Source organism: Rhipicephalus sanguineus, chromosome 10 (assembly GCF_013339695.2).
Source record: "Rhipicephalus sanguineus isolate Rsan-2018 chromosome 10, BIME_Rsan_1.4, whole genome shotgun sequence".
Classification (NCBI taxonomy): Eukaryota; Metazoa; Arthropoda; class Arachnida; order Ixodida; family Ixodidae; genus Rhipicephalus; species Rhipicephalus sanguineus.
The window spans coordinates 40,240,867-40,312,955 of record NC_051185.1 but is presented as its reverse complement, the minus strand read 5'-3'; the positions used below and the strand labels follow the sequence as shown (position 1 = coordinate 40,312,955).

The 72,089-nt window shown below is 48.6% G+C and overlaps 2 protein-coding genes across 2 annotated transcripts in view; one reads left to right on the top strand and one right to left on the bottom strand.

Annotated features, from left to right (window-relative positions):
* The window catches only part of LOC119406347 (uncharacterized), a gene marked incomplete in the record, with an annotated part of 12,730 nt that extends 6,820 nt beyond the window's left edge, over positions 1–5,910 (top strand). The window contains 5 exon segments of the mRNA XM_037673088.2: positions 1,101–1,173; positions 1,265–1,365; positions 3,321–3,363; positions 4,618–4,656; positions 5,704–5,910. Coding sequence (XP_037529016.2) covers positions 1,101–1,173; positions 1,265–1,365; positions 3,321–3,363; positions 4,618–4,656; positions 5,704–5,846 — 399 coding nt within the window.
* An 8,677-nt stretch (positions 5,911–14,587) lies between these two features.
* LOC119371728 (sodium-dependent proline transporter-like) lies at positions 14,588–67,359 on the bottom strand. The gene is given in 16 exon segments (XM_037642181.2): positions 14,588–16,759; positions 17,637–17,795; positions 19,317–19,417; positions 20,271–20,292; positions 20,294–20,371; positions 21,521–21,649; positions 22,100–22,212; positions 23,072–23,196; positions 26,217–26,320; positions 27,629–27,763; positions 28,622–28,754; positions 29,286–29,509; positions 31,628–31,803; positions 33,849–33,980; positions 36,431–36,592; positions 67,191–67,359. Coding segments are annotated over 16 exon segments (2,019 nt in total). The 5' UTR covers positions 67,267–67,359; the 3' UTR covers positions 14,588–16,609.
* Positions 67,360–72,089: the final 4,730 nt, after the last annotated feature.

Sequence of the window (72,089 nt, the reverse complement as noted above, 5' to 3'; positions counted from 1 at the left end):
GGATAGCGTGCCCGGCATCTGTTGTTGCGGACCGAGCGGTCGTGTTCGATGCCCGTTGACGGTACCTTTTTTTCTTTGTCTTCTGAATGTGTATATTTTTTCGACGTCATTTCCGTGACGGAAATACGTCACTGAAGTCTTGGTGGACCCCGGCATAAAACACTTTCGTGTTAAAAAAAAGAAAAAAAAAACAGACAATGGAATGACACGGCAGTGTTAAACGGAGTTGCCACGCCCAAATTTAACTTGGGGCGAAATTTATGCAGAACCACCCGTGTGCTTAGATTTAGGTACGTTTTGAGACCCAGATGTTCAAAATTAATCCCGACGGCGTGCTTTACATTTATGTCGCATAATTTCGCGCAAAACTCATCCTTTCTTTTTACATTATCTTGAGCGTTTGTGTGGAGTTGTTATAAATTGACGGAAGGCAGCGGACATTATTGCTTTGAGAAAAAAAAAAGACACTTGTTCCATAAAATAACCGGACCTTTGTTGCATCATTATCGTGCACGTAATCCATCGATGAAAGCTCTGTGCTAAACTATTACCTGCGTATATATGCGTATTCGCGTGAACAGTGCTATTGAACTCATTGCGCAGGAATATTGGTTGGTATACAAATGAACAAGAAGTAAACACTTAAGTAGTTCAGTCGTGCTAATGCAGTGCGTAATACACAAAACACAAGCTAAACACGTACAGAGAAAACAACAAAAAAACGTCATCTAGTGCGTAAGCGCAGACTGTCATCCAGGGCAAGCATCCCTTTCATCGGCAGATTGCGCTTCTCTCACTAGTTATAGTAACGTTGGGTGATATTCGTGCGTCGATCCAACAATGAAGAGCGTATATATTGCCAGTAAGCTGCGATCAACGCATTTTATTCGCCCACAATCGGCTCACCACTCACAAAGAAGCGCCGCTGAGTGCATTTGTATACACGTCTCCCACCGCCTCTCCACACTAACGCGGCGACGGTGCTGCCACCTATAGGTCGATCTCGCGGCCAATAGGATAGATACTATACAGATAGATGTGTGGATAGATATACTGACAGATAAAGCCACACTCTATAGGCTGTTGTTCTTCATACGCAGATATTTCCAAGAGCCAATAACCTCCTGCTTGTCCTCGCGCGTCTGCTGCCCGCGGCCAACACAGACCACATTAGTAAGCCATGACTCGCTCCTTTGATGTAATCCAAAGAATGAATCGAACGATCGGGAAAAGAGTACAAGAGAGGACGTGTGCCCGTTTTCAGCGGTGCCGGATCCCACAGTTGACGAGGCCACCAAGAAGCTGAACGAGACGATCAACGCTGGAAGCTTCAAGGTGTACCTCGACATCCCTGGCTCGGACCAGGTTCGTGAGTTTGGAACTTTTTTTTTCTCGCTGTTGGCGTACAATTACTAGCCGTCGTCTCATTAGGGCCGATGTGTGTACATGCGTAATGTGGGTCATTTATTTGATAGATTCGAGACTACCATTGAGGAACACTGCGCGGCGTCCGGAATAAGTCCATCGCGGACAATATACTGCCGTCGTAATTGTACAAGATTCATGCAACGTCATGACGTACATTTTGTGTAGTTCGTGTGACGCGTAGTCATGTATTTCATCATCATACGTAAGTCATTCACGCATGGGCGTCCGCAGAACATTTTTGCAGGAGGGTGCATCCGTAGGGGCGGGGGGTCATCCAGCATAGGCAGCCTTTCTTTCCACTGCCGGGACATGACCGGCACGATTCGTCATAGTGTGTAACGTGCAAAGTTGGCTGGCAATCCTGAAGGCTGTTTCACACGGATATGCAGGACCGAAGTAGCATATGGCTACTGCATAGAAAAATATTATCCGAACATCCAGAGCCGCGTGGGGGCGGGGGGGGGGGGGGGGGTAGGGGATCAGCCGCGCCCCTGCCTCCCCCTCCCCATTTCACCCCTTCGGGCCTCCATGCATTCACGTGGTGACGTACCACTATTTCTGGCATGTGTAGTCCTCGGCTGCGAGCGAGAGGTGGCTTTCCTACGTACGTTCCTACGTAACATTCCTACGTAACGTGTTAGGGTGAGCAAAATGGCGGACCAGTGCATAACCACGTGCAATAACTCTACGGAATGTTATGCAGTTCGAGCGTGGCCTTTGAATCGCTGGGAACTGTACAATTCTTCCGAGAAACCGCCTTTTTCATTTTCCTGCGCTGCCCTCTGTCATTTCGGTAGGGTTGTGTTGTGGAAGGGGGTTGGGACAACCGCGTATTGCCAGAACGAAATCCTCCGAGATAAAGAAGTGTTTCGCGACCTTTAAGCTAGGGGAAGGGCGCATGCGCAGTGTCACCGTGAAAGAGGCGGATTACAGATCCAATGACCAACGAACGTTCATGTCACTATAGGCATGGCTGTGGTAGGAGGGTGTCTTTTTTTTTTTTTCTGGGCACAAGTTCACCCAGTAAAGGGTCAATCAGATTCTCCGTTCGATGAACGCGCAGTTTCATAGAGACAGAAGAACGAAGAGACACGTGTAATAGTTGAGGCCTGGTGTAGTTATCTCTCGAGTAGAACCGCGCATGTGCCTGATTGACGGGTGGCGCTGCCATTCCTGCGCATGCGCAGAGAATTTTTGTGTCTACCCTCTTCTCCTCCTGTGACCCTTCAGCTGATCAATCGGCGTTTTTTGTTGCCTGGTTCTTATCTCTCCTTTGTCACTATCTGCATGATATTACCTTATTTAATCCTGAATCACTACCAGCTGTCCTAGTTTTCTGACGTTCTAAGACTACATTCTTAATTGGCACAATTGAAACTATTCTTTGTCGTCTTTTGCCCTTTCCACTACACACCGATGTTGCACACAATTCTGCAATGTAAAAAAAAAACGCAGCCGCATAAGTGTCGTAAAAAGTGTGCTTCCGTTGCTTAATATATACATTATTAACTTTACATATGCATATACATATAATACCTGCTATAACTATGCATATAATAACTTTGGGCTGATCGTTCTACTTCAACATGCCCATGATATTCCTTTGTTTCTCGTTGATTTCGTTACTGTTCCATAACGTGCTAATTAGATTTCGGAGGCACTTGCTCAGGCTAACGACAATCTAACGTATGCCTTAGAAAAACTAACCACTCTCCATTTTTATCTATCTATCTATCTATCTATCTATCTATCTATCTATCTATCTATCTATCTATCTATCTATCTATCTATCTATCTATCTATCTATCTATCTATCTATCTATCTATCTATCTATCTATCTATCTATCTATCTATCTATCTATCTATCTATCCTATACCGCTGCTTGAACAGAAACCAGAGTACGTCGCCACGCAGCTGATGACTCGATACATGGGTGAGTGACCTTTTTTCTTCTCTTGACAATCTTTGTCCAAGGATGTATGTCAAACCAAACGTGTAGCAGTTATACTAAACTTTTCCGCATGGTCACGTGTTCGGAACTCGAATGAACGCTTGTCCATAGTTTTGCGTAGGCTTGTTGTCAATGTGAGCGCGGACCAGGACAGACTACATGGAAGAGATAAGACAAGCCAGTCCAGTACTTGTCTCGTCTCACCCACTGCTTGTCCCATTTATTTCGGTTCAACTATTGTTATTGTACAGCTTAATAGAGAAAATGAAATCAACCAGCATTACCAGATCGCTAGAAACAGTATTCGCTGAGTCATCGCACAGGCAGTGGTCGAGCTGTCCGTACTTCGTGCTTGTCTACGTCCATTTTGCGCTGCAGATAATGAATGTATCCATAAGTAGTCCAGTTTTTCATTCTTACCCAGCACTGAACTGCACGAATCTGTATATATTCATAGTGGCTCATTCAATAGATGTTGACGCAGCCGTGGTTGCTATTGTGGACACTGTAGAATTCCACCATGTTGTCAAATTCCGCCATGTTGTCGCTGTGATTGGCCCGCAGGGCCGCTACGACCTTCCTGATTGGCCGAAAGTTCCGCCATTAGAGAATTTGATAAAATGGCGAAATTTGGCAGTGTCCAGAATAGCAGCCCGGGTAAGCGGTCTCGAGGCTAGTAAACGCGCTTCTTGCGAGAATGCAAACAATATAAACGAAAGCCTTCAAGGAGCACGGGCATGTTCTTTCGGCTCTTCATTTCCAGCGTTAAATGATAGTCAGGAACCTCAAAGCCATAGAAGTAATACTGTCGAGCCTCTGATCTCCCCGGATAATCGATTAAAGGAACTGACTGCACGTATTGAGATATCCCGTCAGTTTGACAACTTCACTATAGAGACGGGGCAAAAGTTTTCATGCACGTACTGCGGGCAAACCGTACGGCAAACCTCTCTAGCTCTGACGCTTAAAAATACTGTCACAATGGCTCGGCATATCCTCTGCACAACATCTCCCGTCATAATAGTGGTTCCGGTAAAGTGGCGGTCCCCCTCACTAAGGGTGCCTTATTTGATGACTTTTCTACAGCCAGTTACGGTTTCGTTTCGGGAGTCTAGTTTATACTGTATCGTGGCATGATAAGCCAGGAGGTGGTCACGTGGGAGCGGCACATTACCGCGTTTTGTGATGGCGCTCACTTCGGCTTTTCATAAAGCGTTCACGCTTCCTGTGTTTCAGCTGCGGCGCCCGACGCTTCGTCTCAAGGATATTCCAGCGGTGAGTGACTTGTTCCTCGTATATAACTGGCACTCGTTCACAGCGTGCTACCAAACGCTGTTGCTTCTATTTGCAGCGTTTACCTCGCTGTCTGCTTTGCTTTGTTGAATATCAAACCCGTTTCGTGTTCGCCTGCTTGGCTATGAGGTAACCCCTAGGGTTTTGTTTACGAAGAACTTGAAGCGAAATTGGCAGGAGCGCTACTTTTGGCAGAAAAATGTTAAAACAGTACGAACCTCAGTGCTATTCCCATTCACTTTTTCTAGCTGCAATTTTCAGCATTTGGCAAAATATTCGCTTCTTCCTAGCTGTCTTGCAGTGTCACTCGGCCGTGCATATTGCACTGCATTCCAATGCTCCACTTATTGTCACGTAAATCTCTGCACCCTGCATATCTGCCGCAGACATCACTGCTTTGTTTTCGCGCAAACGGACCAATTTGTCTACATTAAACGGAGGAGCCTGGGACACAGTGATGTTACCACACCAGCTTGCCCAGTTTTTCCTACTTCTGCAATGAAATGAAAGGACACACCGCACGTGGGATAACCTTTCATTGACCTATTTCATTAGATTTACTTCTGGTTCCATTATTACCGAACGAGATGTCAGAATGTCAATAAACGAAATCTGAAAGAAAATGTGGTCTGGACACAGTCTGCGCATAAGTTGTTTAATTCGATTTTTGTAAGGCAGGTACCTCTACACCCAGACATCGCGTTTGCTCTTTACTGCTGAAGAGCAGAATATGCCGTGTCGTGTTTGTCACTCCTTTTTCGCATATCGACATACGCCGAGTAGAACAGATTAATTCGGGCTGACCGCCTAGCAGTTAGCTCATTATTTCCCATCTGTGGTCCTGCTTTGAATCCTTCTCTGTGTTTGCCGTGTTCGCTGCCTCTCTTTCACTCTCTTTAGTTCCTGTTATCTTACCTTCAGCTTTTTGCTTTTCCTCTCTCTCTTTCTCTATTATGAGGAATAGAACATTTTCTATTGACACTAGACGATGGTGCATCTCCCGTGATTCCTCGCTGCGCATGCGTGCAGGGAGCATGGCGGCGCTGGGCATCATGATGATTCTTCTGGGCGCTGCCATCGCGGTGGGAGCCGTCTATCTGGCAGCGCGGAGGTATCCGCGGAGCACCATGACTACCATCCTTCTTCAGCCCAAGAGCAGCGGCGACAACTAGAGCCCCAGTCGCTTCTTACTCGTGCATCTTAACGCCATTCAGACTAGAGGACCGTGAGCCTGGAGGAAGAAATATATTAGGAGAGAGTATTACGTCACGCAATCAGCTTTGCCTCCGCCTTTTCCACTCGCAGTATAGGACAGGCATGTGGCCTCCGAGAGACGAGGTGTCGGCCGAGAACTGTTAGGTTGAGCTGCCGTAGCCTGCAGGGGCGTAGCCAGAAATTTTTTTCGGGGGGGGAGGGGGGTGTTCAACCATACTTCATGTATGTTCGTGCGTGTGCTTGTATATGTGTGTATATATACGCAAGCAAAACTGAAAAATTTCGGGAGGGTTTGAACCCCCAGGCAGCTCTTGCATACAGGCTTGCAGATCTAGCATCTGGGAACTCTTGCAGCGCTTGCTACGCCCCTGGTAGCCGTATACAAGAGCTGCCTGCATTGCATGCAGGCAGCTCTTCATCGTTCTGACATCGCGACGCTATGCACTGTGCCTATACTTTATTGATTTGCTTCGCTCGTGTTGCGGTATGCTCTCTCCTAATCATTACTTCCTCCATGACCGCAAATCAGACCGTTTCGCCGCCATATTTGACAGTGCATGTGGCGCTACATATCATGGAAAGCTGTAAGACAGCATATTGCTCCGGGCCATTCCACAGCACGCTGGAGCCTGAAAGCGGTTTAACTTGGGTAACATGTATGGGATGGACTGCCGTGCCCACGTGACATATCATGAACCTTCATCATCGACATCATCTGGCCTGCTCAACCTCACCGAATGTGCGCAGTGCAGAGGAGGTCACGTAAGCATAGGAGTGAGACCGTGTATACAGGTGAAATGTGGCAGAAGACGTGGATACACGCGTGTTATGTGCAGTTTTTCGACGCCATAGCCTCCATCATAAGGCGACTATACTCATTTATGTCTCATTGATATTATCCTCACTACTGGATCATTCATTGATGCATTAGTGACTACGCATAGTGCGTCGCGTGCTTGGAGAGTCATTCACATGTGCTGTGATATGTTCTCGGCATAATGCTTTGAACACGTTCTGTTCACCACTGCTCTGTTGAGAATGTTGATAAAGATTGATCTGTTTCTACGGAGTTGTACCGAGTACTTGACGGCAGCGAATGTTTTCAGTGTACGGTATTCACTTACTAAGTCATAAAATGCTTCTTAACGACGTGGATGATGGAGACGTTGTGGTTTTACTCATAGCAGCGACCGATGTTTACGATGCTGCTGGACGCTCTACCTTCCAAGTCACGTTAAGAATGCGGAAAAAAAACGTAACATTTTCATCTTCCTACTAGATAACATTGTTTCTCAGTGGCACACCTATGAGGTCTCCCCTCCTCTACTGTACAACATTAAAATCGATAATCTCCTGATCTGCACGTCTCTTGTTCACAGGCAGCCCCTCCCCCGAAATAAATCGTACGTGCAAGCAAAAGAAATGCCAGAAGTTTGAACTATGACTCTCCTGACACACTTATTGTGCCTCCCACTTAAACAAGTACCGTTGACGACATCATGTATGAAAACCACAGGGCACTCGAGATCCTTTTGAGATATGTATATAGAGTTGCAATTTTATCCAGCATCTGGATAGCTGTCGTATGAACAGTGAACGATGCCTTCGCACAGCATGGTTCCAATTTCACCAAAGGGAAACCACAGGGGACCCCCTGTGGTTTCCCTTTGGTGAAACAATCCTACAGTATTTTTTTTTTTTGCGATTGCCACATACCTTAAGAAACGTGAGTCAGAAATAACAAAGGTATCTTTCTTTTAATTGTGGAGCGTTCACAATGTTCTGTCAACAAAAGACTTCGCCAGCCAAGTTGACCGCTCGCTGGTCACAACTGGGTACGTGTGCGTGACGTGGCCCAGTTAACAATGACTTCATGATCTTATAACGATGGCTCAAGAACAATACCATGTTTCCAACATGCAGAATGCATGCTCGGCAGTTCCGTCTTGCGTATCAGTTCTTCGATTATCTCTCATACGTAGACCCTTCGTATAGACGGACTGCAAGTGACGTCACTGTGGAAAATTCTCCCCACGCCTTACCCAAATATGGCGTCTACGGTGACGTCAATGTGCAGTATTATCGTGCGTACATCGATCGCCTAACGGTGGCAGTTTGTCAGCGGATGATCACCGTTTGCTGTTTTGTCTTTCGACCCAAGACGTACCAACGGTCGTGCTGTCGCATTTCGGTGGCGGCCACAATGACGTCAGTGCAACCCATTCATACGAACACAGGACACATCACGACTCAGATAACACAGTGTAAAAAAGTGTTCCCAGGCTTACCGCTTTCTCCACACAACTATCGCCAGCTACCTTCCGGGCAGCTGTAACATTATGCAACATTCGTTTTTGTGCAGAAGTTAAGGAGAAGATCTGGCTCGAAGAAATGAATATTCTCGAACACGGGGGTTCGCTAAAAGTAACGTTTAGACAAGACTTAAGAATAAGTTGCTGACTTTAAGAAGACAATACCACTTGTCGAAGCGTTGGCCGCAGCGGCACCCCATGTTCAAGAACGTTCATCGATTCGTTTCCGTGACATTACGTGCTGGCTGCATTCCCGTCAATGACGCTACGTCACGCCTACACGGACATGGCCCTCCTGACCTGAAGTTATGCCTTGAGCGTAGCGTTAGTGAAAGACAACCAACGCAAGTATACAAGGGCTGAACATTGCTGATGAACAAAAGTCCCATAGGGCGTTGGTTTTCCGCATAAGCTGGCAGTCTGCGTTTCGCAAGTTCCTTGACCATATACAGAGTCATAAACTTGCCACACGTACTCTGCAGGAATCGCGGAATATTTTTTTTCTCTCATCAGTCGCATTACAGCATATAGATGCAGTAGTGGCGTACGCTGGGAGGAACGTCCTAGTGTCATTCGTCATACAAGGAACACCAATGACATCATGAGCAACGTATTGGGGGGGGGGGGGGTAGCGCCAAGAATATTCCGGTATGTACAAGTGATGGATGGATGAATAAACTTTATTTCGGTCCCTCGGAACGCGCCCTAGCACGTTGCGGGCCGCTCCCACGTCGGAACAGAAAGACCAAGTCTCTCTGCTGCGTCGCGGGCCCGTTGGACTGCCCATAGTTGTGCTTCGAGTCCGGAGCTTGTAATAGCTTCTTCCCATTTTGACGGCGTGATGACTTCGCCGCCGTGTAACGCGGGGCACCGCCAGAGCATATGTTCGAGATTAGCGATATCTGCGCATAATGAACATGCATTAGTTGGCTGTATTTCAGGATAGATCTTGTGCAATAGCGCGGGGTTAGGGTACGCCCCGACTTGAAGTAGTCTGAGTGTCAGAGCCTGTGGTCTGCTTAATTTTCTGTGTGGTGGAGGGTACTGTCTCCGCCCCAGGTAAAAATGTTTGGTAATTTCGTTATACGAGGTGGGCGGGTCCCGATTCTCCAAAACCTCAGCGCGCCCTCCGGTAGCTACGCGGTCTACTAGTCCTCGCGCAGCTATGTGGGCCGACTCATTGAGATTGGGCGGGGCTCCCTTGATCTGTCCCATGTGAGCTGGGAACCAGACGAGTGTGTGTGGCTCGATGTTCTTGTCCCGGAGGATCCGCAAGGCCGGTTCCGAGATGGTGCCCTTGGCAAATGCTCTAATCGCTGATCTCGAGTCGCTGTAAATCGTGGACCTCTTGTTGTCCAGCAAGGCTAACGCAATCGCAGCTTGCTCCGCTATTTCGGCTGCTGTCGTCCGGACCGTTGTCGAGTTCGTGATTATCCCCTCGTGGTTGATGCTCACTGCCACATACGCCTTCCCCTCGGGATACCGGGCCGCGTCGACGAAGCAACAGTCCCCGGCCTGATCGTGAGCCCTTTCTAAAAGAGCCTTTGCCCTGGCCCGTCTCCTACCATCGTTATGCTCGGGGTGGACGTTTCGCGGGATGGGGACAACGGTGATTCGTCCTCGCTGTTCACGAGGAATGCTGCAGAAGCGAGACTCAATTTCCGTCGCTGGAGTCCCCAACTCTCGCAGAATGTCCCTACCGGAACGCGTGGTGGACAGCCTGGCGAATTGCGCCCTCTCCTGAGCCTCCGCAATTTCTTCCAGCGTGTTGTGCATTCCGAGACGAAACAGTCTCTCCGAGCTTGTGTACATAGGGAGCCCGAGAGCTCTCTTGATGGCCTTCCTGATTAACGTGTTGAGCTTGTCACGCTCCGCTCTCTGCCAGTTGTGCATGGCTGCAACGTAGGTAAAGTGGCACATCACAAAGGCGTGCACCAGCCTTACGAGATTATCTTCAACAAGTCCCTGTTGCCGGTTGGCAACCCTCCTTATAAGTCTGATGGCATTGTCCGTTTTCCTGGCGAGTCTTGTTACCGTCAGGTTATTGGAGCCGTTCGATTCTATAGTCATACCCAGAACCCGGAGGGAGTCCACCCTGGGAATGATGCAGCCTTCACCTGTTCTAAGAGTTATGCTGACGTCCTCTACTGGCTTCCAACCTTTCGGTTTGGGGCCCCTGCGCTTAGGCCTGTACAGCAGGAGTTCCGATTTCCGCGACGAGCACCGAAGACCAGTCGGTTTTAGGTAGTCTTCCGTGACTTCAATAGCTTCCTGTAGCACCGCCTCTATTCGTCCATCGCTGCCTCCAGTACACCATATGGTAATGTCGTCGGCATAGATCGTGTGGTTAATTCCGTCGACTTCGGACAGTCTTTTAGACAGACCGATCATGGCGAGATTAAAGAGGGTCGGGGATAAGACTGACCCTTGTGGCGTCCCTCTGAAGCCAAGCCGGACCGGGTCAGAAACTAGGTCGCCCATTTTGAGAATAGCCTCTCTGTCTGTCAGGAATGATTTCGTGTAGTCGTGGAAGCACTTGCCAAGCCCGATACACGAGATCTGACTCAGCACGAAATGGTGGAGAACGTTGTCAAATGCCCTCTCCAAGTCCAGTCCCAGTATTGCTCTTACGTCCCTTGTGTTGCGATCGATGACTTGGTCTTTGATGAGCTTCATGGCGTCTTGCGTCGAGAGGCCCGGCCTGAAGCCGATCATATTGTGGGGGTAAATGTCGCGGTCCTCCAGGTATCGGGAAACCCTGTTCAGGATGGCATGTTCAGCCACCTTACCCACGCACGACGTGAGCGAGATGGGCCGGAGGTTGTCGAGGCTGGGAGGTTTGCCCGGTTTCGGGATGAGGATAGTGGTGGCCGTCTTCCACATCTCCGGGACTCTACCACTCCTCCACGCCTGGTTGATGGCATCCGTTAGGTACTCCACCGACCTGTCATCCAAGTTTCTCAAGGCCTTGTTCGTGATCTTATCTGGACCCGGGGCCGACCTGCCGTTTAGGTCGTGCATGGCCTGTCGGATCTCCTCGATTCCAAATTCCGCGTCCAGTTCCGGGTTAGCGCCCCCCGCATAGTCAGGGGCGGGAGGTGGCGGGCCGGAGGCGATTGGTAGGTACTTCCCAACCAGTTCTGCCAGTACCTGATTGTCCGAGGATCCTTGCCTAGCTGCATGAAGTATGCGAGTCAGTGTACATCTCTGGTTCGATTTGGTGTTGTTCTCGTTCAGCAGGTGCTTTAGGAGGTTCCAAGGGCCTCCCCTCCGCATCTGTCCGTCTACCGAATTGCAGACCTCGTCCCATTGCTGCTTAGAAAGGACCTTACAGTGTTCCTCAATGCTTCTGTTGACCTCGGCTATCTTCTTGCGAAGCCTGCGATTGAGGCGCTGCCCCTTCCACCGGGTCAGGAGGGACTGTTTGGCCTCGAGAAGATGAGCTAATCTGCTGTCCATCTTTTCTACGGGGAGGTCAGTGGTGATTTCCTTAGTGGTAGCCTGGATGTCCTCACCGATCTGCGCCGTCCATCGTTCAAGGTCGAGCTTCTCCTCGCCCTCAGACCTCTCCTCTCTTAGCTTGCGGAACTTGTCCCAATCGGTCACTCGGAACTTGTGTTGTCTTGTCCGTCCAACCCGCAGGACAGTGGCCAAGAGGTAGTGGTCGCTACCAAAGTCGACGTTGAGGTTGGTCCAATTGACTTCCGCCACGTTCCGGACAAAGGTGAGGTCCGGTGTTGTGTCCCTGCTGGACGAAGTACCACATCTGGTGGGAAACGCAGGGTCCGTTACGAGCATCAGATCTTGGTTCATCGTTTCCCTCCAGAGGTCCTCCCCTTTGCGAGTGTCGTACGAGTAACCCCAAGTGTGGTGAGGAGCATTAAAGTCACCCGCTATAATAAGGGGGGCTCCTCTGGAGAGTTGTACGGCCTTGGATAGGAGAGTCTTGAAGCGCTGTCTCAAGTCCTTAGGACTGCTGTATACGTTCAGAAGAAATATGCTCTCTCTGTTTGCGGGTCCTGGGATGATTTCTATCATGACATGCTCGATTTTGCTCGAAGCCATGTTAAGGTCGTGGACGACGTGGGTCAGCTTGTTGCTTATTAGCGCGCCAACACCTCTTCCTTCTTTGTTCTTCACGACAGAGCGGTAACAGGGTAGCGTGACGTTATCGGTTAGTGTTTCTTGTAAGATTATGACGTGCGGTTTCTCCGAATGTGAACGAATAAATTGCTGCAGAGGGGCCCTCTTGTGAAGGAACCCCCTGCAGTTCCATTGCCACATTGTGAATGCACTAGTTTGTGCGGCCATCGTGTTGCTGTTGCGATTGCGTCGTTGAATTATCCGTCGCCGGAAGTGGCAGCGCTCTCGGACCCATGACGGGTGCAACGACGTTTTCCAAAAACGACTCTATCTTGCAAAACCTCTGATTGTATCCTTCCTCCGTGGCAAGCATGCTAACCTGGATGCGCGAGACCGTCTCGCTTAGCTGTTTTATGCTCTCGCTGAGTGAAGACAGCATTTCGCGAATCTCCGACCTAGCTCTACCCGAGGCCTTATCCTGCTCGCTAACTATGGCCCTCTTTTTGGCAGGCCTCTCGCATTCTTCGACTACGGGCACCTCCGTTGACTGAATCGATTCCCTGACGACCTCGACCGGCTGTTGGCCTCCTCCACTCCTAATCTCAGATATCTCAGCCATAAGTCTAGCTATCGTGTCTCTCATCTCCTTATTTTCGCGTTCGAGTTGCGCTAGCCTCTCATTATCCCTGTCACACTCTGGCGGTGAACCCCGCGTTACCTTTTCCGCTGCACCTTGACGGACTCGGTCGGCCCATGATGGCTGGCCCCCGTGTTGGCGATCCCTGGAGCGCGACCTCCTCGTCTCGAACCGCACCTCTCCTTCTCGGCGCCGGGAACCGGAGCGCCCCCTAGACCGGGATCTGGACCTGGCTGTGTTGCGGGAGATCCCTCTGGAACGAGAGCGTCCCCTGGACCAGGATCTGTATCCGGCTTTGGTGCGGGAACGTCCCCTAGAGTGGGAGCGCCCTTTAGAGCTAGAGCGTCCCTTGCATTCTTGTGTGAGTGGGCTCCAGGCCATGTCATCACCGTCCTTGCTTCCAGAAGCTTCTGCCGCCTTCTCCCATCTCCTTCTTCTCACAACGTAGGGAATCTGGTACCGTTGCCTGCAGATCTTGTCTGCCGTTATGTGCGGACCTCCGCACAACTTGCATTTTGGCGTGCATTGATGGTGATCGTCCGTGTTAGAAGATCCACAACCCCTGCACACCACGTCGTTGGGGCTCGGGCAAACGTCGGCTCGGTGACCAAGCTTGCCACACGCATAGCAATTGTCCACCTGCTTGCGATACAGAAAGCACCGCACTAACACTGGGCCGTAACGCACAAAGTTTGGCACTTTGAAACCGTCGAAAAGCACAATGACCGTCCCTGTATTCTTGATTCTCTTCGCCCCTAACGCCAAGGGGTTCCTTGCGTTGACGATGTTTCTTTCCAGGTCCAGCGGGCCGTCGCTCAGCGTAATGCCTCTGATTACCCCTTTGCACGTAGAATGCGGGGCAGCCTCATAGGCGCTGACTTCGTGGATTTTACTCGCCACCTCGATCGTCTTGATCCTAGTATACCTCGACGCGTTCTCCCTGTCTGGTGTGCTAACCACCACAATATTCTGCTGCAAATTTGGACAGATGACGTCGCTGTTAGCCTTGGCTTCGTCGATCCCCGACGCCTTCATTATTGCTCTACCCACGGCCGTCACACCGACCCTGGAAACATCGAGCCCACCCCTGGGACGAAGTATGATCTTCGCATCTTCCTTAGGAAGCGGGGGCATCCGAGCTGCCTTGATCACTTTCCTCTTAACTCTGTCTCCATTCTGCCGCTCTCCAGCAGACCCTCCGGCCTTAGGCGCAAAACCTTCCATCTTGGTCTCAAAACTCCTGGCGACGGTAGCCTTGTTGGACGAGCGTCTAGCAACGGCCGCTTGCCAGCCCAAATCTTCTGAAAACAACTCTGGGGGTAAATCCTCCCCTTCCACAATCACTTCCATTACGCTCAGAGAGTTCTGGAACCACTTCCTCTAGCAAGAGATAGCCGCGTAGAACGGCGCCACGCCGGGGTTCACCCTAGCACCGCTAGGCCTAGCACCACCGCGGCGGCGTGGTCCGGACGAAAATCACTAATAAATCCCGAAAAGTCCACCCACCGGCCAAAAGTTGGTGTCGGCGTAGTCCTCTCGTCTTATGCGCTCGCTGGTAACAGAAGGCACTCGAAAAAACTCGGAAAACCGGCCGAAAACATTTCAAAAATCGAGAGCCGCAGTTTGCACGACCATCCTACTTCAGCTCTTCCATGTACAAGTGATGCCGAAAAAAAAACAACGTAACAAAAGTGTTGTGGTCCTACGTGAATGAAGATCGTGTACACTTTAAGACGGAGGCTGGAATCACGGCGTATCAAAAATGGGTTTTCCGAAAGAAAGAGCGAAACATTCATAGAATGTTAAAGACAGGCCCAACTCTGCTTACAGGCAGAGATATGCATGTACATGCTAGAGTTCAGAAAAAGACATCTATAAGTTTAGCATTACGATGATAGTATACATATGCACTAAACGCAGACGAACATCAGCCAGCTCGGCGCAGACTCGACGAATAACATTTCTCTGTAAACAGTGGCATCAATGCAATCGCGGACATCCAGGATTCACGAATCCCACTCTCCCGGTTTTTCTTAGTTCCGCTTGTCTCAATTTTACCGCCGTTTCGTTTTTTTTTTCGACGACGGCAGCTGCACAGTAGTGCGTGTTCTTTCTTCTGTCTCGCATCTCAATGACGATCGAACAAGTTCATTCGACATACAGGATGCTTGAAGATCACTCAGAATCTTAGGTTGCGGACTTCGTCCACCGTACAATATGAGGAACGTATACATGTTCACAAAAGACGTTCGTGGGGCTCGTTCGTTTTCAAGGCTTTCGAAACAGCTCGTGTAGATTCATTTGGTTCTGCAAGCGGCGAAGTATTCACATTTCATTCGGCTGCGATCAATCGCGCAAGTATCACCCGACTAGCCCTAAGAGATGGACAAGTGCGTATGATTTCAGGATAAACGACATGTTGCCAGTCGATGCTTAATGACCATAAAGGACGTCGCCATATTTACATAGGCCAGTGGCGCCACCTGTCAGAAATGCGAATAAGCTATGGAGTGACTATGAACACAGTGCAATGCAAATCTCGAAACGAGATTCTGGGAGCATAACCAAGGCATTCGGTGAGCGTTTCGCTACACGGGGTTCTCTCCACCGCTTTCGTGATGCGTAGCATATGAGAGATGAAAAACAAAGCCCCCGAGATCTCCAGGCGCACTTGCGGACGCCGTAGATCCCAGAGGCTATACTCGGAATGTGACTCTCTTAACAGATGGCGCCCTAAGCGCTAACATGGCGGCGACGTGCTTTGATGGCTTGGAGCAGTGGTTTTCAAATGGGGTCCCGCGGAGACGTTTTAGGGGTTTCGCGACGCCATCGCCCGCAAAAAAAAAAAAACACGTTTTTTGGCGAGTTTTGACCTATTTCCAGTTCCAAGTCCTGCTCCAGGAACTGCACCAACATTCTCAACAAGAACATGAGCCGCAATAGCGCTGCATTTTCTTCGCATGTTCTGTCTTCCTTTTAATGCGGTAGCGAGCGCGTTCCCCTCCCCTGGTTCGTCGCACCAAGGGGTCCGCCATGACGTCGACCGCTCCACAGGGGGTCCCCGACACATCGACGGCTGAGAACCACTGGCTTAAAGTACACTCTAGGCTCAAACTTCGTGAGGCTGAAACGCGGCAGTCCTTCAGCAAAGAATACGGCTGTCAGAAAATAAATAAATTAAAGGACTCCGTCGTCTGAACAGTTGCCAAGTGTCTTCTTGTTTAGCACAATGTAAACGCCTCGTGCAACTTCCCAACAACATCGTCACTTACTTTTTTTCTCAGTCGATTGTACGACATGTGATGATCACCTCATCTCACCGCGTGATGATTTTTTGCATCACTCGTGTTGACGCCGACGGTCACTTTTCGCGTTTGATGTGGCATCTAAGGCTTTCGCCTTAACAACTGTTACCGCCATCCCATTTGCGGTTCGGATAAAGACCTGTTTGAAGAGAGTCACTCTCAGTCAACATCTACTTAAAAACACGTCTTTGAAATTAACGGCGCAACAACCTAGCCCTTGATCCTCGCAAGGGTGGAGTGCGCATTCCTCCGTGAGCTCTGCGTTAATGAGCTATTCAGTATTGGTTTCGCGACACAGAAACAAACGAATCTACACGATGCGGCCTAGCCCGAGTGAGCCGAACATACTATCAGTCCCGATCAACCACCGGGAATGAAATAAGTTAAGCCGCCGTTCCGTTGGCGGACACAGTCCGTAGCGCCACATTGCAAGTCCTGTCCTTGGCGTTGGCCACCGTTGCTCGGTACTCCTGGAGAAGCTTCTTTTCCGCAGGACCCCACGTGTCCGTTGGCTCGAACGCCGAGCGAATGTTCTGCGCAAAGAAAGAAGTAAAGGGAAAGACATATCAATGCAGCTACTACACATCACTCGCGCGTGGGTGAACTGCCAGCCATATCCTTGGCAGAAGAGTTTAAAACTGGTTGCATGGACTACGGATTTTCTTCGCGACTGCCCCAAGTGCACTGCTCCGACAGCAACGCTCTTAGCTGCACTAGAGCGTATTAGTGACAGATCATTGTCAAAAGTCACATTAGATAGATAGATAGATAGATAGATAGATAGATAGATAGATAGATAGATAGATAGATAGATAGATAGATAGATAGATAGATAGATAGATAGATAGATAGATAGATAGATAGATAGATAGATAGATAGATAGATAGACAGACAGACAGACAGACAGACAGACAGACAGACAGACAGACAGATAGACAGACAGACAGACAGACAGACAGACAGACAGATAGATAGATAGATAGATAGATAGATAGATAGATAGATAGATAGATAGATAGATAGATAGATAGATAGATAGATAGATAGATAGCAACTGTCTTGAAAAGCACAAGACAACTTGTCGAAACGTTGACTCCGGAGAGACCCCATTTTCAAGAATATGTCAGCTCTAGATCTATCTATCTATCTATCTATCTATCTATCTATCTATCTATCTATCTATCTATCTATCTATCTATCTATCTATCTATCTATCTATCTATCTATCTATCTATCTATCTATCTATCTATCTATCTATCTATCTATCTATCTATCTATCTATCTATCTATCTATCTATCTATCTATCTATCTATCTATCTATCTATCTATCTATCTATCTATCTATCTATCTGAATAATTTTCTCATAAATAGTATTAAGACAAATGTAAGCAGGCAGAAGAAGACACCTTTCGGGCCCTGAAGAGTGCCACTCCCGCCCAGAGTGGGATCTGGATCATGGACAATGAGGCGAAGAACCAGCCGACCCTGTTGGCCCATGCCGGATACGGCTCGACGTTGTTGTACATGACGGGGGCAGCCATGACTAGGCCGTACACCACTAGAACCTGCGTAATGACCAACGAGCCCGATCATATATCGATCGAACTTCGCTGTGACTCGGCAGTGGAGTGCAGCGCAGTAAGCAGGCAGTAGAAGATTCCCGTGTGAGAAACAGAAACATTACTGTACATGTACAGAAGAGTTAACGACTGGGCAATGGTTCTTGAACATCTTGAAAACAGCGTAAAAAACTATACGGGCAGCAGAAACAACGCTGTGGTGTATCCTCCCAGGCAGTACACAACGTCGGGCCAATATTGGCTTTACGGCGGCTGTGGGAGGCCCAATCACGGCCCAGTGTTGCCGGCAATGAGCTAATTTCGGCTGAGCCAATGGCTTTCACTGGCATATGGTGGGCCAGTTTTGCCATTATTCAGCCTATGTCGGCTGAAGCGTTGGTTTTCACCGGCTAATATTGGGCCCCTTTTGCCGTCCTTCCATCCTTCAGACAACGTAGGCCCTTAGGCTGAGCCGCAGTCTTTTACCCATTCGAACCTTTTTGCAGCCCGTCTGCCCTCGCCCTGATAATTAAGATCCGAACGAGATAAACATTACCGAAATTCCACTTATTTATTCGACGCATGAATCAGACGTCGAGCGTCCTACGTACGGATTTAATTGTGAGAACATCACGCGTGCGCGCTTCTGAAAAACTGTATTTTTTCATAGACACAGGATACAAAAAAAAAAGCATAACGAAACGACTATATCGAAACGGCTGATACATGCATACGTGAAAAGCCCCCATACTTGTCATGCAATAAAGCATTAGGTGCTTGACTGTTTGTCGCCTAAGCTGCAGAAAGCCGCTGCATGGATTGGTATACTAGCAAAAATAAGAAAGTGCATGCGTTGTAAGTGCATGCTAATGCCGTGCGTACGATCCGGCGCGCGAAGTACCGCCGACTGAATAGCTTTTCTTCCTTGTTTAGTTTTCTGCTATGACAATGACTAACATATCTTCTTCAGACCATGTCGCTTTTTGAGCTGTTTCCAAGATGTTCAAGTACATGTGAGTCCAAAAAGCAATGTTCTTTAGCGAGAAAACCAGGACAGAAAAAACGAGAACATCGGCGCACGTTTTCTTGAATTAAGGTAATGGAACAGCAAACATGCCTCCTTGACCAATCGACATAATAATTTGCGCCATTATGATATACCTCGGCGACTTGATGGCGTCGTCACAACACAGGTTCCCCTGTTGTTTTTCTATCGTCCTAGAGTGATCTTTCCATTGTGATAGAAATTACAGGGACAGCCCAGGCGTCTTTGCGTTACCAGAGGGTATTTCGAGAGACCAATTCATTACATATGCGTCAGTCCTTTTTCTCATGACACGGGCGGGCTCCAGTAATATTAGCAAATTAGCATATTCGAAGTAACCGAAGGTCAAACTGAATAATTCAGTACTTCGATTCAAAACCGAATTATTCGACTAGTACCCTAAATGCCGCATTTGCACATACTGCTCACTGGAACGAAAAGTAAAAATAAATTAAAATGTGTTGAGTGGGATGAGGACATACGCATAGGATGAAGGGCGACAAGAATGCCCAGCTGAAGCGGAAGATCCACGGAGGAGTCTTTCCCAGCATGAACTTGATGTCGTTAGAGAAACGCCGTACACCTGCGAAGAAGAGACGCGACGGCAGTTGTCTATAGGGGTTCTGTAGCCTCTAAAGAATGTCTAAGTATATTTCTGTGAGATGTGAAAGCCTAGCTTTCTCCATCCCATACCAGCTTTCTCCATCCCATACCATCCATTTATCCATCCATCCCATCAGTCTATCTGTCCATTCCATTCCATCCACTCGATCCATTCCATTCACACCACTCCATTCCATCTATCCCATTCCGTTCATCTTATTCTGTCCATCCCCTTTCAGTTATTCCATTGTATCGATTCCATGCATCCATATCATCCCATTACTCCAATTCCATCCGTCCATTCCATTAATTCCATGTAGTGTGTAATAATGTGGGCGCAGGGTATTCTGTTGGGTGTGGACCAAGCATCACAAACCCCTTTCTGTTAATGAATGTTTTTCCTTCCTTCCTTCCTTCTATTAATTCCATTGTATTCCATCCATCCATCCATCCATCCATCCATCCATCCATCCATCCATCCATCCATCCATCCATCCATCCATCCATTCATCCATCCATCCATCCATCCATCCATCCATCCATCCATCAACAACAAACGAGACTTGTCTAACAAGCCATGAAAAGCAAAACGCGAACTGTTGTTACATTGAGAGCATTCATGCCCCGCCGTACGCGCTCTGAAGATGGCAATTTCTCCTTTCTGAGTAGCACTGCATGACGTCGACGTGCCATTCCAGCCTACTAGGTGACCACATCAATAGAATTTGCGTTGCCGTTGTGATTTCCGGAGTAGAAGGGAGAGGGGGATGGTGGGAGAGGTGCCACTAAATAGATTACGTTTCTGTTCAGCGCCACATTTGCGATGGCTCTACCGTACAGCCACATGAGTGCCATGGACCTCGCACATGGCGATGAACAGTGCAGACACGCCGGCGCAGTAGGTGTCCAGCAGGTTCAGCACGTACTGACCGCCCTGCGGAAGGCGTGAAAGGCACGATTGACGAGAGGGGAAAATACATAATCACGCGTGCAGGGCCGCATTTATGCGGACTCAAAATAAGAGCAAGTGCGCGTACCCGGACTGTGCAGGCTCATACAATAGCAAGTGCGTGTAGGCAGTATACACTGGGTCAGATTAAGGGCCGCGTATAAACGGGCTCAGACAAGAGCAAGTGCGTGTAGCTGGAATTTTACTCTCTCAGACTAAGAAATGGCCGCATATATACGGACTTTGATATGAGCAAGTGCGTGTACCCGGAATATTACTGTCTCAGACGACGCATATGTGCAGAATCATATAATAGCAAGTGCGTGTAGGCCGTATACACAGGATCAGATTAAGGGCCGCGTATAAACGGACTCAGACAAGAACAAATGCGTGTAGCTGGAATTTTACTCTCCCAGACTAAGAAATGGCCGCATATATACGGACTCGCACAAGAGCAAGTGCGTGTGGTCATATATACAGGATCAGATTAAGGGCTGCATATACACGGATTCAGACAAGATCATATATACTGGCGCGTAATAAGAAAGGGCCGCATACACACTCAGACATGAGCAAGTGTGACTCGTATGTAGTGGATCAAATAAAGGGCCGCGTGTATGCGGCCTCACAAGAGAGCAAGTGCGTGTAGCTTACATATACTGGCTCATTCTAAGAAAGGGCCGCACATATACGGACTCAGAGAAGAGCATGTGCGCGAAACTTGTACGTATTCTTTGAAATAAACAGAGATAAAATTTTGGCAGGTCACGCAATTTGTAGAGAAGATAATCGGTGGGCAGAACAGATGCCAAGGGAGGACAAAACGATGTCGAGGACGCCATATTCTTAGACAAGTTAAAATGAATAATAAGCTCGCCGGGCTTGTATGAGCACACCGGCAGCTACAAATTGGCGGAAGTGGCCTTCGATTGGTAGTATGGTTATACATTGAGAATTGTGACGATAATAACCGTGAACATGTACACATGCACAGCATAAGCTCGTTTCGCTGTTTAAGAAGCGCAGTCGACCAATTTAGCTCGATATTACTTTTTGTTGGTGCCCATTTAATCGGAGTTGATATACAGTACAATAAACGCGGAGTAGTCTATCAGTACTGCTGGTACGCCTCACCTGAGTGACGCACGAGAGGCCGATGATAAAGCATGTGCTGCAGGCGACGAAAGCGGTGATGCTGCGATACTTGCGAAGCACGGGAAATGTGTCCGACAGTACGGTCAGCGTCGTCTGTAGAAGCGGAAACTGGAAGAAGGCGACGATGCACACTGCTACAGTAACTGTGCAACTTCAATTTGAATATCTTATGTTTCAGCGCAAGGAAACACGAGGACGAAAACGAACACACGATGACACAGCGCTACTAACAACTGTTGCCGTAAAGCGATATGTGGTGTGATGGTGGGTTTGACACCCTTTCCTTTTTTCTTGTACATTGGTATTTATGCTGTTACCGTGTGTAATAAACCTCTGTTGTTAGTAGCGCTGTGACCTGGCGTCTTCCTTTTCGTCCTCACGTTTCCTTGCGCTGAAACATACGATATGCAGTACCAACTAGCCCACCAGTCGGTTTTATTGAACTTAATTTGAAATCGCTGCTACCACTGCCCCCATTGTAACTGTACAACAAGAAAGCGTGAAAGACAGCAGCATTTTGGTTTGACGATTTAACGTAGAAAAGCTAAGCAGGCGTACCTCGCTGTCTATTCCGAGCAGGTAGAGCATGAAGAAGAAGATGAAGGACCACAGCTGCGGACACCAGAAAGTAGTGAGGGCCTCGGGGTAGATGACGAAGGCCAGGCCTTGACCTACGGTGCGTCAGCAGGAAGAAAACCGTTCAGTCGCCGTCAGACTTAACCTGAACAACAAAGGCACATCTAGAGAGGTTCATCTGCAACAAACGCGGACTGTAAAGAACAAAACTTCGACAGCTTTGGAAGAAGAGAGAATTGACTGTCGTAAAAATTGATGATGAGTTTGCTGTAAAGGGAATGTCGCTGGCGACAACGTTTCAGCAAGAAGATTTTGCCTTTTTCAGTGCATTGACGAAGGCAAGTCCTCTGCCGAAACGTTGGCTCGAGCGACATCGCTTCGTGAACGAACTTATTCTCTTCAGTAGGACAGACTGTTGGGCTAGTTGGTCTTCCATTTTAACTAAGTGAAGTTAGCGCAAATGAAGACGCACACACGAAGAAGACGCGAAGAAGACGCAAATGAAGACGCACCCCCCCCCCCCCCCCCCTGTGCACACGCCTATAGCAAATGCATTTGCTATAGGCGTGTGCTATCACGGCACAGCCAGCATGGCGGGTAGCCCAGTCTTCGAACACAACATGCCGTCTTCCTCGAACCTCTGGTGATCGTTTTCGTTGGCACTTTACTCGTATGACGCCATGGTACTACTAATATTGAGTAATATTAAGACAGATTTCATATATGGCTGTTAAATACTCATTTTCTTAGAAGTTAGCATCGCGATGCCCCAGGGGAGGTTAGAGCATCCGTGAGGAGCCCCTGATAGACATCGCGTGCTGCCTTGAAAAGATGGCTTCTAAGAAATGATATATCATAACTGAGCTAGAGAACTAGGTTGATCAAATACAGTGCAAGTTGTAGAATTGTCTGCAGTCAAACATCTGTCCGCGTTTGTGGTTGTGGACGACTCACCGGCCTTGGCGACTTCCTCGATGGGCACCTGCAGTTCGAGGGACATGTGGCCCAGCACGGCAAAGATGGCGATGCCGCCGAGCAAGCTTGTGATCAGGTCGGCAACCACCACGATCGAAGCGTCACTGCGACAATGAAAGGGCAAGTGAAAACAACGCCACGCATAGGTCGTCAAGCTCACTCGCCAGTCGGACTAACTCAGGGCTCACTCAGAGCTAACCACGAGTCTGAGTCCAAATGGGCACAGCTCAGTATAATTTCGTTAAGTCTCAGTCCCAATAAGCCCGGCTGAAAATATATTTCGGTGAATTTGAGTTCAGCTCGGCTCATTGCAGAAATGTGATCTGAGTCAGCTTGTACATATTCTTGAGAATTGGTACCAGCCAAGTGACGAAGCACATATTATAGAAGTTACACACATAACGACTGGGACACCCAACACCACTTCTTTGTGCTTCGTCTTTTGGCTGGTTCCAATCGTCAAATTCAAGTAAGCCCCCTTGAGTAAAATCTTGCTGAGTTTGTGTCGGAGTCAGCCGCACTGCGTATAAATATTGTGAATCTGAGTGAGCCCTAAGAAAAAATATATATATTTTTAAGTCAGAGTGAGTTCTGTTTAGTATGCCGATGTAAAGGGAAACCGGTGCAAAGTTGAGGTGACGGCCGAAATGCGATGTGACGCGCCACGTCAATCGCACGAATGTATAAAAAAAAACACACACCAAGACGTAGTGTGCGAGACCCGCCGCTTTGGTTTAGTGGTTATGGTGCTCGACTACTGGCCCGAGGTCGCGGGATCGAATCCCGACCGCATTTCGATGGAGGCGAAATGCTGGAGGCTCGTATAGTACTCGGATTTAGGTGCACGTTAAAGAGCCCACAGAGGTGGAAAGTTCCGGAGCTCTCTCCACTACGGCGTCTCTCATAATCATATCGTGGTTTTGGGACGTAAAACCCGAACAAATAATCGACGGGAGTGCGCGGCTTTCGTTAAAGTTGCCGTCCAACTCCGTGGCCGCCAGTTGCAACCCTCACTCCACTCGACCAAGAGGCGCCACGTTTTACAAGCGTTATTTATCAAAGTAGCAATGACAACGCAAGTTGAAGCTGGCGCCATGACGCGGTCCCGGCGCCAGTGAGTCTTCGAGTAACCCTCCGTTTCTGGTTCCCTGTGCGCGCCTCTTCAGGGCGCTAGATGCAGGTTTGGCACACAAGTGAGCAAGGCTCGCTTAGCATGCAGTGCGATGCATCCGGAGCACATAGCGGTAGTGTATGCTGTCCCCCTACGAGCTCTCTCCCTTTCACCCTTGCGGTCAAGATCAATGATCGAATCTACGGCGCGAGGGCCGTGACGCTGCAAGAAGCGAGCGAGATCGGCGCCGGCGATAACGCCATCGAAGTTTCTCGATTTGGGTGGATTCAGTGGATTCACGCTTAGTATCAGTTCCCGCTCGACGCTCGCTCGACTGCATGCAGCCGTGTTTCGTGCGGGTGCTCTTTGCCTTCGCGCGGTAGCTACAGCTACGCAAGTCCGTACTCTCGGTGAATGACGAGTGAAATTGTGGTGGTTTACTCGTCGTGCTGCGCATCATCGCTTGTGACAATTAGTGCGAGTGGTGCTCATGGCGCTTCTGCGGAGCGGACGGACATTCCAAATGCTCAGTGTCCGGCACCACCGATGCCGAGGTAAGGGTAAGCCTAAATTTCAATTGTGCTCTTATGAATCGTATAGTTCGACTGAAAGCTTTCAAGCGGACGCTTTGGTGTCTTGGAGGATGCCAAGAAACAAAACAACAAAAAACATACGGGAAAGCATTACGCCAGGCAGCGCGCTACAGCTTCGACCCGCCAGCCTCCTCGGACGTTGCTCCGAGATGTTCTCTTTAAGGCATTTATGGGGCATTTATCGAAGAGGTGGTTCTTGCAGAATATGCTCTCGATAGTTGCCGCAACTTTTCAAGGTACCGTTTGGTATAAGGTAGCCCGCTGAGTGGCCGCTTCGCGACAACCTCGAACACAGTCGCCCGCGCCACATGCTCTCTGGTTTATATACCCTTCCGCGCATTGCGTGTGCGCTTGGCGGCCAGAAAATACCGCGTGCGTATAGCGGGACGAGGGCCTACATTCATATTTCCTATGCATTTTCTTTATTCGCCACCTTTGCAGTCGCAGCTGTACAGAAAACGTGGCAGTCGTTCAGACGTAGAGTGATTTGGAGTCCTATCTTTTGGTGCACTATAGCGACGCTGGCGGTACATGTGCTTGCGTTTGCACAAAACCGGCTTTTTTCTTTTTGTGTGAAGATGATTTTTGCAGCTTCGTTTTATCGCATAGGCGAGGAAACTATCATCTTCGTACCTGAGTAAATCTTGGCTACACGAATGCTACCCACATAAAGCAATTGACTGCGTAAATATGTATACTCCAGATTTCTGTCGCGTCGATGGCACGAAATGATTCGGAGAAGTTTGTCACAAAACATTAGCTAGTCACGCACTAAGGCGCCAAGTACGAAGGGGGGGGGGGCAATATTTTTTTTCTACCCTCCCCCCTCCCCTTTTCATTGAGTCTGAGCTCTGTGTATTCGGCTGACCCCATGATTTTAAACGCGTAATTTCCAAGGTCATTCACTTCGAGTCCAGGATCAATTATGTAACCTTGGACAAAGGCCACGCGTTTACCTTCACTGGTAGTTTATGCCACATCACCCTGTATGTTCAGCCGTACCTTCTATTTTTATCACATCTTTAAAATCAAAATCGCGTGTACGTCTACACGAAGTACCTCTAAGCAGTGGCCGTAGTGGGGCTAAGTTGTTCGGACGAAACTCTCTCCACTTAGATGTCTGGAGGATGGATTAGCGACGTTGATTTCACCGAGCGTATTCAACGAAGCATAGCAGTTGTGGCATGAACCTTTCCGCCGTCCACTAATTTTAGTCTGTAAGTAACTTCATATGTTAATTGCAAGCGGTGACTACTTCCAAGTTAAGCACAGTGTTTATAAAAAGGCCTTACTTTAAAACAAACGTTCTTTGTTTGTTTCAAAGCTGCCTCAATTTTGTCTTGTTGCTTTCTTAGCTATATCTGTTTTCGTGACAGACGAAGCAAGCACGCAGACACGCAGAATGTAACTATGTGCTCACATGTGAATGGCGTATCGGAATGGATTGTAGCTTCCGGACATGATGAGGCCTCCCCACGAGATCGCCAGCGAGTAGAAGACCTGCTCCGTCGCTCGCCTCCATATCTGTAGTGAGGAGTGAGACGATTGTCAAAGAACACAAGATCCAAAAACATCGCAAAACAACGTAGTCCACCTGCCGTAACTCGTAAGCGACAGAAAGTTGGACTCGCCGCGGGCCCCAACAAAAGAAACTGACATGCAGACGTCCGGAATTCATGGAAGATGATCTGCGTAGCTTTCAAAGTCAGGTTATCTCAATTTCTTCCACAACTATTGTGATCTTTTTCCCGTACCCTACCTTGATCGTTAGATCCAAAGACCATATCGTTCACTCTGAGACTTTCTGCACGAATCAAATGTTTTCGTGTATCTGTGATGCCCTATTTTACTATGCCTAAGGCAAACTATCGATATAAAAATAAATAAATAAAACTATTCTGATCCCACCCCTAACGTCCAGTGGCGCTCAATATGAGTTGCAACACGGTGGCCATGGTTGAAGGGGCACCAAGTCTCTACAGTGGAAACGTGAAATCGGTTTTGGAAATACCCATAGTCGAAAGACAGTGTTTACCTCACTGATTGTTTTCTATGTCGGCGCCACCGTGCAGTGTTCGCGCCGCTTTGACCACGGCCTGCATGCTGCAACTCATATTGGGGGCGACTGTATTTCGCTGAAGATAGCGCTTCCACAGGACTTGTTTTTGTAAGTGCGGCAACTGTTTCTGCCCTGTCGAAGAGTCTCCTTGTTGAAACGTTGCCTGTTCCTTGATTGGGTTCACTACCGGGTGCATCGACAAGGTTAAAAACAACGTTCAGGGCTTTGAAGAAAACTCATCTGGTTGGGTATCGCCATGAGGCTGTATGGCGCATACCGAACACATAAATACGAAATTTGAAACGAAGAGGTTTCGGTTCATTTATGGTAGCCACGTACACGATACTGACTGCGAACAAGTGCCCACGTTTGCCAAGACGTCATTGTTCTTTTTAAAGTCTCACTTCTGTTGTGTTCCACTGCAATCGACTGAGAACGTAAAGGTAATTTAATACGTGTGTCTCACGCTCCGGCTCGTTACGTCTTGCAAGAAGTCTGGCACCCGAGTGTTTTAACTCAATGCATAACCTAATGTGAAACAGGCTTTCACCTTCAAGCGTTACAGGGAGGGTAATATGCTGCAGATTATTAACCATTTGTCAGCTTAAGCTTCTGAGTCAACTTAGGCTTCTAGCCATAAATAAGCGGTTCATCCACTCAATTTCTGTGCCCGGTAGCTGTTAGTAGCGCGTCGTGAAGGTTAGGACAGAAAAAAACAAAGACGAGAGGAGGAGGGGGACACAGGAGAGGGAAACAGCGTGAATAACACTCACGTTGAGGTCGGTAAGCCTCGAGAAGTCCGGCACGAGGAAGTAGGCGATGCCCTGCCCGGAGCCGCTCAGGGTGACGCCCTTAACGAGCAGGATGAGCAGCACCACGTACGGGAAGGTCGCCGTGAAGTACACAACCTGTTCATACGGGAAGGGGGGGTCAGAGCACACGACGTTGGTTGGGGGGGGGGGTGCCACCCCTCTCTGTGGGCTCATGCACATGTCATCATCGCATTCTGCGAACAAACCGGGCCTCCCTGTGTTGCTGCGGTCGTATCTCTGCTGCCGCATTTAAAAGGGGACACTACAGGCGAGCAACTGGATCACTCGAAGGGATCGTACAGTACACTCACAGGAACCTCGCAGCGTTTGTTTTGTGCCGAGATGCGACTGTGTTACGGACGCGAAATAGCAAGTGCAGAGGTGCAGTTGCTCCGTACTTCGAATCCTCGACATCCTCGAAGCTTTGACGGCTATCTGAAAGGAATTCCCTGAATGGCCGAGGCAGTGTCTTCAGCCAAGGATCGTTGCGTCTACGCTGTCTCTGGCAGTACTGCAGCGTCTGCTTTTATTTTATTCGTTCATTTGATTTTTATTTCTGCCATAAGACGTCGCATAATTCACCCCGTTAGCGTACATCGAGGGAAGAGGCATAGGACGAAGACACTGGTGTCTTTTAGCAGTGCCGGTTTACCACAAGGCAAAAAGGTACCGTCTTGGTCGACACGTCGCCCTCTTAATCGTTAAGCCCTGTATTAACCACTATAATCTCATCACAGGCGTGCCCCCCCCCCCTTAATGGCGAAACCTGCGCATGCCTGTGCATCTTATGTTACGCACCGAGCAACTCGAGCAGATCAAACGTTTTCGAATCGAGGCGCAGTTAACACGGAACGGTAATGCCGTGCGCGCAAACGGTATGGTATTACCGCCGCTTCTAAAGCACCCCACATATATATAGTCTCAAACAAAAATGGTCGCCATCTTTGAACATACCTTTCCCGATGAGGACACGCCGCGAATGAGGCAGAAGAAGACGATGAGCCAGCTGACGAAGAGGCAGAGGCAGAGATCCCACTTGATGCCGCCAACCTCTTCAATGTTCGGGGACAGGTCCAAGACGTACTTCCTGAGCAGGATGTACAGAACACGTCATGGAGGCTTCTGTTTATCTTCACGTTCAGCGTACATTATTTTAAGGCCGAGACGGACGGTACGATTTTCCTTCCGACGCGGCGGTGCGGCAGCCAGAATGATGGCTGTCCGATGCTGTGAAAGGTCACCACTCCGCCTGCCGCACCACCGCGTCGGCCGTCGCATCGCATGGAAAATCGTACCGTCTATCTCGGCCTTAACGCAATTTGTTCGCACTGCGTTGGTCGCAGATGCGATTTTCACGCGTGCATATTAATGCCGTTTCGCATGCACCGATCACGGTGGCGGCGATTTCCGCACGTATGAACATCTAAAAGAAGATCGAATTATTCTTGGTGTCGCAGGCGCTTACGCAACAAAGCAGTACAAGAAATCAGAATCAGTTTTCCCGAAATATTTTTTTGTCTTTTGCGTGTTGTAACTCGTACTGGGCGCAATTGTACGTATATGTGTGCGCATATAACATAAACCAGATATATAGAGACACACGCAACTGAAAACTCACTCCCAGAACTGTTCTGCCGCCGTCTGAGTGGCGTTCGAGCAGTTGGCCATGATGGTCTGGAACGCCTCCGCGGGCACCGAGAAGTTGACGCCGTGCACTGCTGACGTCAGCCAGACTACGTCACTCGAGGAAAAGAGATCAGTGCTGATGATGCTTGTGTTACTGCTGCTGTTGAAGCCGCCGTACGTCCGCCACAGCACCTCTGGAACGTCTCTGCATTTCGTCTACGGTAAAGAAAATATTGATAGATAGATAGATAGATAGATAGATAGATAGATAGATAGATAGATAGATAGATAGATAGATAGATAGATAGATAGATAGATAGATAGATAGATAGATAGATAGATAGATAGATAGATAGATAGATAGATAGATAGATAGATAGATAGATAGATAGATAGATAGATAGATAGATAGATAGATAGATAGATAGATAGATAGATAGATAGATAGATTGATTGATTGATTGATTGATTGACACCATAATCAGGACGCTATAGTCAGTGCGCCGATCTTGCAGTTCGTCATAATAAAGCAAGCCGGTTCACATGACAGTATGATATAGTATATAACAAAAATGCTATCTCATGACATCTAGAGCCACTGGAAAGTGTCATAGCAAAGTAATGCGCCTCTCTTGCCGCCGCGGTGGTGTTGGCGCTCGGCTGGTAACTCGAACGTCGCGGGTTCGATCCCGGCCGCGCTGGTCACATTTCGATGGAGGCGAAATACTAGAAGCCCGGCTACCTAGATTTAGTTTCGAGTCAAAGAACCCCTGGAGGTCGAAATTTCCGAAACCCTCCACAACGGCGTGCCTCATAATCACATGGTGGTTTTGGGACGTAAAACACCAACTAATGCGATCCTGCACATAGTATGACATATATAACAAAAAAAAAAACGCTATGGCATGACATCGCCAGCTGTTGGAAAAAGCTTCTTTTTTCTTTTCTTTTTTTCGTGTCTAACGACACAAAAGTATATGTCAAACCAGTGTCGATCAAGCTTACTGCAACAATATTATCAAAGTATATACTAAAAAACTTTTTTTACGTCCATCGGATTTCATATCCTGAACAATTATTGAACGTTATTCATTCTAGGTTAATATGAATGTGAAGGGATGGGCAACTTGCACCATATTGTACAATTTCTCGAGAAAGTGTCAAGTTCCCTCACTGCAGCATATTTTCTTCGATTGCGCACGCCGCTCGATATGGCTTTCAACTGGCTATATTTCTGCAGGCTTTTCATAAAGATTCAGTCCAATACGAACGAAGACCTTTGTAAGGATTGTCACTCACTGCACATGCTTAAGCAACAACGGAAATGCATCCCTCTTTCACCGCTCAGCTAATTAAAACACGTCATTCGTGATACGCGAGGCTATCGAGTCACCAGGAAGGTTCTTGTACCGTTTTAGAAGCGAGATCGGGGTGCACCGGCCTGAGGTCACAAAGTTGCCAAATGTGGCGGCAGCGTCACATGCATACAGCCGTCGCTTCAACCGAAACAGGGCCATGGCGGTATTGCAACTCGAAGAAAAGAGAATACTCGGGCCACGCTACAATCTAACAATGCACAAACCGAAAACTTGCTCGCAGTAAAATAAGTTTATCGTTAACGATAATTAATGATCATTTTACGCTTTCTTTCACATTGCCACTATATTTTTTCGCAATTCTTGTAGACTAATTACCTATTTCTGGTTTGTGCGGTCTAAGGACTTGCTTTTCTGGTTGTGAACAACGTTGTGTTCTTGTGCAATACAGATATATTGTGTGCATGGGCGTCGGCAGCATTTTGTCTTGGGGGCAAAGTCATGTTACATCACGGTGAAGGGGGGGGGGGGTAGGTTGAAGTGCTGGTGTAGCTTGGGGTGGGGGTGAGGGGGGATGAGGGGAGAGGGGGGGGGGGGGGGCAAGTGTTTCTTTTGCACCCCCCTGCCGACGCCCATGATTGTTGTGTGTTCATTTCTCTAGTCATGTTAGGTGACACTTTTTACCATCTCTAGCCCAGTCATTGTCGCGAGTTTTTTTTTACCATCGTTATTGCATTCGCTGATAGTTTAAGGAGCATCTATTTACTCCCCGAACATATCCGCAGAGACATTGACCATATATGCAGACAGAATGTGAGAAGGGCTAGGGTGCCCACCTGCACCACTATACATGCAGACAGCAGACACACTAGGCCCTGCAATGTTGGTTGGTTAGTTAGAGGTGGCTTTAACAGCGGAAAAGCGACTAAGTTTACGCTGAGCCAGCCAAGAAAGACCCCGGTATGATTCGGCGCGTCGACATCGAGCGAATCGAGTCGAGTTGAAATGGGTCGCTCACGTGGTTGCTGTATCGCACGTAGCACGTCTCCGGGTCGGCGCCCCACCACTCGTAGCAGTCTGCCCAGGGCAGCACGGACCGGAAGGACTGTGCCAGGTAGTAGAGTGTGTAACAGAGGATGACGTTGTAGTAGATGGCCACCAGCAGGGACATCACCACCATGGCCACGCCGATGCCTGCAATGCGAGTTGGACAGTCACAGGATCCGTTATGCATTCGGGGGCCGTTGACGCGGCGAAAGCCTATGGTTTCCTGGAAGGGGGAGACCACCTAGAAGACGGTGCCTAAGTAGTACCGAATAAAGACATTTATTCTCTCTCTCTCTCTCTCGCCTAAGATAAGTAAGTCCAGTAGAGCCTTGTGTCCATGGCACATACCTACGCTAGGGGATCGGCGGCTATCTTGAAGAAAAAAAAAAGAATTCTTAAAATATAAGTTAGATTTTGTCCATTAAAAAGATGAAGGAAGCAAAAAATAAACAAATATGGAAAATATCAAGAATAGATCAATAAGAACATGCGTATACAAGTAATGAAGCCATGAATTTGAGCGAGAAAATTAAGCAATTCGGAAAAGAGAAAATCAGGGGTAAACCTTGATTCTGTAGCCTAAATCCCCTTGAACCTTTTAAAATGTCCTGTAGGTCATGGGCAACCTTCCCATCGCTGTAAGCAAGGGACATCGCTGTAAGCAAGCCCTCAAAGCCTTCAAAGAAAGTACATTTGGTGCATTTAAATCCAACCTAAGGAGTTGGAAGACGGCATCTAAAGTAATTTTGCGCAAGGTAGAGTATCTTTTACAGGAAATGAGATAATGCACCGTTGTCTCATGGACTCCGCAAAAAACAATTAGGAGAAGCTGCCAGACCAGCTCTGTACAAATAAAAATTTAGATATGGAGTTTGAAAATGCAGTCTAGTGATTGCGACTTCATCTTTTCTCAGTCGATTATTTTGATCCACCCTAAAGCTTTCTGCACCTATTCTGGTTTCGCACCGCCTCCGGGGTCGGAGGCGTTGCAAGCTCTCTTCACCGCACGAGGTTTTGCACGGCTCACCTTTGACCAAGCAACGACGTCGTGCAGTGTTGCCATATTGTCTTCATACTGTTGCGTGATCGTGACGTCACGATGACGTCACAAATTTTGGCGCTCTGGCACCATCATGACGTCACATGGTGACGTCATCACGTCATGATGTTTTGCATCACTCGTGTTGACGCCGACGGTCCCTCTTCGTGTTTGATGAGGAATCTGAGGCTTTCGCCTTAATAAAGTTGGATACTACTTAAGAAGGCAGGAGAGGCCCCGCTCTGATGACCGAAGCGCGTCAGCTGATTGCCTCCGCTACTAAAGGAATAGTCCCTCTCATGTTCTCGGCCACGTTCTTCGACGGCGCAGTCGTCGGCCGTCCGGCTCATGACGCCAGTCTAGAATTGCGCGCGTCCATTTGGGCTGGCTTACATTGAGGGGCAAACGTCGCTACCTTCTACAGTTGTCGTCCGACAACGGTATATACAAGGTTTTGCATGTTTTAATGTAAAGCTTATTCCTTGGGAAAACCAAACTGGGCTGGCGGGGGAGTCACTATTACCCATGAAAATTTTCTCATCTACGTGCCAAAAACGCGATATGAGCATTAGGCAAACCGTAGTGGGGGATTTTCGATTATATATTGACCCCCCGGGGTTCTATAACGTGCACATAAATCTAAGTGCAAGGGTATTCTTGCATTTCGCTTCCATCGAAATTCGGCCGCCGTGGCCGGGAATCAAAGCGCCTAGACTGAGTCTTTAACAGTATGTCACATGTGTAAGCCCCCCGAGCGTCTCAGTTGTTTTTTTTTAGAGAAAAAAAAAAAACGCGGTCTTTATCGCACTGCCCTCTGGGAGGGCCGAGATCGAATTTAACGAAAGTAGGAACATGGTTTACAACGGCCAGCGTAGTGGCGTAGTACTGGGTCGAGGGTTTACTACTTTTGTAGTAAATCAGGAATTCTTTCACAGGTGTTTGGAAGTGTTACAACCATACATTGTTTTAAGGTCTGCGGTTCAGTTAGGGATGAATAGGATCTTAATTGCATAGAAAAGAAACAGCCGTGCTAAGAATCGGATTGGGATTACGCAAGGTCTGGTGAGTGTTCCGTATTTTTCTTCTTGAAGATTGACAAACACAGCCGTAGCAGTTGTATAACGCATGTTTACAGAGATTTCCATATACTAACCTTGAGCCACCGGTAGACACTTCCACACCGCAATCGGTCCGAGGCTGGAAAACTGACCGAGCGCCAGTTCCATGGTGAACAGGGGAATGGCGACCAGGATCATGACGATCACGTAGGCTGTGAAGAAGGCGCCTGTATAGAAGAAAGACGAAACGAAATTCCGGTTAACGAGGTCAAAGAAAGAGCAGCGCGATCGGTAGAGTAGTCCTCCGTACCCATGCGAAAGAGCCCATGTCCCAAAAGGAGTGTCCCGAAAGAGTGTCCCAAATCACCTTTCCAACTTTAATCTGGTATAAGTCAGAAATTAGGATAGATAGAAAAGTTGCATAATGTTCCCACACACAAAGTCGTATTAACCATTTAACAGAGTTTTACGTTGAAATAAGTTGGGGAACTTTGCGCTGCATTACTGAACTTTACGAGTGCTTTGCTGAACTTTATTTAGAGTTCAATCGTTGCGCCATCTGCTAGCACCCAGGATATCTAAGCGATATTCCTGTTCCGCCCACTTCCGGACTAGCACGTCATCCGTAACGTGTTCAAGTGCACGCCTATGCGAGCTCGCAGTTCCGGCAGGTTCCACATTTGGGTCTTGTCGACCACCATTCATACGGAAAGACAAAAAGGAAAGCCTCTAGTTGAAAAAAAATTCGGCCTGGTCCGGGAATCGTACACGAGACCAACGGCTTTCCGTGTCGGCCGCTCTACCAATTGAGCTAATCAGGATTCCAGCAATTCCGCCACCTTGCGTGATTCCGCAGAACTCATTTGCAACATTCTGTGACCAACATGCAGGCTATGCAACACTATAGCATAGCTACAGTCTACCACATGGCATGGAAGTGCAGGAGCAATCCATCCAAAACAGATGTCTTCAATGATTTCAGCAGATATGGGTGGGAGGCGGCACTGTCCAGCTTGGACCAGGGTGTCCAAGATGCCCTTGTCCAAGCGAGGTGGCCCTCGCAAGAACCGGGGCCCAAGCCAGTGGGGTCCAGGAGTAGGGACCGGACCCATTCATTAATCGAATATAATAGTTTCATAACCAACCAACCATGTGCTTCGAGTTCAGCACTATACCCGCCACGGTGGTCTAGTGGTTATGGTGCTGGACTGCTGATCCGAAGGTAGCGGGATTGAATCCCGGCCGCGGTGGCCGCATTTTCGATGGAGGCGAAAATGCTTGAGGCCCGTGTACTTAGATTTAGGTGCGCGTTAAAGAACCCCAGGTGGTCACAATTTCCGGAGCCCTCCACTACGGCGTCTCTCATAATCATATCGTGGTTTTAGGACCTAAAACCCCAACAATTATTATTTTTATTATCATCGAGGTGATGACTAATTTTCCCTCGCGCAGCCAATAGCTAGCTTACTGGTTAGCTCAAATAGTAGAGCAACCGCCCCGGAAGGCGTTGGTCCCGGGTTCGATCCCCGGACCAGGACAAATTTTTCTTAAACTAGACGTTTTCCTTTCTGAGAAATCTATATGGATTCCCTTGTGGCTTCGTGCTCGAACGGGTGCTTGTCAGTTATCCATTTCATAAAGCTGGGCTATTGTGCGTGAAACCATATATATTGTTTAAGTGCAAGAGACAACACACGCACACGAAAAAGGTCACGGGACAACGCTTGTTACGTGAGCTTATTCTTTTCGGGTGTGTTATCTACTTGAAATGTTACACTATGCGGTTTATTACGGATGTAATCACTGAACTGAACACGATTTCGCTGTTTGCATTGGAGCAAAGTTGCAGACTAGCAGAACGCTGCTGTGCTGTGTTAAACGTTACTACTACCGCATTTCTATGCAGTGATAGAGAAGAGGTGAACAGAAGCACAGCGGTGTGACCGGTGTGACTGAAGGCCGCTTGCCGTCCTTGTATATGCCGTCCTTGCAACACTCCACTGTGACCTGCTTTCTTAGTATAGCTTTGCAAGATACGTACTTGCCTTGGACGTTAGTTGTAACCAGTCCAACATATATATAGTATATGAAATAGTTAAGTTGAGTGTATGTCCAGGTGTTCGCTCAGCAATGCCACGACCCGTCGTTTTTTATTGAAGCAAAAAAAAAAAAGGGATGCTTGCATGCATAATCGACAGACCTTAATCTAAGTTATTTTATTTTCAAGGAATCAAATGTCACTTTGAAAGCGAGAGACATTCATTTCTGTCGTGAGAGGTTAAGCAAGAAAAATGTGGGAATGATCGAGCGACCGAAGTGACGCCCTGCGGGGAGTGCGAGAAAGAAAATTAGCATACGTGTAGCTTTCAAGGTACTGTCATCTCTCCTCTTGCTCGATGAAGTTTTGGCACTATCGTCTGATGTTTCGCCATTGAAGCGCTGTGTTATTGGAGGCCGAGTCGTGTGCAGTAAAAAGCATGGGTTTCGGTAGTAGGGTGCAAAAGGGACACATAATCTATGGTGGTTATCTGCCCCTTTTGCAGATGAAACACCCAATTAAAAAAAAAGGGGGGGGGGGGCGGCTGATATGGCTACTTGTCACCGGCCCTTTTCAAACGGGATGCCAATAAACGTAGTCATAATTATTATCCTGAGTAGTATACGTATGTATACGCACCTCCTCCATTCTGGTAGACCAGGATGGGGAACCGCCAGACGTCGCCGATGCCGACAGCGAAGCCGATGCAGTAGAGAAGCGACTCGATGCGACTGCCGAACTTGCCGCGCGTGTCGTCGCTGCCGGCGCTGGTCGAGCTCTTGCGTCGACCATCGCCATCCGCTGAAAGAGAGAACCGATGGGAGGTGAGGACGGCTACGAGAAAGGCTCTCGCAAGAATGACCGCTGAATTACCGTTGACACTTCACAGATATTGTAACGTATCGACAAGATGGGACACACAGACACTGGTTTATTTTGGGCAAACTTGTGCCCAGAAAAGAAGGTGTGAACGATGAAAGAGTCCGCTAGAGTACTCCACACCAGAGTATTTTCCCGAACACACTTATCCGACACTTCGCAGGTCAGTGCCACTGTCTCGAGCCCATGCAGAAGAGGCGTGCGTGAGGCAAGCCCGAGCAGGTTCTTTTAGTGAAAGGCTTATTGGGCCTTTCTTTTACTGCGTCGACAATATATTGCCGCAGGCCTCTGCGGCAATATATTGTCGACGCAATAGACTGGGACAACAGTTTGGTAACCATTCCAGGGAACAGCATAAACGCTTTACCGAACTCCGGGATATATCGCGAACAAACATGAATTACTTCAAATGACCAGGAGCTAACAAGTAAACGCACAGCCATTAAAACGCAAGATTCATCATTACACAGCACTTTATCTTAAAGTTCAGCACAGAGTCACATTTCGACAAAACAACACTGCATCACAATATTTACATTTTTCTAAGCATTATGTATGTTCGATTATTTTTCTACGAGTTTCCTGTCTAATACGTCCGAATGCTTTATTTGTTTAAATCTCAACGCGGCTTCGGTTATCGTAGTCGAATGATAGCAGAAGTAAGATATGTTAAAAAGCGATACCCTTACGTTGTCGTATCTTATCGTTTTTTTTTTTTTTTTTGTCGCGTTCCCTTTCGTAGTGTCCTACCCTTTGAGCCATTTCCGTATTATATGGCCTACACAGCGGCGTACGTTTTCGATATAACAGGCTGTCGGTGGGACAGTGATTTCAAGACGGAGTAAACGCCACGCACAAAACAACTTCGGCCCGATGTCGTAATTGCAGGAGTGCCCGCAGCTCGCCCACCGTCGTCTCTAAACATCGCGACAATAATAAAGAAACGTGACCGACTACGGCAGCAACGACCAAGATAGCTGCGATAATTGGCGAGCACGATAATTGACGAACTGGCGCATAATGTGTTTGCCGGGAGCATAACTTCGTCGTTGTAAGTCCGTCACTCTTTACGTACGCCGATGACGCATTCTTGGATAAAAAGGTTTGAGGAGGAGGAGAGACGGCCCAAGGGTTCTTAGGTGGGCTATTCGGTTCATGAACATTGTGGCAGAACAGCGCAAAATACGGGACAGCGCTGTGTCGTGTGTGTTTCACCGTCCCGTAGTTTGCCATAATGAGTGTTCTGTCATAATGAGTGAATGAGTGTTGTGTCATAATGAGGAGAGAAGGAGCTGAAGGGTAGAGAGGGTTTGTTGTTTTCTTAGGGGGCCACTTAGGACATCGGAGATAATAAGGAAGCAGCTCGCTCAGGAAGAGAAACAGGGTAGAGAGGGGTGGGGAGAGGGGATTGGGGGGGGGGGGGGATTGCACGGCGCCAAGTACGCTCGATTAAGTGTCGAGCAAAGCCACCGCGTACGGGGCGGATCATTTGCAGCCGCGTCGCAGGAGACGTGACCTTGTCATCCCTAAGTAGGCTGTATCAGCGGGGTGGAGGTGGGCGGCGAAGCGCGGCCGATGTTTGCCTGCATGATTTAGTATAGGCTCCCACGCATCTATCGAGATCAAGAACGCAGAGATGTATACATAGGGAGGGTCTGAGGAAAACATTGTTGCAGTGGCTCCTTTCAACCCCCCCCCCCCCCCCCCCCACACACACACACGCACACCCACACGTCCCGGCGTCCCAAAGGTGGCACAAAATATAGATGGTCACGCCGCCTCAAGTTTCCCGCGCCAAACCCTGACGTCACAGATTGCGACGGCATCTTCCGTAGGCCTGCGCAATTTTTTATTTGTAAAGAATGAGTTACAGTGTGTTCTAATGGAGCCAGAGACTTGAGAGAGCGAGCTTCAAGAAATTTTATTGAGCAAATGTGGCTTAAATAAGAAAAAAAAAAAAAGAAAACCGCGACGTCACACTGACATTCAGTTTCGGCGCGAAATTCAAAAGTGATATTTTGACCTTCATATTCTCTCGTGGTGGCGAAGCTATAACCACCAATTTACCGACAATGGTTTCTTCAATGAGCAGTTGAGCAGTATAAACTGACGAAATGTTTGACTTTAGTATCCGTTTAACGCTTCATTCGCTTTGAATCCAAGTGTTCTTCTGTTTTTTTTATTATTTTTAATCCCAGTGCTCTATTTAAGGAAAGTATGGTACCGATGTGGGGCCCCGGCTGCTCCTATCTTCTCTTACATAATAGTTATCACCGTAAAGTTGTTAACGATCACAAAACTAGACAGATAAACACACGGACGAACATTCGCCTACTCAATCTCAATAATATTTTAAATAATTAGTGTAATTAATGTTCTCGCAGCAGGAGAGTTCACGCGGAATAAATCATTGAGAACATGGACGTTCCCATCTGGCCTTGCTGGGTGGATATCGTTGCATTCAAATACGATCGTACTTAGCACGGTGGTCGACTGGACAAGTTGACGATTCATGACCTGCGTTAACAATAAACCTTCTGTTGGAAGTCCCCGCTCGTATTTGTCCCTATTGCCGTCCCTCTTTTTCCGCCGACTCTGTAAACCTAAGCTTACGTTGTACTGAGTCGTTCCCGGATTTCCGATGCGCCAGATAGATATCTCACCATATTGCTAATGTTTGCCCCGATATGCATTTATCCTAAGACAGCCAGTTCGAGCCTCAAACAGCGAGACACTATACGTGTCCCAAGTTTAAAGCTAATGAAAAAGACCAGCCAAAGTTTATTTTAAAATTTCCGACTTTTTTTTTTTATTCCCTTTCAACTCAGTTGTCCCCTACCAAGCTGATATCTGCCGAATGTTTACCTTTGACTGCGTGTCCTTTGTGCTGTCGAACATGCTCTCCCTTTTGGATTCTTTCTCGCCGTGCATGTGCAATTTTGACACTAGCGCCGCATATCTCACTAGTTATGTGAATACGAGAAACTCAGTAATCGTCGAACGTGTAATCCGAGATCACCGTCGTCGCTATCTCGGAGGCCACTCTCTCAGAGATCCCGTACCTTACAATGCGACAATGCGTGCACCGAATGATGCAACAACTGCCAACAGGTGCTGTCTGCAGACGCCAGTAAATTTTCTTTCTTCTCATTTACTGGGCACGCACGTGGCTTGTTCGCTGCACAGACGCGTCCCGCGCATGCGCAGACACCGGCAGCGCGTTCTAGTTTCGTAACGCCGGGCGGCGGTGGGGCGGGCACCTGGCGAAAGGATGTCAAGTTCAACTGTCGCATACGAAACGAAGCATTCAATTCAAAGCCAAGAAAAGAGCGGTCTGTCCTCGGCGCTCGGTGGGGGCATTATTATTTTTTCTCGAGACGTAGCTTTCAAGGTCGGAAGTTGGACTCCCTCTATACGCTTGCAGCGTGCGGGCACCCGAAGACGATGATGTAGACTGACCGGTAAAAAAAAAAGAAAAACAAAGAGCTGGGAATTATTTCACCTCAGAAAGGTTGCGTGACACTGAGGAGTGGACGCTTTAAGGAACGGTATACGTTTACCGTAGGTGTAACGAGCGAAGGATTTATTACTGACCCAAAGGGAAATATCGTATTTAAAGGAACACTTCCTTTTAAAGCCTAGTTAGAAAAAAAAACTATTTTTGTCACTATGCCATATTGCTTTTCACAATGCCGAAAGCACCACTCTTGCGGCGAGGAGACGCTTGTTAAGCGAAAAAACACACAAAAAAAATTATGCACGTGGCGACGCCCCCTTGAAGTTCCCACATCAACTTTGTAACGTCATAGACTTCACGGTTTCAGGGCCAACGTAGTTCAGAATTGGTAAAAAATTAAGTACGCTGCCCTCTGAGAGGGCGCCGTAGACCTCGCGCTCCAAGCTGCAGGAAATTTCGTTGAGCCAATTTGTCTAAACACGGAAGGAGCGCCCTGAAGTGCGTGACGTCGCAGTGGCATTCATGTGCAGCTTATTTTAGGCTCAAAACTGAGAGGCAATGACCTTCGCTTTCTCTTTTAATAATGAACCAACTCATAAAGGCGGAATTAACGGCAACAAGGTGCTCAAAGAATAAACTTATGAGCCTGAACTGATTCACTGTTTCACTGTATTGTCCCTTTAAAGGAGCGCAAACGCCTGTGAAGAAAGCAAGAGCTCACACGGCCTCATATGCATTCGCCTAGGACGACTCGTACGCGACCAGCCAACTTTCTCTTTTTTTTTCCTTATGAGTCGATTTTACTGATAGCGCTCAGTGACCTTCGGCTGTCGCAGCGGCGCGGGCCAATCAGCACTGACAAGATGGCGCGTTTGGCACCAAAATGGCGGAACTTCTACGTCGTTTAGAATCTTCTCGGTCTTTCACATCGCTGCATGGACCACGTGTTTCGATAATCGACCGAAGGCGAACTCCTCGCAGTCCGTTTATGAAACTGTACATAGGCGTAGCCAATGTACAGTTTCATACAGGAGAATTGGCGTAGCCGGGGAGTGGGTGAGGGGTTAAACCCATACAAATTTTTGAATTTTGCTTATGTATTAGGCCCGTACACGGGGGAGGGGGGGGGGCTAGGAGCCCGCCCCTTCCCTAAATTTTGATGAAGTACGTGTTTTTACCAAAAATAAATAATGAAAATAGGTGTTTTACTCAAATAGTCCAGGCTTTCAGCAAGTGCCCCTCCCCGAAAAAAATTCCTGGCTATACGGGCCTGGTGTGTATATATACAGTCACACATACAAACGTACACACGAACGTACATAAAGTATATGGCTGACCTCATCTCCCCGAAAAAAAAAAAGTTCTGGCTACGTCCCTAGTGCGGAGCACGTAACAGCAGAATTTCTCGCAGGCTGTCCGCTCGACTCAAACGGACGCCATATTGTTTTCGTTCTGTTTTTGCAACTATACACCTAACGGCAACCAGGAACCGCGGAGCCATGCGGACGATAGACAGACGAGATAGGCCGTTGTGGTCGTAAAAGAAAACGGATACCGCGAAAAGAAGAACGCACAGAAAAATGCCTAGACGGAGTTTATCCGGCGGAGGCTGATTAGAGACCCGTAGCGCGCGTTACATAAGCGAAGATCAGAGTGCACGATTACGAAGAATGAAAGAGTCCATCCCCTCACTCTCTCGCCCAGCTGTCTTGTTTCCGCTAGTCACAGACGACGACGCCCGGTCAAGGCTAAATGGCGCCGCGACCGCCTGCTGCGTGATGCTGGGCTTGCCTGGCGGCGCTATTATATAGTATATACACTGCCGTTGCGGGCAACGGCGTCTCGCGTAGTAGGCCGGTTCCAGCCGGTTCCGATGCGGAGCGTCGCGTCACATAATGCACTCGCGTTTGTGTCCACCCTCGTTGAACCTCCTCTACACGAACCCTTTGCAAGTCTCTCTTCGTCGGATCTCTCTTCCCACGCATGGAACACGGTGGCATGGAGTGTCGCCAGTGTCGCGCTCAGATTGTCGCGTCGCCAACAACGCTGCGTTGCTCACATATGTGTTCCCCGTCATATTGGTCATGACCATATAGGTAGGCAAAAAAAAAAAAAAAAATTGGAGCTCACTCAGACTCACTCAAGAAATATACTTCGCTCTGAGGGCTCACTCGGACTCAGACTCACCAAAAGTTTCCTCAACCGCACTCACTCGGACTCGGGCTTGATCACTCAGCTTTTTCTCAACCGGACTTCACTCGGACTCAAACTCACCAACGTATTACTCAGCCGGACTCACTCAGACTCAGACTCACGGCTTCAACTTAGTGAGTCGACTCATGAGCCCGTTGGCATAAAATCAGCTTTTTCGATCATGGCCGCAATCCTCTTTAACGCCAATATCGCACATAACCGGTGCTCTACAATACGCCTTTCGATCTTGTACCTTCAAATACGAGTTATCAGTCATATATCATATATTATCATTATCATATATCAATCCAGTAAGGACATTTTTATGAAATACGCGACTTACACGAGAGATTTTTATCAAGAACTTCCCATTAAAAAGTTTGCGGGGGGGGGGGGGTCATGGCACCCCTTCCCTTAACTCATGCCTCTGATCAATATATATTGAGGTGCCGCAAGAATGCTAGTGTGCTGAGATATGTGTGAATAGACTTGGGTATAAACGTAAGCCAATATAAGGCTGATAGTAATGAAGTCGGCAACGAAAGGTGGCGCTCACCCGAACTCACTCAAAAAATATATTTTGCTCTTTGGGCTCACTCGGACTCAGGCTCACCAATATTTTCCTCAACTGGAATCACTCGGACTCAGACTCACTAAAGTTTTCTTCAACCGCACTCACTCGGACTCAAACTCACCAAAATATTACTCACCTAGACTCACTCAGACTCATACTCACGGCCCGATCTGAGTCTGAGTGAGTCGACTCATGAGTGCGTTTGCCGATCAGTGGTCATGACTGTATGTATGTATGTATGTATGTATGTATGTATGTATGTATGTATGTATGTATGTATGTATGTATGTATGTATGTATGTATGTATGTATGTATGTATGTATGTATGTATGTATGTATGTATGTATGTATGTATGTATGTATGTATGTATGTATGTGTGTGTGTGTGTGTGTGTGTGTGTGGGGGGGGGTGGTGCATGGGCGTACGGGGTTCCCGCCCACAGAGCGTCCTTTGGGGAAACGTTCGAACAACAAAAAGCCGGTGATCACGTGATGTTTTGAAGCGCGGTGGCTTTCGCGCTAGACAGAATATCGATTACCGGGAAGGAAAACGTTGTTACTGGTTAGATGGCTTGTTTACCGACATCCCTCCTTTCTTTTTAATAGTTAGTCGTCGGGTGTTTATTTACTTGTCTTCATCCTTTACTAACCGTTTAACACGGAGTATATGACCGCAGAAATGGCCGGCTGCCCCAATATCGTCGCTGAGAAAAAGAGCAAAAGCCGAAAAGGGCAGTGACATTACGAAGCAGTGTCAGAGGTATCTAACGAAATTGCAAAAGATTAACGAAACAAGTTTACGATCCATGCTCTGGTGCACACACAAGCGATACAGGTGTACAAGAGTTCTATAGAATAGAGCCTATAGTTCTATAGAAAACGAATAGTCATAGTAGATTGGGAAAGAGAGGCGTGGTAAGTTGGGCCGGTTGGTACTAGTTCATGGTGTAACAGCGCAAAAAAAAAAAAAAAGGGAACTCAAAAGAGGAGAAAAACAAGCTCAAACAGGCGCTGACTATCAACTCAAGGTTTATTTGAACAAACCAAGCTAATGTGGAGGACAAGAAAAATGCATGACAGGGGAAAGGGGGAGGAGAGAATGGCGAGGAGGACCCAGATCAACAAAAACCGATGACGCGTCAACCATATGGCACGCCCTTTACACAAGTCCGAGATAAGCTCTTTTTCACGCAGAGTCACGGAGGAGACGCTGACGCATGTCTGAGATTCTTTGTGTGTATGCGCAGCCTCAACAAGTTCACGCGCTCTTTGATTTTTATGTCGAAACAACACCGAGGTGTCACAAAAGAGCGGTGCGCACCCACATTTCTTGCAATGCGCAGCTAAACGAAGGCCAGCGTGGCCTTTCAGAGAATTGGAATGTTCTCTTAGTCTAACGTTTAAACAGCATCCCGTTTGGCCAACGCATACACGTTTGCAAGAAAGGGGTATCAAGAAAGGGTTTGCAAGAAAGGGAGTGTGCGACATTGGAAGTGCAATGTACATAATTATGTGCATGCCTAATATTGCATTTGTGCTGAGTGACATCTTGCCGATTCGCCACACGGCGGTCTACTTTAGCGCACAAACTTGAGAACGTTAACAGTTCATTTTATTTCATTTCATTTCAGTTACTTTACACCTCAATCGCACAAAGCTTTACAGAGGGGAGTGGTGTACATGAAATAACAACTTCAACTTCGCTCTCGCCCGTGCTGAAAACAAGCGTTCGCGAAACAACCTCTCTAAACGTGGCCACTTGAGTTAACGTTGGCTCCCGAAAAAATTAACGCCAGAACATTTCATTCATTTGTTTTACTTCACCCACAGCGAACGCGACTGCAGCGCCACAGCATCATCACTGTAGCGTTACGATTGAACTGCAGTTTAATCTTGTGAATTAAGGCGTACAAGAGGCGAGCATGCAGCCAAAAGTTTAAAAGGCCTTGTGTGTGGGTCATGTTCTGTGTGTGCTCTTACCTCTTGTTTCCCGTACCGTTATGGCGTAACAAAGAATGTGTAGTGCATCCCACCAACTGTTACTTTTCAGTAAACCAACATGTGGTCACAGAGCAGCAGATGTAGTAATAACAATATCTGGCAGGGGCGTAGCCAGGGGGGGGGGGGGTTCAACCCCCCCCCCGGAATTTTTCAGTTTTGCTGGCGTATATATGCACGCGCACATACAAACGCACGCACGAACATACATAAAGTATGGTTGACCCCCCCCCCCCCGAAAAAAATTTCTGGCTACGCCCCTGATATCTGGGTTTTAACGTCCCAAAACCACGACATGATTATGACAGACGCCGTAGAGGAGGGCTTCGGAAATTTCGACCACCTGGGATTCTTTAACGCGCCTAAATCTAAGTACACGGGCCTCAAACATTTTCGCCTCCACCGAAAATGCAGCCACCGCGGCCGGGATTCGATCCCACGACCTTCGGTCAGCAGTCGAGCGCCATAACCACTAGACCACCGTGGCGGGGCCCAGAGCAACAGATGTAAGAAAGAACCGTCAACGTACTATTGATGTTCATGCAAAGTTGAGTAAGAAAATTGGCGATTGAAGGAAGAAGAGATATCGACATCCGTTTCACGGAGATTTAAACTGACGCCAGAGGCCGTCCGCAACGACACGAATGCAAACAGGAAAAAACGAAACTACGTGGAAAGAAACTGTTTTAGTGTCATATAGTGTCCGAGTTACACAGCAGACAACATAAGCAGGCCCTCTCTTCCTTATAGAATTATGAACGCATCGAGTTTACAAGTCGCCCGACACATGCGCTGTGAGGAATTTCGAATACCGGAAAACTCTGAAATAATTCTGCGCACGAAAATTCTTTATTTTTTGTTGGGATTAGCAGTATACTCGGCATGCACTTGTGGAGCAATGATGGGACTCTTTTACACAAATGTGGAGCTTTTTTTTCTTCTTCTTACCTGTCTTCTTAATGACGAACGAGACGGAATTCAGGCTTTTTGGACATTCCGTCACGTTGTGCAGTCCGTATCGTTTGACGTACCATCTCGGTTGGAAACTCTGGCTCATTGGAGATATGTAGTCTCAATTAACTATAAAAGAAAATGAGACGCTCTGTGTGTGAGTACTTAAACGAGAGAGAGAGAGATAGACGAAGCAACTAATACATTATAATAGCGCTGATGACGATCTGAACTAAATATGCGACGCACTTCTGAAAAACTAGCACAAACTAGACCTTACAGATCTGCAGCAACCGTGAAACACTTCTGCGCTCGACACGCTGACATATTAAAATAAAATATGACGCAACCTACGCGCTGTTTCACGCTCGGTCCTATCACTATTCCGATCTAATAAGCAAAGCGCGCCTGTGAACACCGAGGCTTCATATCGGCGGCCGCAGATGACGTCTGGAACGCGTCCAACGTCAACGGCGGACGTCTATACATATACCTTCTGGCAATCAATTCAATCTGGCCAGGCAGTTTCGCGGATAAATGGGCTAGATTGGACCCAAGCAATTTACGCTCGCTCCACGGATCAACACTCACCCATTTAGACGATTAAGCAAGGTCGCACGTTTAGAGTAAACAAACACTAAAACAACCATGAACGACGACCGAATTGCTGGCGTCTCTTGCGCTAAGCCTATCTTATACCGGAGGCTCGCCTTCTGCCACCAGACTGCGCTGGCGTCGCAACGCAGACGCTGCAGCGACGCATTTATGAATAGGTTTCCTGGGCTAACAAATCCGGTGAGATTTCAAATATGCGCAAGCGCCTCCAAGGTGTATAGCCATCCTCCGTGGCGTCGAGTCGGTCAATATCACCGAAACGATTCAGTTCCAGTTTCCGAACCGACATTGAGAAATCTGAAAGAAAAGAAAAAAAAAATGAAGGGAAGAAGCGCAATATGTTTCCGGCGAAGCGACGAATTGAAGGTCTTTTGCACGAATGACTTTTGTTGGAGTTTCGCGGGCGTGTTCGTTTGTACTTTATTCTCATCTACGTTTTTGTTCATTGGAACAAGCCGTCGAGATACCTGTTCGTCCTCAATGTCGCAGTATGTAGGCGTGTAAATTGAAAATTGAGAGTAATAGGACGAGGGCGTTGCGACCCCGAAGGTCCGTCTCGAAGTCTCTGAGGCAAACAGGTGCGATTGCGCCTGCTGCGAACAGCCAGAGAGAAACTAAGAAAGAACAAGTTGAAAGAAAGAAAGAAAGAAAGAAAGAAAGAAAGAAAGAAAGAAAGAAAGAAAGAAAGAAAGAAAGAAAGAAAGAAAGAAAGAAAGAAAGAAAGAAAGAAAGAAAGATTTTCAGCATTGCGGACGACGAAAGTTGTTTGTTGTTGGAGTAATATAGTGCCCTAGGGAATATATTGCGCGAAGACAGCGCCTGTTGGGGAGTTACCATGACTACGGGTGGACAAGCACGTGACGCTCTAACTGTTGCCATGCAAATTACGCCCAAACTCCGGATTGTAGAGAATCGCTTATAGAGAAACGGATACCAACGTGATTTTGCCATCAAAACCGAGCGTGTAACTTGTATTGTCAATACTCGTTCCGTAATTGCCCCTTTCTTTTTCCCCTAGTGGAGGGTAGCAAAACTATAGTCGGATACAACTTTAAGAAGTCCGGAGAGGCCCCGCCCAGACGACCGAAGCACGGCAGCCGATCGCTTCCGCGACTAAAGAAATAGTCCCGCTCATGCACGCGGCAATGCTCTCCGAAGGCGGAGTCACAGGCCGACCGGCTCATGACATCAGTCTGTAGTGCGCGCCCATTGGTGCAGGCTTGTGTGCATCCGCCTTTGAGGAGGAAATGCCGCGGACTTCTTAAGTTGTATCCGGCTTCTCTTCCGGTTAAACTTATTCCATTTCTCTCACTCCTCTTTTACTTGTCAGACTGCAGCTTGAGCGTAGACGCTCTCCCAAATCCCGCTTATAACGTGCGTCGTATATCCAGGGGTATAGTTTAAGGTAACGACGCTTACTAAGCGGCCCAAGTGTATAGCCTAACCTTAAAGCCACCACGGTGCTCTAGTGGCTGTGGTGTTGACCGAGTCATTGACAGATTGTATAGCCCCGCTGTGCGTCCTTCTGTGCACGTGGAGTACTCACTCTCTCTTCCTCTTTCCGGACCCATTCCTTAAGCCTGGAGTGTAGGGTAGCGAACCGCGCGCTATTCTGGTTGACTGCCCCTTCCCCTCTCACCGCGTTTTTTCTTAGACTCAAGAAGAAGCGCATCTGCTAAACCTAACCTAATCTTTCTGTACATAATTGTCTTGTTTGGTGTATACCTGCTGTCGGGACAATCTGACCTATTTTATTTATCGCTCGATTACCGATTTGATTTTGTCGTATTCCGTGTTCACATTCAAGACAATCGATTAAAATTAACTGAACGAGTTCACTGAAAGAGCAGATGCTTTTCGTGTGAGCAGCTGGGATTGTTGCGGGACCTGGCCGAACATATCTTTGTTTCTACATGGCCTCGGAGATCCTCTTCAGGATCCCAGAGGCCGCGTACACCAGAGCGCACGAACGTCTAGATGCGAGTACCACTACCGGACACCTGAGTGAAGGATTAGGGTCACCTCCCATATTTTGTCATTCATTTTTGTTTACCACTTTTATCTAATGAGTATACACGACAGATAGAGCTACAGATAACGACTTCTTTACGCTTTCCTTAGTTTCCATTATTTGTTCGATTAACATGGTCGCGTATGTAACGAAAACGAGCCCCCCGACGCCGCTTAATTCACTGGTGGCGTCAGGGTGTGATGAACAAACGCGGCTTTCTGTGAACGCGTTGCCCTTGACAACGCACACCTGCGGGAATAAAAAACAGCGGGAACCGTAGTCTTTTTGTTTTCCCAGCTTTTTCTGTAGGCATCGGGTCAAGGACTTAATTGCGAGCGAAAAGATAACACGGCGCCCGCCAGCTGTGCCTCCCAATTCGCGTTTACTTTTTACCGCTTGTCAGCCTTCTCTGATGCCGCGAGATGAAGCTGCGGTTTTAATCTCTCATTATGGGCAATATATTTAGCCGCAACAAGATTAATTTCGATTTCGTCGATGTTAAGTACAGGTACACCTTTGTTGTCAATTTGGAACCACAGAATATAACGTACAGAAGCAGTTACAGTGGCCATATCACCACTGCTTGACAAACTAAACTGATCAGGGGCGTAGCCAGGCGGGGGGGGGGGGGGGGGTTGAGGGGGTTCGAACGCCCCCCCCCCCCGAAAATTTTCAATTTTGCTTGCGTATATACACACGCACACATACAAACGCACACACGAACATACATAAAGTATGATTGACCCCCTCCCCTCCCCGAAAAAAATTTCTGGCTACCCCCCTGAAGCTGATGTACTGATTCATTCGTTAGGTGAAACTTCGATTGACTGATAGAATGACCGATTGACAAGAGGTCGATTCGTTGAATGGGGCTTCACTAAATCGGTCGATCGAACTGCTTCTCACTAATGGTGGTTGAATGCTGCTAGACTCGCTTACCAAGACATGGGCGACTTTGTTATTGACTTTATGATCAAGCACTTGACTAAGGAACGGCTTTTGCCTGCAGCTTCCACCGCCATACCAATGAGAAAAAAAGCATGATTGATTGATTGGTTGATTGATATGGATAGACGGGAAAAGAGGACGTAAACCTGGAATTCACCGCCGAATTAGAGCATTTGAAACTTCAATAGTGCAGTATTGTTGTTGCTTCTAATGCATTTTGCTTAAACTGATTCTTAAGTGCTATGTCCTTGTTCCTGAAATAACAAAATCCTTGTCCACGTTACTTCACAAAGCCTTCTATATATCCGCAACCACAGACGCCACCACCAAGAATGCAGCCCAGCTGTTTTAAATGCATGCAAATTCACTGCCTGCACGCGTTGCCAACGGGCACATTGCTGCGTCTCGTTTCACTCGTAGCTTGGGAAAGGGAAACGGGCGTAAACAGAAGGAGAGACAGAGGGGTTAATTATGAAGACGAAAAGGTGAAGGAAAAGGAGTTCGGAGGTTTCGGCTGGGGCCAGCGCGAGGAGCTTTCAAGTGGTCTTAGCAGATGGCGCCAGCAACCTTGGCCCTGTGTTCCGAGTTCAGTGCACCGTGGTTTGTTTTGGCGTAGCAACAATTAAGTCGCCAATTTGAGTCGGCCGCTCAGACCATCTGTGACTCAGACGTCGTCCCCAAGAGTCTCTTCTCTCCCCCTCGGCTCTTGTCTTGGCGGGCTTTCGCTCTCAGCTGAACCAATTGACAGTGCCAGTTGCGTTTCCTAGGCTAGACATTCGCAAATCGTGCCATACTGTCGCATTCGATCGACATCATCTCGATTGTGATCGACTCACGGGACTGTTTACATCTCGCTGACCTACTCGAAATCCCAACGTGGCGGAATTCGACAATGCCCTAAATATAGCCCACCATGGGGTGCTATTCTAGACATCGCCGCCAAATTTGGCCACACTCTCCCTTTCCGTAATGACGACATTTCGGGCCAATCATAGATGCCACGCAGCTGCACCCTGAGCCAATCAGGATTGACACCGCAGGTGTAGCCAGAAATTTTATTTCAGGGGGAGGGGGGACTACGTACTTTCTGTAGTTAGTATGTGTGCGTGTATATATACACATGTAAAATTTAATATTGTCGGGAGGCGGGGAAGGGGGGGGGGTGGGCTTGAACACCTAAACACCTCGCCCCACACAACCTGGCTATGCCAATGATTGATAAGATGGTGGAGCTATGGCCATAGGCGTGCGCACAGGGGGGGGGGCAGGGGGGGCGCCCCCCCTAATAACCTAAGAGGGGGGCGCAAAATCTGCCCCATACATTGACCCCCCCCCCCCCAGTCACCTAAGAGGGGGAGGGGGCGCGAAATCTGCCTCGTACATTGACTTACAAGGGGGGGGGGGCGCTGCGATGAACCTTCGCCCCCCCCCCCCCTAATGGGGAACCCTGCGCACGCCTATGACTATGGCGTAGTTTGACGATGTCCCGCGATAGCAGTCCAATGCTTCTATAACAGTTCGGAAAAGTGAACCAATCACAAGTGCCCTTTCGTGATTTCGTGATGGGTCAAAACCGTCCTTTCGTTTACAGCAGCATGCGATTCTAATCCAATCATGCGAGAAACAGCGAAGAGATGTTCCCCTTTCCAAAGAAAATAGAAACAGCGGGACAGAGATGGATTCAGTGCTCAGTCTGTCTCTGCCCCGTTGTCCTGCTGTTCGTTGTTTTCTATAGACGTGTACGAACCGGCCCAAGTAAGCACTCTAGTGCAGTTCACCCCTTCCGAAACCGTTACAAGATCGTGGCGCCCATGTTCGGGTACGAACACCCGCGGAGTGATGCAAGCATTCGACACATCTCGTGTGTCTCTTTTTAAAGCTACCGTTTCTGTTTTCTTTGTTTTCTTTTCTTACTTCGAGAGGGGTGCAGGAGTTGGCTTTCGACTTGGGTTGCTAATTTCGTCTCACTGCTTTCTTTTTTGTGTGTATGTCATCGTTATGTTAAGCGCTCGGGCGCGGGAAGTAATGCTACAGACGGAACTAGAGAGCAAAAGTTAATGACTGGAGCTTCGCCTTCGAGAGTATAGAACGACACAGCGTGCTCGGGCCCCGATCGCATGGTCTTCTCATTCGCTTGCTAGGCTTCGCGTCTCAGCGGACACCTCAACCGCGCCGCGATGAAAGCAACGTCCGTGCGCGTAACATTGGCAATTTCAAACTCTCCTGGAATGCATTCCTGCTGCGAGTGCAGTGCGAAGTGCCCACTACGCCATAATTTATCATACTGGGAATCAGTGAAGCACCCATCACGCTTTCAGTAGTTTTTTTTTTTTTTTTCTTTCGAGCAAGCCCTTTCGTTCAAAGACTGCTTTTCTCGCTCGTTGTGCTTCTGCAGCTGCCAGTTCCAGTGAAAGTGTGTAGTCTGAGGGTCAACCATGAGGCACGACAATGCCATGCCAAACTTTGAAGAAGAAAAAAGAAACATTTGTGGTGTTCGCATACCTTCACTGCAGCTCTTAAAATTTTCAGACTTTATGATCCGCCCGACTCTTGGCCGATCCCCCTGAGTGGGTAGGTGCCATAATCCCAGGAGCATCATCATCATCAACTGGGAGCGGCACTCATCGGCGGACAAAAGCCGCCGAAGCAGGGCCCTTGAAGTCACGTGGTAATAAATTCTCAAACCGTGGTTAAAAATCACGTGACAGAAAACTCCCCACGTAGTATAAAATTGGACTGTGACATCCTTTTACTACGTTCCTCAGAGGTGGTGGTAAAACTATGCCATGCACCACCTTTTACTCAAACACGAGGTAGTAATTTTAGGAGCGAGGGAGTTTTTAGAGGATAATTAGCCGCAAAACCCCCCGATCTCTGCTAACTTTTGCTTACAGTGTACGGACGCGTAGTGGGTACTTCACTAATGTTTCTGCGCACAAAGGAGGCTGCACACTTTGTTCATGCTGTTGCTGCTAATTATTATTAATTATGCCGGAGTGTTTTGTAATGGATGGGTCTTTGAGGCATTTACTCGCTGCGTAATTCACATGGCGTGACACTTGGTGCAATTCTACCTTCTGCCGCGCAATATTACACCTGTTAATGGGACTCCTCGTAATACATGACGCCTGTCTAAGCTTTTTTTTTTATTAACCCCAAAACACTTTCCGATCACTGGAGTGGCTCTGTGGTGCAACACCTGACTGCCACGCAGAAGGCCTGGGTTCGAATCCCACTCCATCAGAAGATGTTTATTCCTTATTTGCATCTGTCTCGATGTTTCACTCAACTATCATAGCCGACAGAGACACGGAAATTTCTGCGAACCGAACTCTTTGAGGAGCACTAATGCGAAACAATAAATTATTTTAGACTGATCAATTATACTTTGAAAACTGTAATGCCATTAATTTCACCGCCATAAGTTTAATAATACATGAAAAAGAAAACAAATGTCAAATATTTTATTTTTAAATTTCAAAGTGTTTTTCCGTACTTTTTACACATTGCCTCAACGAAAGTTCGTGAAACTTGGTATGTTAGGTCTCTGACTCTCTCAGAAGACAATGTACTTCATTTTAGCGATTAGCAACTATGTAGGCCGTAATAGACGCCGTCAAAATCTGTGACGTCACGACGGCTGGTGCGGGAACTTCAAGGTGGCGTCGCCACCCGCATTTTTCTTTTTGTGTCTCTTCTCGTTTACCGAGCATCTCGCAGCAAGCGGGGGGGGTGTTTTTTGGCATCGCGAAAGACTAATTTACTAATACGAGAAAAATAGCTTTTCTTTTTAGTGTCCCTTTAACGATACCGCGTTAGAAGGGAGAGTGCGCATGCGCGAGGGATTAACGAATTCCAAATCCACGAAGACGGCACATGAAGACTGGACTTCAAAGACAGAGACCGCGCGTCTCATTTTCGACACAGAGCTGCAGAACTTTGATCAGAAGCGTATTCAGAATTTTTTTTTTCGGGGGGGGGGGGGGGGGAGGGATTGAACCATCCTTTTTTTATGTTCGTGCGTACGCTTGTATGTGTGCGTGTATACACATGCAAAATCGAAAATTTTCGGGGGGGGGGGGGTCCAACACCCCCCCCCCCCCCCCCCCCCCTCGGCTACGCCCCTGACTTCGATACAGCCAGGACCTTTGGGTGGAAGGCACGCCGAAGTGATATGTTTTGCCGCTTTATGCTTCTGCTCGGCAGCCGGCGGTCGTAAAACGACCGAGGAAAAACAGTGTGGCGCTGGCGCGGGGCACACACACTGTCTTGGAACGACCTGTTTTGCGTTCTCGTAGCACGTATACGGTTAACGGTATAGTTGTGAAAGACGACGATTCGGAGAAGCAGAGGAATTGTTTTGCATGCTGACTGCGTGAAAGGTATCTGTCTCATACGCACGCAGGGTGCTTGACTGCTTGTGAGGGAACGAGGACACTCTGTAAATATGGGATTTCTAAAGCGTGTGACGTAACGGCAAACAACGAAAAGGAGAAGCGAAATCAGGCGCCATTTGGATGTCTTACAGGGTGTTTTTGTAATTATATAAATGTCTTGTGTTAAATGAACTTTCAAACTTTCAACGGGCAAAACTATTCGCTTGCTAGCAGCCAGCAACGTATTAGCGCAGTAGCTAGTATATATGAACCACCAATGCGCAATACAACCTCAAGCTAACGCAACGACTTCTGATTCTCGATTGGCCAACGCGCTCTGCTTGGGTCGGGGACTGTGTCATAAGACCACGCGGAAGACGATCGCTCAAAGATGGCGTGGATGGCGACATGTTCGTAACGGACCGCATGCATAGCGTAGCTTGAAGACAGTTTTTAAGTGATTCCGCGCCGATTCAAGGTCAGTTCATAGAAGGAGGGGGGAGGGGGGCGGGGCTTTAATAGATTACGCAAAACGTCGCTGTGACGTCGATTTCGCCATTAGTCAATGCGGCGCGGGTGTTGCAATGAGAGCTATCAAAGGTTTTCAAGATTTCTGCGTTTGTCACTGTCACAGCGCGGCCGTTATAGCTGAACCTTTAATTCAGCGGAGGTTCGTTCTATCACGAAACGCAGGGACGGCGCCAGGAGAAGGCGCGCGGGGCTAGCCACCCCTCCTAAATTTTTGCCGGCCGTACCATTCCTCCGTCCCCCCCCCCCCCTTCTCCTTGAAGAGCAGACATCGTCAAAACGCAAGGCATAAGTTCCCCGCCTAATTGTCCACCCCAAAGGAATTCACTTGTCGTGGATGCCTCACGCTCCCCGTTAAGAATTCCTACGTCGCCTCTGACGAAGTGGAGTCACCTAATAGACAGTGAGGCCTGCCAAGTGCAATCTTCTAGATCTGAATGTATGAGCTCCGGTTTTGAAAAGTCATCATTAGCGCCACACGATGACGTAATAACGAGGCGATTCGCTGGAATTTGCAGCCTCGTCATGCTTGCCACATTATGTCGAAATGCATAAGCAGTGAGAAGTGTCAGATACGAGATTCGAGGGGCTGGATTAGTATGTAGAAACGAAGAGGCCATTTGACCGATTGTACGAAGTTATAAGTGGGGTCTACAAGTGAATGCACGACATTTGGAGAGCCGGCTTAAGAGACTATACGTCAAGAAGTCGCTGCACGAAAAGGTTGACTGATTAAGCGAGCCTGCCAAGTATGACGGGCGATACCGGTCGCAGCAAGTGCGCACCTCCAAGCATTGGCGGCGTACTTGATAAAATAAATATTAAAACGCCGTTGTAACAGGTTGATCTCGAGACTTTTTCGAGAACGATGCGCTTCACGTGCCAGACAAAACTGAATAGAAATATTTTATGCGAGCGACAGTAGCAATCGCGTGAAAATCACGTGACATCGAAGGAGATGAACTAATTAAGGCGAGTGTGCAGAGTGCGTCGCAACAGTGACCGCTCATCACTTTCGGCGGCGCGCCGCTACACGGGGAAGAGTAGTTTGGAATTGATGATAATGTCGGCGCACAATTCAGCTGACATTACGCACATTCGCTATGCCAGGCAACGCCTGCAAAACGACGGCCTGATCCCTCGTCGCTATCGAAAGACTAGCAAGACAAGACGGCGTTCTATTAGATGGCTTGCATTGACGTCACTGAAACCGCCGCGTTGGAGCACCAGCATGGGGGGGGGGGGGGGGGGGGGGACGCGACGTTCGCGATGTCACATTAATGTTATCAAGACATCACATGCGGGTTCTTCCGTTATTAACGCACAGAGGCGTTCCTGCCACGTCGTTATCACATTGAATCACGTTAACCGCACCTTGTTTGTCATCAAAGCCGCCATCATGGAGTGCCAGTACGTTCAGAAGCTGCGCCCATGACGTCACGTGCAAGCTATCTGTCCAACACCCGAACGACGCCAGGCGCCGCTGGCGTAGCCAGGGGGGGGGTGGGGGTGGGGGGAGGGGGGAGTGCAACCTTCCTCTTTCCAAATTTCTTCTGTTTTTCTTGTGTATTTATAGCATATACACGCACACATACAAACGCACGTACGGACATACATAAAGGGTGGTTGAACGTGCATAAATGTTGCGTTGCCCTTTATTCGACAAGTTTCAGTTGGTAGACAGCGCTCATCCTGTGTCCTTGTTCCTCTGTGTGCTCCGTTATCGCACTGGTTTTTTTCAAGTATGCAGGAGGGAGGAAGACGAAGTGATTCTCTTGCGGAACACATCTTGCTCGTCTCTGTGATTTTCTGGACTTTTCGCTGCACTTGTGGGGTCTATTACCCCGTACATTGCGGTGATGGATGTACAACCTCTCGAGGCGCCGTCTGGGTCCAGTTCAACCGCCGGCGTCGCTTCGAGGAAGCGAGGGAACACATCCAGCGAGAGCGAGGACACTGAGCTGTACTCCGCATCGGGCGACGAGTCCTCGGAAGACGGCTTTCAACCCGTCCTGTACCGCAAGGCCAAACGACGGATCATCAACGCATCTTCAGCGTCAAGTACGGCCACCGTGAAAACAGCGCCTCAGCGATGGCCTCACTCCATCCTGTTTGTGCCGCTGAATGCTACCGACAGTCTACGTGTGCTGAACAGGCAAGCGCTCTCCTTGTATCTTGAGAACACTGTACCGAACGAGGTCAAAGATGTACGGATAAATACAAGAAGAAACATCCTGGCAATTGATGTGATGAACCCGAGCGCGCTGAGCACGCTGCAGCAAGTAACGCAGCTGGGAAACATCACAGTCAGGTCCATCATACCATCCGATGGTGCCACCGTAGCAGGAGTCATTTACGACATTGACACTGAAATCCCTAACGAAGACCTTCCTGTGCTCATAAAACCAGCGAGTGTAGACAACGTCATTGTGAACGTCGGCCGCCTTGGTAACACACGTTGTGTGAGAATAACGTTCAAAGGTGACTGTCTCCCCTCCTATGTGAAGGTTGGCCACTTTCGTCACCAGGTTCGACCATTTATCCCGAGACCTATGCAATGCTTCAACTGCCACAAGATCGGCCACGTGAAGGGCGTTTGCACGAACTCTGCAGTGTGCCCCCGATGCGCAGAACCGCACTCGGTAGACAACTGTAACGCTACCATATTGAAATGTCCTAACTGTCAAGGTGCTCACAGTGCTTCTTCCAAAGAGTGTCCGCGCATAAGGAAAGAGATATCTATTATTAAGCAAATGGTGCGAGACAGTTCAACCCACAAAGAAGCCGCTGAAAAAGTCCGGCGAAGACGACGTCGCCGTCGGAGGTCTTCACGACGGACAACGTCAACTTCAGCAAGTAAGCCGACTCATCCGGGAACACCACCAGCTGCAGTTTCTAGCCTGGCAAATGCAGATGTTAGAAACCAGAAAACGGGCAGATCTCTCTCTACCAAAGAATGGCCGCCACTTACACCTAGGCGACTTGAGGAAGAACCACAGCAGAAGCCGCCCCCATCAGGGCAAGCTGCTACAACAGAGGACTTGCAGAATACAGATCAGCAAGTGATTGCTCTTCTGCGACCCTTAACCCTTTCAGCCCTGGATTTTTTATTTTGCTCGGGGACTTCTTTTGTGCGTGTTTTCCTAATAATTAGGACCTCAGAAGACCACAAACAAAAAATTGAGCCAGTGGTGCAATTATTATTGGATCTACAGGCATGACATCAAATTAGGTCATCAGGGCTCAGCGGCTGTGTATTGAGAAAAATGGCATCTTTTTTCCTGTTATTCACTAGAGTACACAAAATGTCAGCCACGTCTCAATTTTCAGTGTGATACTCACTGAAACAGCTTCGGTACGTCGACCCGAAAATGGCGCTCACCCGCGTCAGCTGACCCGCCTCGGCGTCACCCATGACTTCGGTCAAGCTTCTTCTTCTTTGCGGCTCCCAGCTCCGCAAACATGTCACCATTTTGGTGTCAATCGCAGTGGGAGTCATTGAAAAAGTATTCCCCGAAGAATGGACAGTTTTGGTTTCATTTCCGAGGTGCTAGGGGAAATGTTGTGTGATGGTGTCAATTGACACCGCCAGGGCCGAAAGGGTTAATAAATGCCATTCGCGTGTTGTTAAACAACATGCACACAACGACCGCCAGAAATGCACTCCAAGTACTGGACGCCCTGAGTCCAGTACTGGCAGCCTTTGAGTAGATAATGGTCTCACCAGCCAGTGTCATTCAGGGAAGAGGTCCGAAAGACAGCGATTTTCCAGTGGAATGCCCGGGGACTGAGATCACGCATTGCTGATTTCCGTCGGTTCGTGTACACCAATATGTTTCCCATCATCGTCATCTGCGAGCCGAACTTACCGTACGCCATCAGACTCTCCGGATATGAATTATTTATGTCTTCTACAACTGCTGAAAACAGCAAGGTTCTGATGTTTATTCGCCGTGACCTCACCTACTTTCATCAGCCGGTGTCCCATCACGACGACAATCATATATATGTCTTACAGTGAAGAAGAGACTTACCGTCGCTGTTGTGGGCGCCTACCTATCTCCATCAAGTCGATTTGACCATAAAAGACTACAAAGCATCCTGTCATCAACTCCCCACCCGTGCGTTATCATCGGGGACTTCAATGCTCATCATACACTCTGGGGAAGTAGGAAGATCAATGCTAAAGGCAGAAATTTGGTGTCCTTCGCCTCCGACAATGAACTTTCTTGTTAAATGACGGCACTCCAACGTTTCTCCGTGGTTCAACGTATAGCAGCTGTCTTGACTTGGCGTTTGTTTCACGAAGCCTCGTCAGGCATGCTGGGTGGTTTCCGGACATAGAAACGCACGGGAGTGACCACATTCCCACATATGTCAAGATTGAAGGTTTATCCCCTTCCAAGATACGCGATAGCATTCAAAGAGTGGATTGGACAAAATTTCAATCTCGCATGGAAGAGCAATGTCAAGCGAATAGGTCACTCGACTTAGAGGAAACAATCAAGAGCACGATACACGACACTACGCGTACTCTCACGTGCTCTTCGAAATTAACAGAATTCGACATAGAGTTAGAGCGACTTCGAGCAATTCGCCGACGTGCTGAACGAAGACACCGACGTACGGGGGCAGTAGAAGACTTGCGGACCGCTCGACGTCTACAGAAGAAGATCCAGCGCCGGATAGATAAGCTTGAATCGCAACGTTGGACTGCTTTCTGTGAGTCGCTTGACCCTCGTAAACCTCTATCGCACTTGTGAAGGACGGTACGAGGTCTGCGCACAAAACCTATTCAGCGGTACCCATTCAAGGCTCTAGCCCTCTCCCAAAACAGACCATATATAGACGTGGCCGAAGAATTCTGTGCCAGATTATCTGGCCAAATAACAGCAGCAACCAGCTTACTACTCTCGAGCAGTTGTCCGCAACCACGTGATCCACGCATGGATTTGCCTTTCTCCATCCACGAACTTAAGGCAGCACTAGCTTTGTGTGTACACACGTCGGCACCAGGGCCCGACGGAATTTCTTACAGAGCCCTGCGTCATCTGGGTGAGCACGCGAGAATGTTTCTCCTAGATATGTACAACGCATCTTGGAGAGATGGCTCGCTCCCGACAAGCTGGAAGACCAGTCGCCTGGTTCCACTATTGAAGCCTGGCAAGTCACCGTTGGAGCTCTCATCCTACCGCCCGATTGCACTTGCCAGTTGCGTAGGCAAAGTTATGGAGAGGATGATCCTCGGACGCCTGGAGTGGTACTTGGAGGGCAGCAACGTCTACCCAGATGCAATGGCAGGATTTCGACGTGGTCGATCATCGATTGATAACGTCGTTGACCTGGTCACCTTCGTTCAACACGAGAAAGGCCGTAAGCGTCTCTGCGCTTCTTTGTTCCTCGACGTCAAAGGGGCGTACGACAATGTTACACACCAAGCCATCCTCACCGCTCTCGAAGAGGTAGGAATAGGTGGTCGGATGTATCGCTGGATACGTAGTTACATCTCAATGCGATCCTTTTTTGTGAGCACCGAAGACGGCCAAACCTCTCCACATTACAGCTACCGTGGCGTCCCCCAGGGCGGCGTACTCAGTCCTGTATTGTTCAATCTTACGCTGATTGCCCTCCTTGAGCACCTGCCAAGCACAGTGAAGATATCAATGTACGCGGATGATATCTGCATTTGGACGTCCGCCGTAACACGCCTGCAGTTGCGAGCGAGAATTCAAAGAGCTGCCGCTCAAACTGCCCGTTACCTCCGTAATCGAGGCTTGGAGCTTTCTTCCGAGAAATGCGCCCTCGTGGCTTTTACGCGCAAACCTATGAATCATTACGGCGTATTCATCAATGGCCAAACTATACCGTATATTCGATCGTACAAGTTTCTGGGTGTCATAATCGACAGGGATCTCTCATGGAGCCATCACGTATTGTACATAAAAAAGCGGTTGATCGGCATCTGTCATCTATTGAAGTTCTTCGCAGGCAAGACTTGGGGAATGTCACCAAGTGCTATGCTACAGCTGTACAGGGTACTTTTCCTCGGCTTCCTGCGCTACAGCTTGCCCGCGTTAACCAACGCAAGCAAAACAAGCCTACGAATACTACAAAGTGTTCAGGCCCAAGCGCTCCGAATTTGCCTAGGCTTGCCTCTTAGCGCGTCGACGGTGGCTTCTATAGCGATCGCCAGAGACCACCTCATCAAGACACATATTGACGTCGAAGCACTCAGGACACATATAAGGCATCTTGCTCGGACTCCCCGTCACCACCTAGCCTCTTTACCAGTAGACCGACCATGCACCTCTTTTTGCCGAACGGTAGCCGCATATCGCGAGTCTTTGCCAACAGGCTTCACGCCCGCAGCGAGACCTTCAGTTCCTCCGTGGTGCCTGACTCAGCCTATCATCAGCCTGGCGATACCCGGCATCCGTAAAAAGGCAGATATGTCGTCACCGGCTCTTAAACAGCTCGCTTTGCTCCTGTTATATGAGAAGTACCGAGGCTCAATGCACGTATACACCGACGGCTCCGTTATGACGAACAGCTCAACCGCAGCTGTCGTAATACCTTTGAAAGCCACGACAATCAAATTTAAGACCTCTCACCTTACGACATCGACAGCAGCAGAGCTCGCAGCGCTTCTTGCCGCATTACGTTTCATTACTGATGAACGGACACAAAAATGGACGATCTTCAGTGACTCAAAGGCGGCACTGCAATCCCTTCTGTCACCTTTACGCCGCGGCCCGCACGAGCAACTGGTATTTCAGATTGCAGAAGAGACTCACCATTTAATTGAGAAAGGCCATGAAATAACCTTTCAATGGCTTCCAAGTCACTGTGGAATTATCGGCAATGAACGGGCCGATCAAGCTGCCCGTTCAGCCCATACAGAAAGCAGTCAAGTAATAATACCGCTCTCTAGGACTGACGCTGCATGGAAGCTCCGCGTGCTTGCTCGTCAATGCACCACGTCGCAATGGAACGAGCCGCACTTCAAGCATGCGCGACTATATTCCCTGGACCCAACTCTCAGCCTTCAAATTCCTCCAGGCCTTCGGCGACGTGACGCTACCCTCCTGTGCAGGTTATGGTTGGGTGTCGCATTTACGCGCGCATACGCGTGCCGCATAGGAATGGACGACACCACATCATGTGACCACTGCGGCAGTGATGAAACAATTCAACATATTCTGTGCGACTGCCCACAGTACTCTTCACAGAGACAGTCACTTTGCAACGCGCTCGATAAGTTGGACGACCTCACTCTGTCGGAAGAAAGAATCCTGCGCCATCGACCGGACCAAACGTCACAGAAAAAGGCTGTGCAAGCGCTACTGCGCTTTCTGCGTTCAACTGGTCTCTCAGAACGGCTCTGACTGGAACGTCTTGCGTGTGTGTGCATGTGTGCGTTTTTTTTTTCGTTTTCATTTTATCTCACTCTCTCTCTGTCCTCTTTCCGACCCCTATATCCCCACCCCTGTGCAGGGTAGCAAACCGGTCACTCGCGCCAGGTTAACCTCCCTGCGTTTCCTTTTCATCTATTTCTCTCTCTCTCTTCAAGTATGCATATATGCAAGTACAAGGTGATACGAGTGTGTCTTGTATCTGAACACGCCTACGCATCAAACTTTGTCTGGTCACGAGCCTCTATCTCTTTTGGCAAAGGCGTACTACAGGAACCATTCTAAGGCCGCTTAGACTTACTGCCTTTGTTAGGCGGCCGATATCTCGCCTCAAGCACTGCACCCACTATGCACTGTCGTCAGAAAGGCGGGGTAGTCTAGACAGGAAAGCCAAACACGGCACACTCGACGAGGTGTTCTCGAGTGGACTTCCTCTTCACTTGGTATATCGCCGAGAGTTGCGTTACAGCGCGAGCGGGTAAACTAAGATGTTAGCTCATTAGAGTCAACAGCGCACCCTCTCGAGACTCGAGAACTCGCCAGAAGCGAGATAACACAATCACCCGTCGCGTAAACACAAATAAACCACGCGGCTCTGTTATCGTGTTTCCTAACACCTCCGCCACGCTCGCCATCTCGGGCCGGATAACAAAGTGAGTGCCAAAGGTTTACTCTAAGAGGATCAAGAGAGCCAAATGGCTCTTCTCAACCACACCAAGCGAGAAGCTAATGGATAGGGTGGATGGAGGGATGGATGCTATGAGCGTCCCCTTTGCAACGGTGCGATGAAATGTGCTGCACAAAGTTAAAAGTGAGTGAGCAAAAACTTTATTAAAAAATCACACCATCTCCCTCTAAAGGGGACCATGAGGCGATGCAAAGCAGTGTTTCGGCATGTAGAGCCCGCGTTTCAGAGGGGGAGTGGTGAGGGGGAATGGGGAGAGGAGTAAGGGTAAGGGAAGGGGAGAGGGGTAGTGGAGAGGGGGAGTGGAAAGGGGAGAGGGAGGGGAGAGGGGGGAGGGGAGAGGGTCTGCGCATGCGCAGTAAGGGTGGTCACGCCGCACACCACCACCGGATTGAACTCCGCTATAGTGGCTCATTCACACTGGTAATCCGACGGCCACAGCGGCCGGAATTCGCGCGCAGCCGAAATTCCACATTGTTCACACCACTTAGCAACCGCACCGCCGAAACTAGGGCGCCTAGTTATCATCGTCCCTTCGCGCGAAGGAACGCTGGCATCGACGCGCTCTGCGTTGTGTTCGCGTTTCGTTATGGCGAAGCGCATAAACAGGAGCAGGGTCATCGAACTGCTGGGCCTGCTGGAAAGCGACTTTCTGGTGATGTCTGACGAGGAGAAACATGCATTCGCCGAACAAGAAACGACGCAAGCAGTTGTGGTTGGTTCGTCCTGATTTGCAAGACGCGAGGAGCTTGGTCGAGCCGAGAAAATGCTACCCGTTTTGCGAGATCGCGATGATGTATTGCAAAGATGCTAATCGCGACAACGCTTCGCAGTTGTCGAGAGCTACAGGATGATTACAAAGACTTCGCTGTTGCTGCGGGCTTCGACGACTGCGATATCACAAGCGCGCCGCCATTTTTCGAATGTTCGACTCGCGTTCCGATTGGTTCGCGGTGAAGGAATCCGGCGGCAGCTGCCGCAAAAATCGGTCCAGGACCGATCGGCGCGGAAGGGGCTTTTCCGGCGGATCTCGCTGCCGCCGAAGCGGATTCCGCGCGCTCTCGCCGCCGAATGTCTCAGTGTGAACGCGCCTTAAGATGCTTCACATCTAAAACATGTCCGGCGTCATTGAGTGGGGTGGGGTGGGGCTACAAGCACCCCGGCCTAGGTGACGGCATCGAGTCTTTGGGCCCGGGCGGCTTCAAGGGCGTGCCGGACGACCCACAGTTGATCGGTGAGGTCGCGGCTGAGCATCGCGCCTCGCGGTTCGAGACTGCCATGTATACCCGGTTCGTAGGGGACTGCTGCTCGCTACCGGTACACACCTACAGCATAAAAATTTTTTGAGACTGCCTTGTCCACCTGAATTAAATTTTTCGCCCTGTAGAAAGAGAACTTATAAATTCGTAGCATAACCTTCCGTTATTTACGGTAGAGTAACCTTGTTTTTTTGTGTGTTATTTGTGCTCATTTCCCTTATGTTGCCTCGTAGCGAATCCCCATCGGGTCGAGTGGCCTTAGCTTCGCTTCGCTTTTCTGCATGTCGTTGCAGAACTAAAACCGCTCGTTCATCACGCGCCATTTAGTTTTGTCCTTTCTCCCTGCTTTTCCACCACCAATCCTCGAACCGTGTTTTACTTATCTCTATCGTGTACATATTTGCCTTTAAGCAGAGCCCTTGACTAGGAGCGCCACGCACTACCCATTTTCACTCCGCTCTTGAATAAGTTTATCCATCCATCCATCCATACAAGGCTAGGGGAGTTCGGATAGGGCGATTTAGAAGCACTTCTAGATGGGCTAGTTGGTAGTCCATCTCGGTAAGTTGCCTTCACAGCACGACAGAACACAAGCAAACGTGCACACGCAGAGACCTCGAGAAAGACTGCGTGAAAATACTCGCGAAGATGACACGGAAGAGAGAATGAGGTGGTTCACGCACAAGGTTATACCGTATTCCGGAGGCCACAAGGAAACGCTTAGGGGAGCTTAATTAAATAACAATTTCTAGTAACTTAATAAGCAGCAGGCGGGATGTGCCTCCTCCAAACAAATACGTATCAAACCCCGGCAACGTATAACCGTTATCATTCAGAACAGTATTCGGACAAATTTAAATTTTGTTAGAAAAAGGCGGATCTATAGATGACATTATTTGAGCACAGGCGCCCCGACGGGGCCGAAAAGTTCAGAATGGGAGGCAGTGGGAGATCATGCTGCTCATGACGGCCCCTGATGACCAATTCATGGCCGTCCAGCAGGCCGAGGATGTCGCCAGAGCCCAGGGGCTCCTGGCCGCCACCTATAGAAAAGGTTGCCTCCCTCCCCCCCCCCCCCCCCCAATCTGCCGGCTACCAAAATAAAAGTTATTTCTCTCTCTCTCTCTCTCCGGTTTTACGCGCCACAAGCACGTTATGATTATGAAGCACGCTGTGATGGGGGGCCTCCGAACTAATTGCGACCACCTTTGGTTCGTTAACGTGCGCGGAAATCTTGGTACACGGGTGCTCTTCCATTTAGGTCCCATCGAAATGCAGCGACCGTGATCTGGGAATCGAACCCGCGTCCTCGAGCATAGCAGCGCAACACGACCACGGCTGGTATAGCTTAATTAATGAACTAAAATTGTATTAAACAGCTGTCACTGGCGTTCATGTGCTTATGATGGCACTAGGTGTCGTTAACAACTCTACGGTATTCGATGACGACATATTCATGAACGATTATAGGTCAGCGCACGCGTTGTCGAAATCAGTGACGTCACAGCGAACGGGCGCTGGTACTTTAGAACAGCTATTGGAGCATGGTCGATATCACTGCAGAGTCATAATAATAATAGTTGTTGGGGTTTAACGTCGCAAAACCGAGATATGATTATGAGGGACGCCGTAATGGAGGGCTCCGGAAATTTGACCACCTGGGGTTCTTTAGCGTGCCCCTAAATCTAACTACACGGGCCTCAAGCATTTTCGCCTTCATCGAAAACGCGGCCGCCGCGGCCGGGATTCGAGCCGGCGACCTTCGGGTCAGCAGTCGAGCACCGTAACCACTAGACCATCGCGGCGGAATATCACTGCGGAGTCCTCCACTACATAGAGCGTGCTTAAAAGCTACATGCGTTGCTGTCGAACGATAATGTTCATACATTTCCTTCTGCATACAGAGCGAAGCGCTGCACTCGAAGCGCACGTCTATCTTTCACTTGCGACTCGACTCCCGATTAAATGCAGGTCAGTCGTTCAACAACACAGCTCTTCGAGACAGCGCCGTCGCAAGTTTCGCTAAAAAGAAAAACGAAGGAAAAAGAGAGAACTGGCAGAGCTGAAAACACGCCCGGAAAGCGAAGTGTGCAAATACGTTTCAGCAGAAGAGCTGCTATCTTATACTCCTTCGCCGCAGCGCTGCGGTCTACGTGTGCAGATCACGAAGGCGATAGCGAGCAACGTGTCAGCGTCCCTTTCTTACCGACGTAGGTGGGTGGGACCAGGTATCCCTGTATCGACACACACCCAAGAAGACCCGCTGAAACCGCGTCGTTAAGCTTGCACTGTGCGATACATGAGATGGGTGACGGCACTGACGAACATCTGGACCGGAAAGCAAACCTTTGACGAGGTCTATATAAATTTCACGAACAACACAAAGCGTCGTCTTGTTGTCTACAATCGAATAAACCCGTTACACATTGTGGCACGGGCTGGGGCAATTTACTTTCAAGGGAAAATGCCATGTTGGCGGTCCCATCCGCGATACTGCCGCAAGACCATAGGGCCTCGTAAGGTCTAGCAACGTATCGCCATAAACCCACGCGACCGTGTCCAAGGGATGACGTCACAGATCGCCAAAATATGTGACGTCATTATGATGTGGCATGACGTCACATGGTGACGCCATCACCCGACATAGTGACTTTGTCGAAGGTGGGCGGATCGTGGAGGCAGTGCAAAACGACGCTAGGAGCAGAACGCTTTCGTGGGGTGGGGGGAAGAATCGATACAGCTCAGTGAGAAGGAAAAGACGAAGGAGTCGTCTTAGACGAACGCATAGGGGGCCGTGTGAATTTCTTTTTCTTGTTTTACTCCCCACCACAATATATGTCTACGTATAGCCACGGCTTTTGCACACCATAACTGCAGAATACCTTACGGGTGCTCTTAAGCGCCGCCATCTTGGGTCGTTAACTTCGCCCTCTTGTATCCGTCGCAACTAATTCAACAGCTACTATATACGTATACTAGCTAGCACGAGAAAGACTGTGCGAACGCATTTCTTTGTGCATTCCATCCCCCTTCCCACCCCCTCTCTCTCTCTTTTCCAATGTCACGTGCGCGTCTCCGATAGACAACGCATTAGGTTGCGACCAGTGTTCCTGGTATAGTAATACAACTCCGGGTGCCATGTTGTGAGAGAAGACGAATGCGAACACGCGTCCGGCCTCACACCATGAGAAAGCCGCACGAAACCGCATTAGACCGGACGCAACATTAGACCGCGGTTCCCGTCATGCTGCGCGAGAACACGAGGCTCCGTGTACGCCTCATAACGCGTACAAAAGAAGAAGTACAAAAGCATACGAGACACAAAAACGCGCCCCAGCTAGATGCCAGAGAGCAGCGCGGCGCGCGACATACAGAAGACGTACACGGTCACGTGTCATCGTACCAGGCGTCGACGAAGACGTCTGGCTGGAACAGAGAGAGATATGCAGACAGCTTGCCGCCCTGAAAACTCGACGACGAGCTGCGCAACAATGTCGCGCGGTCTTTCTCACCGGAATCATCTTTAATCTCCGCTGGTTCCCGGGAAGCGGCGGTCTCGAATTCTTCCGAGATGGTAGCCACGGCCATGACCCGGTCGATGTCGACGTCAGAGCGAGGATCCAGGCTTGGTACGCAGCTGCGATCAAGCTACACGGGCGCGGCGGGAAGTCTTTCCAAGGAATGACTGTCGTATGTCCAGGAACGCCCACAAGAAACGTCAAACTAGGCGTTCCTGTTACAGAGCGTGGTCAATTCACTTTTCAGAGTTCAGAGACTGATTTCTGCCTTCCAGCTGTGCTCTTGGCGAAACACTGTAGTTGCTAGACGAAGGTAAACAACAATTTACTTCCTGCTAGAGTTCAGAAGCAAGCACGTGTCGCTGTCGACGTCATAGCAGGGATCCAGGCAGTGTACACGGCTGCGATCAAACTACTGCAGGCGCCCGGCAGCCGTTCCAAGGAATAACTGTTATCTGTCCAGGAATGCCCACACGCAAAGTCAAGCTATAGGCGATGCTGTTATTTACAGCATGGTCAATTCACCTTGCAGAGAACAGAGACGAATTCCTGGCTTCCAACTGAGCTCTTGGCAAAGCACTGTATTGCTGCTAGGCGACGGTGTAAAAAAACATTTTCCATCCTCCTAGTTCAGAAGTCAGCACGTGTTGATATGGCCGGAAGCACAGGCAGGCACACTGCAGCGTATGCATTTACATTTTTATTTTCAAGGGAGCACCGGCAAGCGAGCTTTTGTATGTTCCGGGACTGTCATGGCCACCACATAACATCAGTTATATTTATACACGTGCGCGCACTGTTTTCACCGGGTCACGTGGGCGAATGGATGTATGTGCCGCGCATGCGTGCCGACTATGCGCTTGTATGCAGTTTTTTTTTTATTTCTGTTTTAACATGGCTACGCAACGCAAGCAACTGCTACACAGTGAAGAGCTGGGGGAGTTGAAATCCTTGGCACAGCAACAACGCGACGGAATTCGCCTACCTGCGCTGTTCGCTATTGTTTCAACATGTGTTATGTGCAGAGAGAGAAAGCTGAATAAAAGGTAAGAAATGTGCTTGTAAAGTCAGGAGATCGAATACTGGTATGCGCAGCATTCTTTCAAGTTGCATCCCTTAAAGTTGCATCCTTCTTTTAGTCGCGTCAAAACACCCGCCGTATAGGGCCGGGAGCACTTAAACTCTATCACGAACATGTAAACGAAGACGACGGATAAGACGATGTCGAGAATGTGCATTGTTGCTATATGCATATGCGCCGCGTCTACTATCTGGGTGGAATGTGAAGTATGTATACGAGCGGCTCAAGTGCGTATAAAAGAAATCAAAGAAGTGATGAGTTCGTGGATTCCTTGGGGCTTTGACTTTATTTTCTGCGATAGCCGCTGGTTCTAGCATTGTACAGCACTACATGTGTTGTCGAGAACAACAATTTCTTTGAGATGCGCACGCTATCGCGTTCGTCCGATATGCAGCATTGCCTGCTTTGGTCTTCAAAATGCGTTGCCCAAAACTCTTTCTTTTCTTATTTAGACCACGTGTCGTTCCTTAACCTGCATTCCGGGCACAATGTAGAAGCGTTTTTTTTATTTGTTTTTGTGGATCACGAGGCCACGGCTATTCAGACGGTGGCAGGTAGGACCATAACTTGAACTTGTCCGCAGACCGTATACAGACGTCTAATGATTGTAAAAAAGTGTTCAAAAACGAGTTCATTACGTGTTCAAAAAAGTGTTCATTACGTGGACACTTTCGATCGAGATCGAACCAGATCGGTCGCAATTGTTTAATCACCATTGGCTTCCTGCACATAAGCTTGTCTATAATGCTCAAAGATTTCGAATCGTCTTCGGTTTGAGCGCTCTGTGAGAGTATGCGTGTGACCGGTGTATAAAATACCTGAGAGACGATCTAAGCTAACAAGCCGTTGGACTGCAGAGCGTATAGATGTGCTACTGCGTGGGGTCTGGTGCTGTAACGCTGAGCTTGTGCTATCCACGCTTGAACTGGGGAGTGTGTCAGGCGTGGTTGCCGACGATAGCGAGCGAAGGCCTTCCGAGGCCAATGACATTTATCAGGCAGGGTGGAGACCGCTGCGGTGGCGTGCTTCAAGCCGAGTAGGATCAAACGTGGCCTTCGAGATCCACGCGCCAAGTTTAGGTTGTCCTGACGGAGCCATAGAAAGCTAGTTTACAGAGCCGCAGGGTAATTACAACAGGGAAGTGTGGTGTTATAGCATCGGCGGAGCGGCAAGTAATCTCCCTCGTGCTTAGCAGTGCTGCGCCTTAGCCGCGCTAAGCTTGAGTATACAAGACGAAGGTTTGTGCCGTCTACTCCTCGAGCGCACGAAATGACTCGGTACATAATGTATTGCGAGCAAATCTGTCACTTTTGGAAGACCATTCACTCCGAAGAAAATACCTGGTCTATGGCCACCAGCAGGCCTTTGTTGCCTTGGAGGAGTTTCTCGAAGAAACAAACATTTCACGGAGATATTAAGCATCAGTGTTATCTTAAAACCCAAGTGAATGACGTGACTGTTGTGTTTAAGATTGCGTAATGTTATGATCGTGTATTTGCGTTATGTAATAGCACTAAAGTTTGGTGCTATTTCCTTTTTTTTCTTTTTTGGTATTTTCTGTTTCGTTTGCAAAGCGCGAACGAGTATCCGGTGCAGCCACAGAGGCGCCAACCATTCCTATCCATCATTAAAAAAAGAAAAGAAAACAGCCGCGGGTGGTTTTATTCAATATACTTGCACGAATAAACCTGGACGCCTGTCGCCGTTGCTCACGCGACGTCGCCTCTTATGGATAGGGCCGAGACGTAGCACCACGCCCATTGCTGTCGTCGCGACGTTCTCAAGCACTTGCCCAATCCTGAGAAACTGTATCGCCAACCACACGGCACATTCACAAGGATAGAAGCGGTCCTCCTTCGTCGAGCACAGACCGGCCAGCTTCTGTCAGCTGCAAGGCTATACACCTCATAATCCCGCGCTCGTACCCCAGCCCTAAGTGCCCGAAATGCCCGGCCCGAGGGACGGCCACACACTTCCTGTGGAGCTGATTTGCCTTTGACTCAATCCGAGAAAGGCTATTCCCTGGGCTGGCTTCGACCTGGTACCCTGCCACCGCTCACGGGGGCCACTCCGACTTTGGCGTGCTTTTTTTTTTACTATTTCAAGTAGAAAGAAGGACCTAGGCTGTCAAGGACCTAGGCTGCCTCGGGACAACTCCCCTTTGAGGAAGAACAGTACCCCGGTATCCCTCCCCAACCACCATGGAGCAAGCACGTCTCTCCTTTTGCAAGGTCTATAACCTATTACACGCACAAAAAAAGACATAAAAAACAGAAAAAAAACTAATACTGAGCCCATGTCGCAAAGCCCGCTGCATAACAAGAGACGCCGCATGCTACGCCTCGCCCTGTCTATCGGATGAGCTGGAAATACAAAGCATGTCTTTAAACGGACACGCACGCAAGCAGCGGCTCCTTTGGGAGACTTCTTGAGTGGACGGTGAGAGCCACGTTGTTACGGAATCCCCGCGCTATCTTTCTCGGAACGAGAAAGATAGCGCGGGATTCCGTAACAACGTCTCGCCCCTTACGTTAACGTAAGGGGCGAGACGATAAATATGGTAGCATTTATGTAACCCCTTATCACTCGCCCACCGCGTTCAGCTCCGGGCTTGCCCATGGTCGAGTAACCTGGACCGCTGACCAGGACGGCGTAATCAAACCTGGTGAACCGGTGGACTGCAGACCCTTACAACAACGCACGGTGCGTTCTCGGCCCACCTTGGTGATAGACTTAGCGGCTAAGACATCAAGTCATAGCCATAGTCATAGACGAGGACAGGGCGATAATAGAAGACAAACGCTAGTGTCTACATATGTTCATTTCATACAATGGTACAGGAGTCTGAAACACGCGGCCCGCGGGCCTTTCGTAGCGGCCAGGCCCACACATGACTGTCTTCGTACCATATTTTTTTGTGTGTGTTTATGACCTACACAGGCGTGACTGGTTTCAAGCATTTTTTTTTTTCGCGAGGCACGTGCGGTCATCGTGGGTTGAAGCGTAATCGTGAAACAAAAGCTCTATATTTCAGCATCGGCGTCCACATTTTAGTCATTCTCGATATCGGTATCGATGTGTTGTTCGAATCCTCATGCCAAATCCCCCTTCAGAAATTACCCATATAAGAGATGTGGGAAAGGCAGCCTTTGGAATTGCAACGTTAGCTCCCACTCTCCCCTCCCCCCCTCCCGCTTCCACTCCAACGTACGTTAGCCCTTGTGTTGTGCTGTGCGCTCGACTATGAAATGGAATCCGATTTGTGACAGCATTCGACCGCCTTGCCGCTAGGACTGGCTAATGCTGGCTATATATATGTTGGTTAGGGCTGCCATTGCATGGCGCGAGCGGCTATAACGCCTCGCACACTCGGCAGTTCTCGGAAAATTCGCAGCAAATTTATTTCTCGGTGCTCAAGGCATTGCAAAACAAGCGAGCAGGCAGACAAGGTCGACAATTCCCCTCGGAAAATTCGCCGCAAATTTATTTCTCGCCGCTCGCGGCATTACAAAACATGCGAGCAGGCAAACAAGGTCAATGTCGGTAGCGAACAATGCCTCGTGTGCGACTCTCAAGGTCGTGCGAGCCATTTGCAACACCAACCATTATTCGCTCGTCTTCTGAATAAGCAGTACACACGCGACGTGAACGCATACATCTTGTTATACGATTCGCTGCTTTCGCAGTGCTTCCGTGGATAAACAGATCGAGATAAGACGCGGGTTATCGGCGCGCTGGTGCATGCAACAACATGGCAGCCTCGTTGACGTCAGTGAATACCCACGTGACGTCAACGTATGCGCCATTTTGTT